The sequence below is a fragment of the Hakea prostrata genome, chromosome 1 (assembly GCF_041222555.1).
Source record: "Hakea prostrata isolate BN-2017 chromosome 1, UWA_Hpros_2, whole genome shotgun sequence".
Taxonomy (NCBI): domain Eukaryota; kingdom Viridiplantae; phylum Streptophyta; class Magnoliopsida; order Proteales; family Proteaceae; genus Hakea; species Hakea prostrata.
The window spans coordinates 71,816,727-71,877,674 of record NC_142600.1 but is presented as its reverse complement, the minus strand read 5'-3'; the positions used below and the strand labels follow the sequence as shown (position 1 = coordinate 71,877,674).

Below are 60,948 nucleotides of genomic sequence, written 5' to 3'. Positions count from 1 at the left end.
AGTCGACATGCCGGACCTTGGGTAAATGTCACTAACTTTTTATTTATTTATTATTTTTTTTATGAAAAGCTTAACTTGTTGGTAACAAATAATATCCGAAACAATTAGATTAATCGGATACGAATCGTGAGACAGTATGGATCACGATACGATATTTACCAGCGTCAAAACCGTTATTTTTCCATTTTCCATTTTCCATTTTCCCTATGAGAAGGCTGTCTTCCTCAAATTTCAGTGGGTAACCTTGAACTCTCTCTGCTATAAACTGTGAAAATGCCCGCCATTTCTGCATCTAGATTTATTGGTGAGTCTATAGCTTCACCAGTTTTTCACTTTTCAATTCCGGCTTGTGCCCTCCAATTTACATCTTCTTGCTCTTTTCGTTTCTCGAAGTCCACTACTTATCCTCAAACCCTAGCTCCTTCGAGAAGGAAACTTCTGGTTTTCTCAAAATCTTCTGAGACCGAGTTGTCAGCCGCAGAAGAAGAATGGCTTAAGAAGCTTCCTGAGAAGAAGAAACCCTTGTATTCTCACAGTCTTCCCTGTATAGAGGCTTGGCTGAAGAAACTAGGATTCCATCAGAGCAGCGAAGATCGAGCCGTCTGGTTTATCGAAAAATCCGATTGGCATGCTCAGTTAAATCTAGATGTCACCGATCTTTATATAAGGTTTGTTTAAATAACCTTTCTTCTGCTGTTTTGGAATAGTTGGAGTATCACGAATGATCAGATTATTGGGTTTTGAAGTTCTCTTATATTTTTCGTTATTCAGATTGCTCTGTTCTATGGCTGTGCTAGTGGGTACATGATGACCGACAGTTTTACTAACATTGCCATTAGCATGTCCAGCGATATGAATCTTATAAGCATGATGAGACGCCATGATAAGACTAGTAATCCAGTGATATGAATCTAACAATCATTGATAGTAGTCACATAGAGATGTCTGTGGTCTACTGCTCAATCATGCACTGGCATAGGTCAGGAATAGTATTTGATCTTGAGATTTCAAAATTAGAATCAGAATTTGGCTTCTGATATTGTATCAGTTTAATCCACATACACAAAACTACCGACCCTTGATGTTGGACTTGGAAGCAATGCGTTAGATGTTGCAATGCTAACGCATTGCTTCCATTGTTTGTTCGGAAGGGGAAAAAGTGTTTCACTTATTTGTTGTAAATTGTGTCTTATTTTTATCTAGATATCATAATGGAGGCATTGATTTGACTCAACTTTGAAAAATGCATTCACTTTAAATAGTGCATAAATATCAAGATTTTGTGAAAGATGACTTATTTATTAAATGAGAGTTCTTGACTCTTCTATTGTCATGAGATCATGAGAAATCTTGACTCTTATGAGAGATTAGGTAGGCCTCATAAACGACTTCCTCTTCTCCCTTGTTCCCCACCCACCCTAAACAAAAAATAGATTTTATTCTGGTAAGATTCACTTGTCGAGCTATTGACAGTTCATTTATGTGGAGCCACAAATTGGCAGCTATTGCTGATGAGTTAGCTGAGCAGGATATGTCTTGGTTATCTGATGTTTTCTTTCAAAACATTCCTTTTAGTTTTCCATGTTGGAGTTTTTGCATCGCAGCTTTGTGTTTTTAAGCTCTTGCATAAGTGTTAAGACAGCAAGTTTTGTATCTATGCTATTTTATTTTTGTTAAAATCTTTTCTTTTCTTCCCCTTTTTTTTTTTTGGGGGGGGGGGGATTGAGGGATTTGGAAAATTCAGGGCAGAAATATGTAGTTCTTTGGATTTTGTACTTGCAGAGCTCCTTATGAATGCCTATAATTGTGGATTGGCAATGTTTGAATTGAGATGCAGGTACCTGAAGAGTGGACCTGGAAATCTAGAGAAGGATGTGGAGAGGAGATTCAGTTATGCTCTGAGTAGAGAAGATATCGAGAATGCTATACTCGGAGGACCATAAAAACTTCTGCATAACCACTTGCTCTAGAAACTGTGATGGTTGGTCTAACCCAATGCTGTATAGTGTTCACAGTTCCTTACAGAGATGTTCTTAGTTGTTCAATGTCTATTTATCAGGCATGATGAGATCCTCTCGGTTGTTCATTGGCTATATATCAGGCATGTGACTTTATTTGTCTCACCGATTCATGTTTATCTTATCCACTTTATGTTTGTCTTCTTTGGCTATGTAGCTTTTAAGGTTATGGAACATGATATTTGTAACACATTAGGTACCTGCATTGGGATGAAGATGGCATAATTTTTTCAATTATATGCACATCTAGAAACAAGGTCATACCTAGTGCACAAGGCTCTTGTGTTTAGCAGTTCTTAGAATGATAAAATGTGACCAGCTTATTTGTTTACCGGACTTGAACTCATGACCAAACGTTCAGCAAACTACAAAATCTCAGGAACATTGTATCTAGTGACTTATATCTGCCACCCCCTATAATTAGAGATTGCTCATGTCTAATTTAAATTTAATCATGAAAACATTATATTATCCAGGCATACCTACAGCTGAAAACATCAAAACAGAAGAACCCATAGTAGTAGAAGGAAGGAAACTATGAACATAGCCTTGGGAGTCGGAATCAACAAGTGGAAGGCCAAGAGGTGGTTTGATAATGGTAAATTCAGAAGAACTGGATTAGCCCATCAGAAAATAGGGAAAACCCTGTTTTATGGTTATTGAGAAAATTTTGTGACCTCATTGGCTATTTGCGGCCTGCACCTCCCCGTTCCTTCATTTTTCAAGGACCCCCATGGGAATATCAAAGGTCGGATCTTCACTAAAGAAATATTAGAGATTACACATGCTTGATATTAACTTTCTGAAATCAATAAGCGAATCTCTACAGCATGATACATTACATAGGCAAGAGAAAGATGTAAAGGTCAAGGATCCCCTACTTAAACTACCACTAGAACTGCTTTCAGTAGCTAATGCTGACTAGCTGAGTGGAAATGGGACCAGTATTCCCTCACAAGCTGACCAAACAATGATCCTTCTGTATTCATCAATGTTGTTGGTTCATCATACTCCATTACTTTTCCTGAAAAGGAAAAAAAAAAAAAAAAAACAGAAGGTTTAAGATACTGAAAACAGTCAATCAAACACTTGACAGCTATCCAATTTTGTTGGAGAAATTAGGTAAACTAAGTTGGCATTGGTTACATGATTTCATCTATAATTTTGTTTTCATGAAACAAGACAAAATGTAAGTTCTTCTTGACATCCTGTACCCTTTCAATGCACAAGCAGTGAACTGGGTGTTTAGCTTTAGCACTTCCCCACTCCTTTTCTTACTTTGGGGGTGAGGGGATCAGCATTATCTTAGAGGACCTAATTATACAAGTAGGAAAATGAAACTAGAAAGCAGACCAAGTGACACTGGTTCATTCATACATAATCCTTGCACCTCTAGTCCACCTGCTCTAGTCTGGACATCCAGAACAATTGGTAAACACCTCTAGCATGGACGACAAAGCAGAAACTAGATGATGAACCACAGTTTCCCTCCCCTAGTGAGATGACTAGTGGGACCGTGCTTTGCAATGAAATGGTCGTGTGTTCAAGTCTCTGGGATCCTACGAATCAAGGAAGCATCCCTCTCTCTATCCCTTCACCCCAAAAAAGAAAGGGAGATTCTTTTCCTTCTCTCATATTAATAAAAACATTTTAACAGCATTCCTTCTATTGCTATATCAAAGGGACTCTGGTTTGTGAACTACTATGAAGGCTGAAGGTGAGATTTACCATCACTCATGGCGAGAACCTTTGTGCAGTCCATTACTGTTGGTATTCTGTGGGCCACCGTAATAACAGTGCAATCTGCAAATTCAGTCCTTATGGTTTTCTGCAGTATTGCATCTGTTGCATTATCTATTGATGCAGTAGCTTCGTCAAGCACCAATATTCGACTTCTTCTCAAAAGAGCACGGCCCAAACAGAATAACTGCCTCTGTCCCATGCTCCAATTTGATCCATCTTCAATTACTGTAATTCTAGATTGTTAAATGAAACATAAATGACAAAAAGAAAGAAAGAAAGAAAGAAAAGGCAGCCCCTGTAACTTACCTGCAGCATCCAGACCCTTTTCTTTCTCTGTTACAGCCTCTTGAAGCTGGCATTTCCTAAGAACCTTTAAAAAAGCATAACACAATGGTAGTAAGAAATAGCAAGACAAACAGATGACATCAAATCAGTTTTTCAAATATTTACCAGATCTGCCTTGCATGGGACAAGTTTCCAAAGAAATTGTAAATGGGAGACCAAAGTAATCTCCCAACTGACAGATATATTAATAGTTATCCAGGAAAAAGCAGGAGTGAATCAATTTGAGATTACTACCAGAAAAACAAGCAATCAATTTGAGAACATTCTAAGTGGTTTTACACATTTTAGCACTCCCTACCAGAAATTAGAGTTGGGGAATACTTTCAGTCTAGTGTGTGAGAAGAGGAATGATGTAAACAATTTTATGTTAAAACCTATAGTAATGGAATTCCAGGAGCAAGGTGGTTGAACAAGCTTACATGAAATCTAAAGCATCCATACACTAATTTAGCATACCTCCCATATATCCATGTCAGTGTGTTGTGACAAGGGATCCAAATTGTCTCTTATAGTCCCATTAAAAAGCGTAGGATCTTGAGGTATGATCCCGATACGCGACCTCAGATCATGAAGCCCTATCATGGAGATATCTAGGTCATCTATAATGATCTTTCCACCTGCTGGCTCCACAAGACGAAACAGAGCACTGATCAAAGTCGTTTTCCCACTGCCAGTGCGACCAACAATACCAATCTTATGTCCTCCTTCAAATGTACAACTGATCCCAGCAAGAACTAGTGGCGTATCGGTCCTGTATCTAATCTGCATGACAAAGATTTCTTTGCTGTATTATTTTCTGGATTTACTATGTTAAGATCAAACTCATGCATAGATGCAACTATTATAAACTTTAGTTACCTTCAGATCACAGATTTCTACTTTACCCACAGCAGGCCAACTTGGTTGGGGGCGGTTTTCTTCAATGACTTCAGGGGCTTCACTGGGTATGTGCATGTATTGGTTTAACCTTTCAACAGAAATGATGTAATTTGCTAGCGTACACTGGTTTTGAATAGAGAAAATGAGGGACATGTTCAGTGAAAGACCATAAGATAGCGCCATTCCAACAAATCCTGCCATCAGTATATTAAAAAGTCATATAGTGTTTTCAAAAGGTAAGATTTAAACTAGGAGTTGGATGGCAACCACAGCATTAATCAGAATTTAGAACAATATTTTGTTTCAAATTATGGTGGTTAAGTTGGTGATTTCATAAAGAAGGGATGTGTTGTTTTTTTCAATATGTAAAATTTGATTAATGAATTTACAAAGATCTATATTTTATGCCACCACGTGAGGATTACATTTGAAATTCAGGAATCTAGTAGGAATATTAAAGTTAACGAGGAAAAGAAAACAACCAAAAATGAAAAATTATGACAACAGTGGGAACTCACCTGAGCCAAAAGTTCCTGGGGGAAGCAAAACCATAGCAAGAGCAGAGGAAGAAAGAACAGCAGCAGACAACAGTTCTAAACGTTGGATCAGCCATTCATTTGCTGCAGAATTGTGGAAAAAAGGGCTGGCATTTCTATCAACAACATTGAAATTTGTAGCGAAAAATCGTGCTTCGTCCTCAAAAGCTCTGATTGTCATGGCTCCAGCAATTGATTCTGCCAAATGGTTTGCTACGAAAGACTTAGTTGTGCCATTCATCCGCATTAGCTCCTTTGCAGAAGCAAAGTAGTATTTCTGTTTGGGTAAAACCAAAATTTGAGTAATGCCATCAGGTTAATAAAAAATATGAAAAGGAGAGCAGGAAGACGAATCCTTATAATTAATATTCTTTTCTTGATTCATTATTTATTCATCCATCTGAAATGAAACAGTACATTTACCTGGCACTGTTTGCAATTTCAAGGGGAAAGAACCATTAGGCAGGTCCCATAAAGGAAACCTAATAGGGTTTAAAAGTGATCAAATCACAAGAACAGTATGATTGCCTATATGCATATCTTTAGAATATCATCCAAGAAAATAGTGTATCAGGGGGAATACAGTAAATCAGGTATCTCTGAATTATTACCATTTGAATGAGGTTGGGTTTGAATCAACAATGGCATGGTCATTGCTATGTTAGCAAGATGTGGGATTAGCAGATTATGCAAATGGAAGACATACCTATAATCTATTGCAAAGTCAAGATAAATGTAATTACATATGAGACCTGAAATTTGTGTTATTACCTGCAAGCGTAGTGTCAAGTAAATCACTGGTATGGAGACAAATAGAACTTGGGGAGTAACAAAAGCCAATACTCCTAAACTCGCACAAGCATTTGCAGTAGATCCAAAAGTAAAGATTAAACTGAATGGGACATCAAGGTCTACAATACTCAAATCAGCAGAAACCTGTACAAGCATGGAAGATAAGTCTCACAAAAAGATGAATAAATAAATAAGGTGCACTTCAAGGTGAAGTTCTATGATAGAGATGCTCACTCGACTCAATATCCGCCCCAATGGTGTTGAGTCATAAAAAGACATCGGTGCACGAAAAAGAGAGTTCAATAGCTGGGAAAATATGGACCTTGAAGACTTGATACACAAAACAACTGCAGCAAGCGATCTAAAGAGCAAAATGAATGATGAGGTACATCCAATCACCAGGTAGACTGTGATCAGTAACAATTCGCTAACATGAGGATTTTCAACATTAGCAGCCATCCAAGTGTTCTGAGATATTTGGCCACCCACAAATATGGTGTGACAAAGACATGCAATTGTGAAATACAAGAAGCCTTTATTCTGACTTAGATACTGTATATAAGGCTTAACGCCGGTATCTCCAATTTCTTTTTCCTCCTTTTTAATCAACTGCTCTTTTGTTGTTTCTTTGAACTGTTTTTCAGTGTATGTCTTCCTAATCTCCGAGGAAGCAATTTCAACCCTCTGGGAAGAAGTAACCTCAGCTAGCCTTTCAGAACCTGCAGTGTCTTTGTGTGCATTGACAAGCTCTTGAAATTCTGGAGTAGAGGCTAATAATTGATAATAAGGTGCAGCATGTAGGATTTCTCCATTGGACATTAACTACCAAAAAAAGAAAAGAAAAATCACAATGAATTGCAAAGAATTATAGATAATGCTACAAATAGATTCAGGGAGGATTTAAAACAACTACTGCATAATCTCATACAAAAGAAATGATCTACAAATTGGGAAGCGCCCAAAGGGCAAGAGTTAAGAGTACTAACTAACCAGAACAGAATCAAAAGCAGGAAGGAAATCAACTTGGTGAGTCACAAGTATGACTGCCTTTCTTGATAGAGCTCCCATCACATATTCCTACCACATACAACTTGACATTCAATAAGAGATGATAACCAAATTGCATAAATTGCATGCAGTTAAGAGTTGTCCTTACATTAAATAGGCTTGTGGCAGTGTGAGCATCAACAGCGCTAAAGGGATCATCCAATAGATAAATATCGGCATCCTGATACAGTGCACGAGCAAGTTGAATGCGCTGCTTCTGACCACCACTTAAATTAACTCCTCTTTCTCCTATTTCTGTTAGGTCCCCAAAGGGTAGCATCTCAAGGTCCTTTGCCAATGAACATTTCTCAAGTACTTCTTGATATCTTTGCTTATCCATGGACGAACCAAACAGAATATTTCCTTGTATTGTTCCTGTTTGAATCCAGGCCACCTGAGAAACATAGGCAGTCTTTCCAAAAACTTGAATCTGTACAAGAGCAGGAAGAAAATTTATAGTGCAACCATCTTTGTTATTTATATTCAATTTAGAATGTAATCAGAAATTCAGACTAATTTAAATTGATATTTCAGGACTCAGCAGAAACCTACTCTAACATAAGGAATTAAATGGGACCTGAAAATATGGCTAATTTCATTGTAGATTTCATCAAAACTTATACAGCTACTCATACTGAAAATATCTTTGAATACACAAACGTTTATGGTATTTATCTTTGATAAGTCCCAAGTAATTGATAAAGCTTATGCACATATGATATTACAAAAAAGGTCAAGAAGCTGTTGAGTTTTTTTTTATATGTTCTGATGTGAGAAAACACTTATCAACATAAAACTTCTATTTTGCCAACTCTAAATAGTTTACAAAGAATATGACGGGTTTGATTTCACCTATGAAATCAGTCTGATAACTAACAAAGCATCACGCATTGATATGCTCTCTAATGTTAAATAAGAAAGTTTGTAGAGAGTCTTAGCAAGAAATACTGAGCTCCCAACTGATGCTGAGAATATGACAAAAGATTTTGGCTTTATGTATCAGAAATCACACCAAGAAGTAAAAAGGAACAATAAACAGTCCGCACAAAACTGAAAGCTTTACTTCTCAACCCTTAATAAAAGGCTAATGATGGTGAAAGAGAACTTACAGTGCCCCCCATAAGAGGAACTTCTCCGAGAATCGCTGCAAGAAGGGTTGATTTTCCTGAACCAACCTCTCCGCAGACAGCCACTTTTTCTCCAGGTTTAACCACTAGGTTTATGTTCCTTAATGTTAGTTTAGATGGATTCTCTTCCCAGGAAAGATTTGCTGAATTGATAGAAATAGACGTGCTGAACTCCTCAACTTCGCACTTTGGCCTAATATTTTCATTTTGTAACTCAGGGGCCTCAAGAAAGTCAACAATTCGTTCAAGTGAAACCTTTGCTTGAATGACCACTCCAATTACATCAGGGATCAATCTAATGGGATCCTGGACAAGTCGTAAAGTTGCCACAAAAGTGAAAACGTTACTAGCATTGAGAGGAACTCCAAGGAGGTAACACGCTCCAAAAGTAGCTGCTGAGACTAAGACAGGGGATGTCCAAAACAGAAGTATGTTATATGCTTTTCTCATTTGCACTGCTGACAACCAAGTATATTCCTCCTCCCTACATCTTTCAATGACATCCTTGAAATGGGTTTCCCATGCATAGAGCTTCAAAACTTTCATGTTCACAAGAGCTTCGGAACAAGCCTTCAGCCTTTTGTCTTGCGTCCCCATGAGCATAGTCTGAAATTTGTTCTGTAATTTGGCAAGGGGAGTATTGCATAGCACAGTAAGTATAATTACAACTAGGGCCGCGAAGGTTGCCAGTCCAACAGCACGGAATAGAATCACCAATGCAATGCAAAGCTGAAAGCTTGTTGTCCATGTTTGATGAAACCAGAATGGAAATTCACCAACTCTATAAGCATCTACAGTTACATAGTTCATTATGTTACCAGCCGAATGCTTCATCTTGGCAGCATTTGAGAGCCTGAGTTGTTTCTTATAAATGGCTGAAGAGAGCAAAGACCTGACTTGGAGACCGATTATTCTACACCTGAAGTACCACTGCCTTTGTGATAAGGATTCTAAGCATTTCGCAATGAACAAAGACATGGCTAATACATAACCTTCATATTCGAATGCTTGTTTTCCTTCAGCTACCCGAATGAAGGCATTAAGAAGCAGAGGACCAGCAGACAATGTGATTATCTTAAGCATAGCAAAGAACCCAGAAATTAATATCGCTTTCCTCTGGCAAGAGACTATTGTCCACAAAATTGATGGCGGGGTAGACAAATTCGAATTTTTCTGTTTGTTCAACTGTTCCACAAAGAGGGTGTAACAGGTTTCTGCTCTGTCTGCTTCACGTAAGTGAGGTATATCTTCTTCCTCAAGGGTTTTCTCCCTACCTTTCTTCACCAAGGGACTTAACCACCAAAAAAGCATTTGACTGATTAATCCAGCATTGGCAAAAGGAGTAACATTTTCATCAAGCTCAGTTTTGTCACTGCCATTGGCCTGACCATTCAGAGGTGTATAGAGTGAAGGACTGTTGATGGTATCAGAAATTTCCTTATATTTGTTTACCTTGTAAGTGCATAACAACAACAGAATTGCTCCTGGAAAAGACAAAACATCCAAAACAATCCTAAACGATGCCTCTCTGCCTACAATGGCAGCCAAGAGAGAAAAGACACAGAGAACTCCGGCGAACAAGCAGGCAAGTATGGACCATAGCCTCAAAAAGGCTTTTGGAAGTTGTTTTCCCCGAAGGCTAATGGTTAAAGCAAGTAAGAGCCAGGTAAAACCTTGAAATAATGGCACTAGCCACTGATGCAGTGGTAGAACAGTCTGGACATTTTTCAAGCATTGTTGCAGCATCCAGATACCATAACCGAAGTAAACCATTCCCAGACCACCATTAAAAATTGCAGACAATATCTGAGAAGGCAAATGGCCTCTGGAAGGATTCTGAAGCATTGGTGGTGATGGTTTGCTGAAGAAGTTGAATACCAACATGAGCAAAAGCAGGACATCGAAGGCAATGACCAAGATATTGTTGATACATGAAGAAGGAAATGTCAAGAGTGTAAAAACAGAAGAGCACTGGTTTCCACCCCCATAAGAACAATCAGAATCGCCACAAAAGATATTCCAGAGATCCTCCATCATGCTGTATGTCTTTGCTATTCAAAGTCTGCATTGAGATAGAAAAACAGATTAGCAGTCAAGAATAGTAGCACCTTTCTTTTCTGTTTCCAGTAAGTAAAATTTGTTATTTATTAAAACAAAAAGAAAAAGAAGGCCATGAATCTGATAGCTTCTAAGGTTATGGAGCAGGAGCTTTGGAACCCATTACGTTACCTTTACTGCCTTACTGGGCTGATGATGGCATCCTTTTCTTTCTGTTACTTGAGATGATGAGATAGTATTTTGTCAAAGAGTTCCTCGGCCAATGTTCCTGTGAATGAACCCAACAAGAATCAGTTCAAATGGAAAATCTCTTCAACCAGAGCAAAGAAGTTCAAGATTATATAAATCAAGAACTGGGTCATTTCAATTCACCGTCTCCAGAAGTTCAAAGCAGAACAAGAAGAAATGTCCAATGGGTATTGGGTAGCTAACTCACATATAGTGAATCAATCAATCTCAGCTCTCAGGGCTGCACTTGTAGAGACCATTCGACATATCTCTTCCCACAAAAACCGAAACGTCGCAAATGGGCGGAGCTTCAGTCTTTGGGATGATTTATACACTTATGCCGCCACCGGTAGCATCAAATGGAGAAGCCAAAACAGTTTTTAGTGATTGAATTTGAATTTCGTCATTGCCCACGTAACCCACTACTCAAAAGCTCGATTGAAACGAGGGATTTGAAACAACACACTCTTGCGCTGACTCTGCAGATATCAAACAAAAATGGTGAGCAAAGAGGGACCCAGAAGAAGAACAGGAAAGGGAAAGCCCAAGACAGAGCAAGAAGAAGAAGGAAGGTCGAAGACGCATTCGACTTCTGGGAAAACCGAAATTACCCAAATGGGTGTTTTGCAATGTGATAATTTCAACAACGAAGCAGCAGCAGCAGCCAGCAGGAGCCGCCGCATATGCATGATTGCCTAATGACTGTAAAAACAAAAATGGTTGGACTGATCGAATACCGTCATTTTGATTTTCTCATTGTCAAATTTAGTGATTCTTTCATTGTCTCCTCTTGTTGTTTTACGAACTCGATCATTATCACTGGTTTTCTGTTCACCGTAGGAAATCAAGAATGAAATTTATTTATTTACAATCTGTTTGTGGCTGTCTTTTCATTTCATGGTTGAAACTTGAAAGACAAAAATAATCACGGTACGTCAGAATCCAGATGGAGACCATCAATTGAATATACATATAGAATCCAATCTAAAGTCGAGTTTTTTTCTTTCAATTAAATGCGTTTATATCTAAATGAGGTGCCACTATCCTTCACGTAACTTTTCTTTTTTCAGGTCCTTTACAAGTTACAATCCAAAATAAATGTGAAGAGGTCATGTGGCAAAAAAATTGTGAATCGCTCTAGAATTGAAGTTCATTCGAGGCACAAGTCTTTGATTCTTCTTCTCATTCACTTACACTATATTTGAAGAATGAAATTCACCACCTTTGAATGATGATAAAATGAATTATAATATTTTTATTTTTAATTAAAATAAAATGTTAGACCCTCTCAAAAGACTTTACATGGGTGGGGGGGTCTCTTGATAATATATAGCTGAGAGGTGTGAAGGGAGCATAAATCAGGATTATGACTTTAAATTATGCATATCTTTGACTATATCTTCAAGGGTAATTTTATTGGAATGCTTGTTTTGCTATTCGAATGAAGGCATTAAGAAGTAGAGGTCCGGCGAACAATGTGATTTTCCCTTATCCCTTTCCATGGCAAGAGACTGTCCACAAAATTGATGATTGATCGGCTTCCTTTTCGATTTTTAATACGAATGAATGAGGTGCTCGATTAAATGCAAGTTCATTCTACAAAATTGATCGTGTTTCCTTTGTGTTTTTTTTTTTTTTTTTGTTTCTTTCAATTAAATGTGTCATATCTAAATGGGGTGCGTTGCCACTATCCTTCATGTGAAGAGTTCATGGAATCCCCCCCCCCCCCCCGGGGGCCCCCCGCCCCTCCCGGGGGCGTTTACCACCACAAAAACATGTGGGCCCACAGGAATTGGTGATGTTTTTATTTTTTATTTTTATATGTTATTATTTTTACTAGACTTCAACGATCCTTTTCAATTTTCTCCCTCTCGTACGCGTGTCAAGACTAACTTTGCTTCAGTCCTGGGCTTTAATTGCATAGACGATCATGCTTTTCATATCAACAGTCGGATTGAGATTTTGATCAAAATATTGATCTCATTGTTGAAAATCAATGATCGAGCAAAATTGATCGGTGGGGTAAATGGACCGGATTCGGATTGGATAGTGATATATCCATATCCGCATCCTATTATATTCGAACGGATTCGGATAATATCCTATCGGTTTTTAGACGGATTCTCTCAGATTCGGATAATAATCGGATAGTTATTTTCTTAAGTAGATTCTTCTAAACGAACATGAATATAGATTGAATACAAGTTTTTGACTACCTGTTTTCATCTTTACCATTTTATTTGTGAGGGCTAGGTTTGAAATTTAACAAAATAACAACTTTTGTAGATATGTTATCTAAGGGTAGCACACCCATGTAGAAGAGTTATGTACAGGTTACATCGATCGAGTCAGGTGACACTTATAAATTTAAATGAAGAGGAAATCTAAATAAGTAACTTAATCGGATAATTTTATCGAACGGATAATTTTTTCGAGCGCGGAAAAAAAGCGAAAAAAAAGGGTAACCCATACCCGTATCCTATTGAGATTCGGATCTGATCGTACCACTAAACCGATGCGGATGCGAATTTGGAAGCTAATTTCAGTTATCCCTTTACACCCCTTATTCCTGCGTCATTATAGTGCTGGTCTATTTTTGCAAGACTTGAGTTTTCTTTTGCTCAGAATTCTTCTTTTTCTTTTCTATAAATCTTTATCCGTTCTTCACTCATCACCTAACAATCATGGAGTTTGAAAAATACACTTGTGTTGCAGATAAGGTAAATGGGTATTTCTTCATTTTTTATTTCTTCATTGAAGGTTCTGTAGTGGGTTTAGTGCAACCATCACACATGAATTCAGCTTATAGTGTTTTTTTTTTCCTTCCTTCAATTAAATGCATCATATCTAAATGGGGTGCATTGCCACTATCCTTCGTGTGAAGAGTTCATGGAGTCGGATCTGCAACTCGTCAGGGGAGCACTCTGTGGGGGCCGGCTTCTCGAGGGCTTTACCACCACAAAAACATGTGGGGCCCACAGGAATTGGTGATGTTTTTATTTTTTATTTTTATATATTATTTTTATCTGTGGGCCCTACATGTTTTTTGGTGATGAAACCCTCGAGTAGCACAGAGTGCTCCCCTAACAGGTTGCAGGATCCAAACTCGAGTTCATGTGCCACTTACTTCTTAAATGAAAAAAAAATTTGTGTTTTTTTTTTTTTTAGTTGAGATTCATCTGACTCACAGAGTTTGGATCCTCTAGTTGTTACGATACAGGCATATGTTCTTTCATTCTTTTGCACTATATATGAAGGGTGGAATCCAACTCTAAATGCTGATAAAATGACTTTGTGAACACCCCCACGTGTTTGTCTCGGTTCCTTGAATGAAAGAGTTTCATACCAAATATATATATATATATGAGAAGTGTGAAATGAGCATAAATTTTTACTTCAATGGGTAGAAGACTCTGACACTAAATTATGCATATTTAAGATTACATCTTTAAGGGGTAACTTTATTTCGCTCGGTGGCCCCAAAAAAATTGAACTCTTCCGTCTTCACTTCATACCATCAAGAATTAGTCTTTACTAATTACCTCAATCCCTTGAGATTTAAATAATTTTTATTATTTTTTTTTAATAAAAAATTTTAAACGGACGAGCTGGAGTGACTTAAAAACATAAAGAAGATTATATCAATTTTTAAGTATAGATGATCAGTTTTGTCTCCTTCTATGTCAAGAGAAATCCTGATTTTGTGGTAAAATTCTCAGAGACAAAAGAGAAAAGTATTCTTATGTGTATTAGGTGTCTTTTACGTGTGATGAGGCGTCGCCTATGTCTATTATTTTATGATCCCAAAAGTTAATTAATCTTTTGGAATTGATGTGATTACAATTTAGTCTTTTGGAATTGATGTGATTATAATTTTATATATATACTTTATAAGAATCTAAAGATATCCGATAAAAAAATAGTTTTTTTAGAACTAAAGTTTGTTCAAGTCAATTTGTACATACCTCGACTACATCGTCAAGAAAGACACACCTTAGAAACGTGGGTTTTAACGTAAGAGCAATTCTACGTGGATAATAAAAATATAAATTAATTAATATATAAAAGTAGATGAAATTTTTTTTTCTTCTTTTTTGAGTAATTCACAACAATCAAAATGTTGTCCATGCCTTTAATAGGCTAAATCATGGTGAGTTGAATGCCAAAAGGATCTCCGAATCTTCTCTTTCAATTTTGTAAGTTAATGCTTTCAATTCCGCCAGCAGACTTTGAAAGTATTCATTAAAAAAATTAAATTTTTAGTTAAATCTTTCTCATGCTGAAATGCTGTGGGTTGAAGCTCCAATGCAAATTATGAAAAGAAAATATAAACAACTGAAAGTTTATATTTTCTAATTGAAAATTGTTAGTGAAGATCCATACACTAGGGGAGTTTGTCTCTTGGCCCCATCAAAGATCGACAAATATGGCATCTGTGTCGCACTCTATGGCTCTTCTCTCTCTCTTTCTCTAACAATTAAGAAATAAATAGTCATTGTGGGATAAACTAATGAACAAGACAAGCAAGACAAAGGATACCAATTTGTAAGGTTTGGAAGTAGTGATGTTTTCAAGAAATAAATCATTTTTGTGAAATAACCTAATGTACAAGACAAGCAAAGTAAAAGATGGTAGTTTATAAGGGTTTGAGAGTGGTGAAATTTTCACTTTTCAGAAAATAAATAGTCTTTGTCTTAATGAATAAGACAAGTAAAGCAAAACATAACAAATATTCGTGAGATTTGACAGTGGTGAGATTTTCAAGAAATAGTTGAATTTTTTTCTCTTTGGTTAATCTAGACAATTTCTCTCTAGTGAAATTCCATGCTGTTGGGAATGTGTTTTTGTTTGTATTCTTCGTAGTTGTGCATTCCATCCCCAGCACCATTGTATTATTTTAAAGGTGAGGGAATATGTTGTAGTTTAGTGGAGTTGATTACTTGGAAAACTTGACTTAATCATTTAGGAGGTGTCTTCCTGCTTCAAAGCGGCCCACTCTCACATTTGTTTTGGTCTCGGGTTAATCAAAGTTCCACCTATCGAACTCAACCATAAAAGGAGCCACGCCAAGTACATTTTCACCACAACAAAGAGTAATGAAGTTTTTGAACTCTCCATTTTGTTTAGAGTCTTATTAGCTCTCTTTGTTTTTTTTTTTTTCTCAATCTTGTGATACAGCATTCCCTTGCGTCCCTTGCCTCTATGGTGCTGCTGGGTTGGTCCTTGTGCTTTGTTACTAGGAAGGCTTCCCAAAGTTTCGATAGATAGGGAGACTGCATTGGTTCAACTGGGCCCTTTGATCCACTTCCATGGTTGCTTCTAGTCTGGCTATGAACCACTTGTGCTGTGTAACAAGTTTGCTATTATCGTTGCCCTTAAATTGTTGCTTGGCTCATTGTCTCTTAGTTTGCTTCTTTGTTCGACCTTGGGCCTCTTATGTTTGTGTATCAAGTTTGCTTTAATTGTTGCTCTTAGGTAGTTGCTAGGCTCAATGCCTCTTAGATTACTTGTTAGTTCAGGCCTTTTTCTCGCTTTGTCCGGGCTTGTCACTTGTGCTATTGTATTTTCTTCTCTTTGGTAATGAATTATTTAATCATCCAAAAAAAAAAAAGAATAATGAATAGTAAATCGTAAAGTTTGAGAGTGGGTAGATTTTTTAGGAAATAAATAGTCACTATGGAATAAACTAACGAACAAGACAAACAAAACAAAGGATATCAATTTGTAAGGTTTGAAAATAGTGAGGCTTTCAAGAAATAAACAATTTTTATTAGATAACTAATGTACAAGACAAGCAAAGCAAAAGATAGCAGTTTATAAGGTTTGAGAGTGGTGAGGTTTTCACTTTTCAGGAAATAAAATAGTCTCTGCGGGGTACTCTTAATGAATAAAACAAGTAAAACAAAAGGCAACAACTTGTGAGATTTGATAATGGTGAGATTTTCAGGAAATAGTAGAACTTTTTCTCTTTTGTTGAAGTAGACAATCTCCCTAGTGAAATTCCTTGCTGTTGTGAATGTATTTTTTGTCTGTGTTCTTCGTAGTTGTGCATTCTATCCCAACACCTTGTCGTGTTGCAGAGATGAGAGTTGGTGAGGCTGATTTCCTTGTGTGCTATTGAGTGGAAAATGAACCCACCATGTCACTAGTTACAGGCTTACAGCACTTGCTACCTGGCATGTCATTAGCATATCTTTGCTATCCTCCCATGCCTTCCAAGTGCTTGAGTTTATGCTTCAGTGGTCCTTAATACTTCCTACAAGTATGATAGTATCTCTCTCTCTCCTGTTTACCTCATTTACCTACAAACCAAAAGAGAGAGAAAAAACAAAAGTTCCCATGCTCATCAATCTTTTCCTCCCATGCCCATCAATCTTTTTATCAACAGAATTGCAGTGGCACTCTTTGTGTTTGCTTTTCAAGAATGGAAATCCAACTCCCAAGGGTTGAAAGTTGATTCTTGGGTTCGTTTTCGATCTCCCCACCATGTTTGGAGTTTGTATTATTTAAAGTAAGCCTTTAAGAAAAGGAGAAAAAGAGATGTGACTGATGAATAGAAACATTGAAAGAAAAGCCCATAGAATGATTTTTTGGTGGAAAAAAAAAAGCACTCTTTCTTTCTATATTGTCTTCTTACTTTTGAAAAGAAAACTTCACTTATATGCATGATACTCGTGAGTCATTATTAAAGCTGTAAAAAGTTTGGCCATCATGTGTGAATAATGCATTGAAGCTGAAATTGGTCCAAAAAACTACAAAAATTATTGAGTTCAAGCAGCAATTGGAGCCCATTGATGATACTTTGTAGTGTATTTTTTTAAACAAAAAGAGAGAAAAAAATTTTTGAGTGATCTCCCTACTCAACAGCCACTACAAACTATGGGACTTGTGTTTAGAACTAATTGAATAATCTAAGCAACAATTTCATAACTCATTTAAACTCGTAATTTATGATAGTGCTTCTGAGTTTTCTCTTATTGGTTCTAATCTATCCTGGTTTGTCAACTCTTAGGGTCGAGCGTTTCATCTAACTTGGCCTTGATCCTATCATTTTATAAAAAATATAAATAAAAAGTCAACTTTTAGGGTTGAGTGTTTCATCAGACTTGGCCTTTGATCCTACCATTTTATAGAAAAAAAAAAAAATTCTTACTATTAATGTAGCACAACATTAATAGAATTTAAGATTATTTTCTCATTTTGTGATTCAGGTTAAGACAGCATCAAGGTTGAGTGTTTAATTTGACTTGATCAAACTCAATCTCACTTGCAAAATTAAAATCTGGGTCAAGGTCAGCAATCAGAATAAGATATTTAAAATTCTTATTAAATTTTCTGAAGAAACTGAGATCAACCATAACCCCCTGCAACCTTAATTATGGTGTCCAGTTGTAACTGGATTAGTTTGATTTCCTTCATTATTTAGTTATTCCAATCAAAAAAGAGTTCATGTCCTGGCCTAGCAGGTCAGATTACATAGCCATTGAAAGATAAAATTTGATGTACAAGAGGAAACGTTTATCCTTTTCCCCTCTCAATTCTATTTTCATGGTGTTCTATTAGTTCTCAACCAATTCCAAGCCTATTCAAATGGAAACCCATGAGCAGATAGAATCATTTGAGTCATGGTAACACCCAGGAAAAGCTGAAAGCATCAAGCAATCAAACTACAGCACAGATCAGTGAATGATGAAGTAAAGACTGGTCGTGAAAGTCATGTGATGCTCAGATTCTCTTCTTTGTTTTTAAAAGAAAATCATGTGATGCTCAAACCCAGATTCAGAATTCAAATCTCATTATGTTGATGTTCAGAAACTCCAACTAAAAAGAAATGCTCAGAGACAGATTGGATTTTCAATGCCCTTTACATCATTTTCTCAATCCACTCTTCCTGTGCTTTTTGCAACCAAGACTCACTAGTCAAACTCATTAGGTCCCCCCATCACACATAATGATTCTTTCTTCTATCAAATAAATCATTGCATTACGAGGACATCAGATGAACTCAATCACCTAAAGATTCTTGTTAATGATGTCCACCACATCGCTGCATCGTTTGAAATGATTCATGGTGTGAGTGCAGGCATTTAAATTCACTTTTCCAGAAGTCAGGTATTAATCTTTCTGTTCTTCCCGAATGAGAAGTTCTATACATGCATAATATTTGAATTAAAGCTCCAGTAATTCAAGAGTCATTTTAAGTGTGAAGGTTTGAAATATTATGTATCAGTTAAAAAAAACCACTCTGAAGAACAAAACACAAAAAAAAATCCACAGCTTTAAGAAAATTCAATGGTTAATTTGTCAAACACCACTGTCACATTGTCCAATTTAATCCACAGTCAATTAATATAATTCTAAGTTTGTGTGCAAATTATGTAATTTTTCAACAATCACATTCGACATCTACATCAATAACAACTCAGCCTTATTCCACTTAAATGGAGTTACCAAAACAAATTCTTGCATTCCAATCAACTTTATTTGAGACCATATTAGATACAAAACCTAAACTACGCGTATTCTCTATCAGCATTTCTCCTGAAGTTATTTTAAGTCCACCAATAATTCTTTTAATTCTTTCAATCTGAATTAACTATCTTCACCATATAGGGGCATTTAAAGACCTACGGTGATGAATATAACCATGCCATGGCAACCTCAAACGATTTTCTTATATCTTATCATTTATCAGAACTAATGCTATACTAGCTATAATATAATCATTCGTTACTTTCTTCCTAGTTTTTCTACTCATTCATCTTAGCATCTTCATTTTTGTTACATTGAATTTATCCACATATGATTATTCTGAATACTTGAACACTCTTCATCATACATCATCATTAGTCGTAAAATCCTGTAGAATTTTCCTTTCAAATTTTCAAGGAATACACCGATCATACAAAACCCTAAACGCACATTTCTTCTTCATCAACCCTATTTTAATTCTTTGGGAATCATTCTCCTATATATCACCATCTTTAACTTGTGATTAAATCAAACTACCTAAAATAATCGTTCGGCACAACCAATACCAAAAAATTAGTTTCAAACACTTTATTTTTTGGGGGAAACCAAATTGAGACCAGTATCATGACTGAGGGCCCATAGGTCCATTTGGGATGGGATGGAGGGAAGGGGGCGAAGGTGTGGCGGGCTGCCTCCCAATGCACTAGAAGCGCACCCAAATATTAGTCTCAAACACTTCACTGTTGTAAAACAGTTACAGAAGAACAGAAATATTGTTCAATTTCACCAAAATAAGGATTGAAACACAGGTCGTGTGTAACCAACGATGTGATACAACATACTAGATTTCTTGTATCCATTCCATTCCAGATGAATTCGAAGATACAAATCCAGAGTCATTATTTGAACCCTAGTTATCTGTAATTTTAGTTCAAGACTATAAAAACTGAGGGTCCGGAATGAAGCCAAAAACAAACTGGACAAAAGAACATATAATCAATCACCACCCCAAATACTGATAATTGAAAACGCATCTAACAAAATGCGAAACAACGCTTTGATCATTCATGGATAAATTCTTAAAATCTTATACACACCATGATGACACAAGATGTTCAACCAATCACGCTGCAACCTGTCCACAGAGCGACTTACGGATCTGCATTAACACAAGATGAATACGCTTGAGTTACTGATTACAATTGAATAACTAATTATGAAAATATTGACATCCATATGCTGATATGCACCAACTACATCAAAGAAATGGAAACAAATAATGCACACTGTAAGCAAAAAATATGTGCATTGACTTGCATTCTACTAGTCTCAACTGTGTTACGTGATAGCCCATAAGTATCAACACCAACACAGACAGACTTCTTTCTTGACCTATCATTATTATAGTTCTTCTTTCTTTTCTTTTTCTTTTTTCTTTCTTTTTTTTCTTCCTTTGGGTTGGGGGGGTGGTTTAGGGGAAGTTTCTGACCAGAGGGGCTACCCATAATTTGAGCAGACATTTATTTTGCACTGATGAGAGTAAAGATTTCCCATGAGCAACTGTTTACCATACCTCCATGCCGTAGGTACACTTCTGTAGCTTTTGGACCAGATGTAGAAACCATGGGATAAAACTTGTCAATGAAACTCAACATGAACTTCTAATCGAATCAATGACCAACAGAATTAAAATGTTCTCTACAAATGTAAAAGATATGAGTTATCAACTACATTTTGCACTCATCAACAAATAGAATAGTATGTGCTAGTGACTTAAAAGGCTTCTGGACCCATACTTGTGGTTTGACATCTAGTGAACGATACAAGATTCCAAATGTTCATACCAATCCCTGACCTGATATAGTGGGAAGACATTTTTTTGAGATGAGTAAATAATATAGGGGGGAAAAAATTTGGGGTGGGGCAATGGTGGCTAGTCTGGCAGGCCAGGATTGGGGGAACAACCACCGGAAGAAGAGATTCATTAGAGGAGGGGTTAGAGGGCCAAGATAAAGTTTCGATTGTAGGAGATGACATGGAGAACCAAGACAGAGAGACAACACCTTTTCCGTTTGCCCACCAAGCTTGCCAAATAGAACCCAGTTACCCCTTTGCTGTCTGACAGAAGAGACATCGAGGAGGGGTTCCCAAGCAGGTGCCAAGGACGCCCCCCAAGGTTTCCTAGATCTAAAACATTGATAAGCTCACATCTTTCAACAATGTAAGTGCAGACCCCATTACCCAGGTACCATAAATCTTCAATATGCAGATAAGTCACCATTATCTATGCTCACCTTCGAATGTTGTCATAGATGTATCCTGCGCAACTTGGGACCAAATTATTATTTTCCTCTTTCCAAAAAGTAGAAAATATGGAACTGGTGGAAACACAAAAGATGATTTTGGTTTTAAACAGAATGGTTGCATTACAAACCGTCATGCTTTTCTTTCCACTCAATTTCATTTTTAAAATTTTTTTTATCACAATAGCACAAAAATGAATTTAGTTCTGAGTCTTCTGACAGCCAAGGGACAAAAGCATTCCAAATTGAGCAATGCAAGCAACCATCACACATAAATAATCTAGTGACAACACAAAAGTAACATAAAAGTTTAACATGCTTGTGGGATGATACCTCCGGCAGTTTCTTTCGAAATGCCACATCCAACCTAGCATCAAGGGTATTCTCGCAAACAATCTTGCCATCTACAGAAGCCAACACAACTCCTCCAGAGCTGAATAATAATGGTTATCATCAGCCAAATTATATTGATTTAAAAAACATACAAGCTACAGATGATTCATGAATCTCAGATTGTCAAACCTAAGAAGAAAAAAAATTAATGATAAAGATTAGTGCTGTAACAGTAACTTTCAGACCAGGGTGTGAGACAATGACTAGTTGAGTACTATCATGATTAAGTAGTATAGCAATTGCTACAGTGTCATCATTGAAGATGAGTTTGAAGATGGAGCCTCATATGCATCTCTATAAGGTTGTATGGTGAAAAACACCCATCTCTAGATTAATGAAAGGTGTTAGCTCACATACTCCCCCTGAAAACTCTGCCACATCTCTTCTAGAACACTTAGGGATGGATGATAAGAGGCCAACGACTGGTTATGAGATTGCACATTCCTTTAAGCATCATGGGCTTGAGAAAGTTTCTTCCGGTATCAGACACAAGCAAATAACTGGCACATTTCCCCTCAGCAAGGTGACTCAGATGGCATTCTTAAATCTTTTCAAAGGAGATCAGTTGATGTATTGCCTTGGGTTTGGCTGGAGCAATAACATTCTCTGAAGACCTTAGCCTAAAAGAACCCAGTACAATCCAGTTGTCTGGTCTAAGGTGGTTGGCATTAAATCTATACTTTCATTAATTTCATTATATTTAGGTGTGCCATAGGCCATAAATGATCCAAACTAGGATTGCACCACAAAGAAGTTCACATATGGTGAATTAGCATTCAGAAGTATCTATTGCAACCTGATTAAATATGACAAATCCAACCGGTGGAAGACCAATTTAAAGATGACTTCAAATTCATAATGGAAAGGTTTCATCTAAAATGGCATGCCAAGAATCCAAGACCTTTCTCGTCCCCCTCCCCCCTTTTTCTTCATTTTCTAAAGGTTAAGAATGATCCACCTAGTAGTATTTGAAGACACAGGATTGACACAAAATTGAGAAGGTTAGTAAAAAAGTCTATGACCCACACAACAAAGAGGGCAGACAAATGGTTTAATCACAAGGGAAAAGGACATGCTTAAATGAAGGAAGAGGCACGACTTGATCCCTGGTTTTCAAGACAACATGCCAGGTTTTACCAGCTGAGCAAGCTAGGACCTTTATAAACATTAGACTAGTTTAAAAGGTAAGCTCTAACAACACTATAATTATGTATAGAATTATAGAAAAGCAAGATGTATCTTTTGCCTCCACTTATTCTGGAGTCCCAAGTAATTGGATCAAAAAGGCTCGGCTGACTCAAGTTCAATATTATTTTCAGGTTGACATATCTTTTGTGGAACCCAGAAATCTGGAATCAACTATCTAAACTTTTCTGGTCGACTTTCTTGGTTTCCTAAACTTGAAATCAATATAATTCCATGCATTAAATCAGAGCTGCACCATCTCCACTCCCAGTCTACGGTTTAGTATGGCACTTTAGGGTTTAGGTTTGGATTTGGTAACCAATCACAATTACCCACCCCAAACCTCCCCCGCCCCCCTCCCCCAACCCAAACGAAACAAAAGGAAGAAGGTTACATCGCAATTACTCACATACATGCCTCATGGGATAAGACAGGTTTGGGTTTGATGATATTTAATAGGCTCAGAATAGTATTGACAAAACCAGCCTGGACATGATGAAGAAAGGTAGTGTACAGAAAATCAAGCATCCTGGCTGAGCAGAAATTCAGAGACAACAGCCCAAGCAGGGATTCATTTTTTCTTTTATTTATTTTCAAATGAAGGGAAAAAGGTAATAGGATTCATACTCATGTATACCAACAAGAATCCAAGTGATAACAGCCTATGCAAGGATCTTTCTTTCTTTTCCTTTTTTTAAAGGAAAGCTGAAGTGGTAATAGGATTTATACTCAAATATGTTCATCAATATGATATTTGTGATATTGGAACCATAGCCAGAAGAAAACTGCAGCAAGTCAAGATGACAATAGATACTAATCGCTGATTTAGAGAGATAACAGAAATGTAAATAGAAGTCTCCAAAGGATCTTGTCACAGCTTCAGTTAAATGGGAACTTTACCAGAAAGGTCCATGGGCATGATGATGGGATGGAGCAGGAGGCAAATGGATGTGCTCATCAACGAAAATTTCAGGTTCATGAACGTTTGCTTTCTTTGCATACTCCAGCTTCACTAATTCTATTACAGATTGAATCAAATGTAAATCATCTTTCCGACAACGCAATCGGACAGCAGGCTCTTTCAGACGGATCAAACTCTGGAAGACAAGCAAATCATATTTCACAAGGCCATAGAGAAAACTCAATAAAGAATCAGTACAAGTGCAATTTTTACATGTTTCAAAAGCATGTTATTCAATTTGCATGGATATTTTACCATTAGATTATAGAGTTTTTTGCTGGACGCCCACGTAAGAGGGCCTATAATTCAAATTGCACGGCGCCCGGTTTCACCTTTTTGCATAATTCCAAGTTACCCACCCTTAACGTCAAGGCTTTGACTGTTACATTTGTTGTTCAAGTTACTAATATACACTTCCATTTGTAAAAAGACTAAAATACCCACTGTTAGTTTTGAAACCAACGCTAGGTCACCCATCTTCTTCCTATGCCTCGCTGGAATCCCCACCACCCCTCCCTTGCCAGCATTAAAGTCTTAAACCCTAGCAAGTTCTCATCTCTGATCACCCTATAGGAAACCTGCTTTGATTCCTCATCTACTTTGGACATCTTCCTCCCATTGAAATCTTTTCACAGAGAACAAAGTATTGCAGTGAAAAAGAAGTCCGGAAAAAGTTAAAGTGAGATTACAGAAGAGACTGGACTAACCAATGTGTATGTGGGTCAATTGTTGAGGAGGCAAGCCCAGCTTAAGCCCTCCACCGTCCCTAAACTTAGGGCTTCACTGCCAGAACTCACCAATGACCTCCTTGAGGAGATGACAAATCATCCTATGAGGCCTTACGATCCTGAAATCATCAGAGAACCTGCTATTTACAAGTGGGTTTTTCTTTGTCAAACTTTGAATCTCTGTCGTGAAGTGGGTTTTGATGTTTGTACTTGTTCTCCTGTTATTTAGAGGTGGGTTTTTCTTTATTAAACTTTGAATCTCTTCATGGTTTTGATGAAGTGGGTTTCGGGTATGATTAATTTATGCTTTCTGAGCATTGTTCTCCTGCAAAATCCTGTTGGGAAATTTCATTAGACCATAGTGGGAAGAAAACCGATCAGAATGCAAGAGAGACCCACCCCATTTTTACTCCACAATTTCTTCGCAGAAGGGAAAGAAGTATAGCCAAGGATATGAATCTTAGCCGCAAACGCCATTAACAATACGAATTCCTCTACAAAAATTGCAAATCAGAAGAAACCCTAAGAAGGAGTTTCTCTTGCTCCTCTGTTCTAACTTTATCAACCCAAGAAACGTAAGCTTGACTTTGATACTCTTCCAGCCCTTCTCCAGACGTATTTTGAACAATATAGTGACCTTATTGCTTCAGCCCACCTTCTTGATCTTACCCAAGATCAGCTTTTTGAAGTCATCCAAAACTAGAACTCATCTTAGGGGAGAGATGCAGGCAGATCCACTGACTCTTCAGACAATGCTACTGCAGTCGCCGGTGATCATGCAACATGCCCGAAACCAAAATCGCCACACTTTACAGCCCAAGTATCCACTCCTATTTGCATTTGTGGCACTGCTATTTTCATTGATCTCATCCTCCGTTCCCCAATTTTCAAGTTTCTGCAACTCTCCCCAATCGAAGTCACAGAGTCAAGGGAGAGGTGATGGGGGTGTTTATTAGGTTTAGGATGAGAGGGGACAATGGTGGGTGATTCCGGCAAGGGCAGTGGTTGTCAGCAAGGGGAGGGGCAGTGGGGTTTCCGGCAAAGACATGGGTGACAGCAAAATGGGAAGGAAACTTATTTGAGGGCATTTTAGTCTTTTTACACATACAGGGGTATATTAATAACTTGAACAACAAATGTAACAGTTAAAGCTTTGACCGTTAAGGATGGGTAACTTGGAATTGTGCAAAAAGGTGAAAGTAGGCGTCATGCAATTTAGCCCACTTAAGTGGGCAGTCGGGAATTATAGGCCTACTTAAGTGGGAGCCCAACAAAAAACTCTAGATTATATGAATAGCGTATCAAAAAAGAACATAAATAGTTATCTAAAAAAGGTTTCAAAATGTAGTGAGTTTTACAACTCGAAACTGAAAATATGTTAACTCAAGTTCAATCCAAACATTTTCTTATCATGATTGATGTAGTTCAATAGAACAAGAAGGGCTGACTCGGCAATCAAATTGAACCAAGAATGGTCTAATGTGTAATTTTGACTGTTCAATGAAAATTTATTTGCCGTGGGCTTTATATTTTTGAGTAATGGACCAATTCTATAAGCCCAAATATTAGGGGATTCAGATCCTATATAGGATAAAGTAGTTAATTTCTAATTTCTGTTACCAAGTCATTATCAGGATTCTCTATTTTAAGTCTCTATTTTCTGGATTAGAAAGTAAGTTTTCCACTTTAAGTAATAGCAATATTGGAGTCTTAGGTTGTTCTGGTTTTCTTTTGCACAACCCAGTTTCAGCTATTGAAAGGAAATCATCAAATTACAAGTTATGACAAACTTAAAGAGCTTGAGGAATTAATTGATCAAAACACTTAAGACAGCTAACAGATTTGAGCTCCAAATTCAACTAAAGACTCACAAGATGCAAGTAAGCATACAGCCAATTGGTGTAAATGTCATAAAACAAAACCCTTGAATCCAGTTTTTTAGGAAGAAATATAAATGAAATGACAATATGAAACAAAGACCATAGAGAGCCCACAACCACAAAATGTTCTTTTCTTAATCAACTGAAAACCAACCCATGTTGTCATTTGCAGTTGAAAACTGATAAGGAACATTTAAACAAACAAAATCATAAATAAACACAAGGGAAATATAACAAAATAAAAAATTCGCCACATTCAATGCTGATACAAGTAAGAAGGTTGCCCTCTAAGAAAGCCGCTACCCATAAAATCAAAGCCCTACAAATTGATCAAGCTAGGTAGAAAGAAATAATCATGATAGAAAGAAGGGAAAACAAATCGTTTACAGATTGCTAGCTACATCTCATTACAGCAAGAAGAAGATGATCACTATTTGAAGGACTTTTAAAGAAAAACCTTAGACATACCGTTGATGAAGATGCGAAGCTAGAGAAGCCATTACGTCAATTTTGTCTCACTGTCAGGGGGAGAGGAAGGGAGGGAAAGGAAGGTATGGTAGAAGGATTTCTACAAGTTCTTGAATGACACTTAAAAGTCTGCCAGAAGCCCGGTTTGCTTATGAAAAAAAAAAATTTTAAAAGGAGAAACCAGATGTACCATACATAATTTAACATGTTTCTGTCCCAAAATATAGGAAAATAATAATAATAATAGTAAATAATAGATGACACCCCAGAACCACTTCTAACTTGGAAATGATCTAGAAAGAGAGCTTAGAATAGGAGTATTTTCTATTTTCGAAACTTCCAATGTGTAATGCTTACTTCGCTATTTTTTTTTTTTTTTAAATGAGCAAATTGCACCGGCACCGGAGGCCTTAAAACACTAACACCCCATTTTATATTTGAAAAACACACAAGTCCTATTCTATTAGAATGGTTAGTGGTACAATTATAAAGACCACTATACCCTTGTAGATAATTGGATGAAAAGACTTCATTTACCCTTCTCCAATAACTCTTCACCAGTTCCCCTCACCACAAACCTTTCTATATCGTCTTCTTCTGCAAATTCCAGCCACCAGTTTCCTTCCTCCTCATGTTGGATCTTATTGACAACGCCCAAAAGAAAACATCCCTATCCCATGCAGAAAGTTAACCCGTATTCTCAGCTTACAATGAAGAAACGCAGAACTGTCCCTGCCAATGCTTGTTGATTTTGATTCCTGGACAAGTAGGAGCATTCAATCTCATAAGAACTCTCAATGCTACTGATCTGCTGAAGTCACCTAGCTTTGATGGAATTTTTGCTCCCCTTGAGTAATCTGATTTTGTTTGCAAATTGCTTAGCCATCTCAGTAGAATATAAACTTGGTCGTAAATTAGAAAAATCTGCCCAAATCTTGAAAGAATTATACTGCAGTTCATGAGGCATAGTGTTTCGGATTCCATCTCTGAAGGGCCAATAAATGGTTCTTTAATAACCGGGGACCTTGTTGCAGGGAAGCAGGTCCAAATCAGAAATCATTTTTTTCCAATCTGCTGCACTTCAGGTTCCTCTTTCAAATTTCAAGCAGCTTTTGAGGGATCTAGCCTTTGTGATTGAGGTTATAGATTTATTCGTCACCATCTTCCCTACTAGGACTCTGCTTCAATCAAGTTCACCTTCTTCACAAGATGGAAACGGGAAAGAGGCTAAGTCCAGTTCAGGGAGCTCAATAACAAGTAGAGGTTTCTGAATCGGATGCTAGATGCTGAAATTCCATTGTAACCTGAAAACGGGAGATCACACACACGCAGATAATAGTAGAATATTCACCATTGTTGCCAAGAAGACACCAAGTGGATAGGTACTTAAAATAAAGAAATGAGTTGATTAGTAGGAAAGCACTAACAGAGAAGAATGTTGGGGAGGAAGATGAAATTTCCAAGTACCCACCTGGGCAATGAAGCCTCAAACAACGCTATGGCATTGCCAAGATTGTGGTGAACACAACATTGTGCTAGATTTGATCACTCATGGCGGCAAGAGAATGGCCTTGATTTCAAGGAGAAAACGTTAAACCCTAGTCATAGAGGGAGTAAAAAGCATGACCTGGTGAGGGTGCGGAGGAGATGTGTGAGATGTGAATAGGGTTTCTGTCCCGCTGGTGAAGGGTATTTGCTGATGAAGACGATTGTGTTGTTGGTTTTTCTTTTTTTTTCTTTTTTTCTCCCTTTTCTCTCTCTCGCAGATTTTGATAGGGTTTTTCAAACATCAAATGGGGACTTAGTGTTTTAGGACCTTCATTTTGGGTGCCAATGCAATTTGCTCAGAAAAAAAATAGAAAATGGCTGGCCAAAGGCAACAATCAGAGAAAACAAAAAGGAGTTGTTCTACAACCATGTTCCTATGAGATAGTGCGGTAAGCGACCAAAATAGGATACGAGGTGTCATAGAGATAGATGTGATGCCTTCTCTAAGGTAAGCGACCAAACTAGGATACGAGGTGTCATAGAGATAGATGCGATGCCTTCTCTACAGTGAGACACCTACATATCCTATATCCCTTCTTTACCATTTTCTTGGCCATTTCAATTGTGTTTTCCTGTTACTGAGTTCCATTGGAGAGAGTATTGAGACCATCTAAGGAGGTTCAAGCAGTGCAGCTATAACCTTTTATTGGTGCCATCATTCCCATTCATCATTCTGAATGTTAGAAGAAGGACCAAACCTGCCGCTCCTATTGTCTGTTTCAAGATAATACTAAAATACTATTCAGTGGTGAATCCTCCGTCATCCAACCACTACTTTTACGCCTGATTCAGAAACTCAGATATAGACAATATCAAGGGCAGGTAATATGGACTTGAAGCAGCCTTCCAAATCACAGCAAAAGTGGCTAGGTGCTGATATGTGAAAATATCTCAGAAATAGAAAGTAAAGTCCCAAATGAATAACCTCACGATCATGGCAGTACTAGACCATTGGATGAACATGAAATAACCATCATAAGAAGGCTATATGGAGTGCATCACACTGTCAAATTCTGGGCTCAGGTTGGGGATAAATCTGGAGTCGAGAGAGTGGAAGATGGCTGCAGCAAAACTCAGATCTGGAGAACCAGGTGATATGAAACTTTCTCTTATCAACAATAATGGAAGCAGCGAATGGTTAATCTTCTGTTGACCGATGGGGAATGGTTGATCTCAATTATGCAAACTTTAGAAAAGTAAAACACAAAAAAAGGAGTTGATCAGTAAGAAGAGAGGAATGGATAGATAGGGGATAGGCTATCTCAGCAGCTCAGCTTGGGTCTCGCACCCACAGCTATCTCAGATGTTAACCACATGTTTTTCTGAGACCAAACACTTGCAATGCAACCAAGCAGTAAAAATTCCATTAATCAAGTCCAAATTCTAGTACAACTGATGGGGCCTACTTTAGCTTGGCCTAAGCTTCACAAAATAGAAAGTAAGATTAAGCAACAAATTGAAATATGAAACTACAAAAGCTTTGTAGAATTTGGCCTTGAATGCAAGGAAATAAAAAGTAGACAAATAAAACTAACTTCAATAACATAGCTGCTGTACATCAAATCGGAAACTCCTAAGAACAAAAGTAATAACAAAGTTATAAGAAGCCTACCTAAATGATAGAAAATAAACTTTATTTTTTGGATGAATAAAAACTTCACTAAAACGAAAGAAGAAAAAATGTACAAAGGGCACGAAGTGGGAGGGAAGGCAAACCGGCCTTCGAGAGACACCAGAAAGAAGAGCTAGACCCCAAGAGACGTCAATAAGCCTATTCCTTGGGGTGTCATCAACAGGGGGTGGGAAATAGACTAAAGTCTAGAAGAGACATCAAAGCAGATGGCTTTCAAAATCGTGTCCAAGGAACGGTATTTGGAAATCCATCTTCTAAGGTCCTGCCACAAGTGGTGTATAGTAGCACTGAATCCCAGCTTACCAACTCGGTCACAGATAGAAGAGCCAAAGAAGGTTCTCAAAGTCCAAGACCAATGCCAAGCAAAACCAAAGGAACATCCCGAACAAGGACATATAGAGCAAGGGATTTCTCCCAATGGGGGAGGGCAAAAGGGCAAGTGAAGAAAAGGTGTTCAAGGTCTACAAAATCTTTCTAAAATAAATTTTCTAAAACTGAAAGTAGAAACTAAAGTTGGCAGCATCAGGATAGATGCTTTCACCACTTTATGGGCCCACAAAATCTTCTAAATAGCATCCCCCACAAGGCAAATATGGTTGCAACATTTTCACAGGAACATTGTTTAATCCATTTTTCTGCCACACAATTTGTGGTATCTTTCTCCAGAACCCTGGTTTCCTTTGATTGAAATCTTTTGAACATCCAGTGGTTAGATTCTTCCCAAGTACTGAGTTTCTAATTGTGATGCTTCACCTTCTAATTCTAAATCTCTAACTTATCTTCTGACTTGGGCATTAACTTGGGCTGTGACTTTGAAGTGTTAACCTTCCTCTAGTACAGGATGGATAAACACATTCTTCCAAACTGAAAGTTCCTATCTCTAAGGTTTTTTATTGGGAAGATTTTCTTTTCTTTTCTTTTCTTTTCTTTTTTTTTTTTTTTTTTTTTTTTTTGGGGGGGGGGGGGGGGGAGATAATTGGCTTCCTGTTCTGCCAATTGAATATGTGGAACTTCAGTTACCTATCCCTAGATTAATGACATTGCAATTATTTTAAGGATATGTGATATGATGTTTGTAGGCTAAGACAAGGCACGTAGCTTCTCTAATTCTTTTTATATCTTTTCCTTTCTCATCTTTCATCAAAGAAGAAAATTTTATTATAATATTAAAAGGTAACGGAATTTCAACCTATATTCAGAATGAATAATCAGGTTGACATCCGGTTGAAAAATCAGAGGATAAAATTCTAATACTATGTGTTTAGTTTTAATTATAATTTACTATATTGAACAGATCTAGGGTTTATATAAAGATCAGGATATTTTTGCTTTTTACCCTTTTTCCTAACTTAAAGGTCAAGATCAGAAAAGAGAAGTTCTAAAATCCTTAGAAATGTTCCCTTGGAAACAAGTGAGGTTTCTGCACACGTTAGATTCTTCAAATAACCTCATCACAAATTCTAATTCCCATTCTTCAATATCTTCACAACTCTTCTGCTCCAGCTCCCCCTCCCCACAATAGTACTGTCTCTGCATGCGCTTGTGATAGGTAGGGCCAAGAAGATGGACGAATGAAGCAAACAACCTCATCACAAATTTTAATTCCCATTTTACTACTTCTACACATCTTTGGCTGCTTCACTGTTCCCTTTCACCCAGTAGTTTTATGTCTATGCAGGTTTGCTATTGATTGTTCGGGGCAATGAAACAATTTCGTTATGATCTTTTGAAAACTTTGATTGCTATAATTTCCTGACAAAATAATCTTCTCATAAATAGAACATCGAATCTCCAAGGCACTTACCTGAACAATAAGGTCTTTCAAAAGATTTTTGTACACATGGTGGTTATGAAAGCTAAGGTGGTGGTGGTGGCTAACGTGCAAGAGTTCCTTCGATGCTGCCTCCTTCATGGAATTAACCACATCATCTTGTGCTTGAAGAACTTTGATACGAGAAGCATTGAGCTGCATAGAATATTCTCTGCGTGAAACCAATTTGAAGAGTTTAAATTTGTATGAAAAAGAAATGCATTACAATATAACAGTGAAAAAGATGGCCATAACTTTTCCCATTTAATGCAGTCTCTACTATATACTTGTTAGCAAATAAGAACACCATATTATTTTTTTGGTTACCCTGCACAGAATGTGATCCATCTAATATAATTTTTACTCCTTTCAACTCCCCCCCCCCCTCAAAAAAAAAAAAGAAAGAAGAAGAAGAGTCAGATTGCTCTTGGATTGAAACAGATCAAGTACATTACATGCACAAAGAATGTCAGCAAGCAAAGTGACACTCAGATACGAATTAAGACTGAAACAGAGAAAGAAAGCAAACTTTTTCCATAATATAAGCTGTTTCAGAAAGTAGCAGGCATGAAAGAAAAACCAAAACTGAGCTTAGGTCCTCTCAAGTTCTAAACCACCCCATACAAGGTATGACTACTTAGATTAAAATGGATAGATTGAATAATATATAGTGAAATAACAAAAATGAGAGATAAAAGAGCCATGTCTGCAAATTACACATTTGCAGATGTTAAGTTGCTGATACAATCTCGTATCTGAAGCGTAGAGAAGAAGAAGAATTACAGAGGACTGATGATAGAATTTAGAAGATTGAGGGTTGGGAAGAAGAAGAAACGCAGAAGACAGAGCGAGAGAGTTAAGAAATTGGAAAAGACTCATGTATATTTCATATGGGTTCTCATTTGATTTTCCTTGGATAACGAAAGAGAGGATTATGCACCTTCAGTCTTGCTTACACTTCAATTGGATTGGCCAAGAGATCAAGTCCCAATTCAGGTCCTAGATGACTTTCATGAATACCATACAACACTTCTAACGGGAGCTGACGTCTCTACAGGAAGGCAAAGGGGGCTTGGCCATAATCTACGGGCACCAACTCCTAAGAAAGGGACACAAAGCTGATGACCTAAATTCAGCCTCGTGTTTTGATTACAGCAAAAAGTATGCAGCTATTATCTGTGATGGTGCATTCCAACCCAGTCCAGATTTCTTTAAGTTTTCAATCCCACAATTCAAGGTAAATTCTGAGCATGGTCTTGTTGAAACATGGTGGTTTTTCGCCAATGAGGATGAGATCTTGCAAACTAGACTCCGACACAAACTTCTTGGTTCCACCTTGGGGTAGAGCAGCAGGTAAATGGCATTCCCTCATACTTCTAGGTGTTCAGTGGACCCACAGCTGCATGGTTGAACCAATCACTCTTGACAACATAGGCATCACAATTGGGTCTCGCTTAATTGGATGGAAGCTCATCTTTCTCAATAAGCCGACCCTACAAGACACAACAACATCATGGCACTGGCAGAACTCTCCTCTTGAAGAAGCAACTTGGGTGAATTTTGATCAGGTAATTTCCACTCTTATGCATTTGCAGAATCGAATTTGAGGAATTTCCAGTTTGGCGGTGTGGTCTGCCTGGTATAGAGTTCCGAACCAACAATGTGATGTTCAAAGAAGAGATGCAGAGGTTGGTTCAAAAGACTTTAGAACTCTTGAAGCAAGGCCTGTTGCTGTCCTGGCAAGGTGGCTCCATCATAATTATGCAGATCGAAAATGAATACGGAAATATTGAAAGGCCAGATGGTGAGGAAGGAAAGAAGCATGTTAAATGATCTGGAAGTGATGGTTTGCAAGGAAAAGCTGGTGATGGAGCCATGGCATGTGAAACGTTGCATCTGAACCTTGAGGACAGGGTTCTCATAAGGGGTGGGCATTGTTATGATCATAGTTGAATGCAGGGTCTATATGAGATTAAATGGTAAGGGGTAGGATGGACATAAGCATAGAGGGGTAATATTAGCTTATAAATGTAGTGTGGTAAGGCATATGGAGGCAATGAAAAAAGTTAATTCCCAAATCCTTATTTCTCTCTCTGAGCTTCGTCTTCTTCCCCAATCCCCAGTCTTCTAAATTGATGTTCTTCCCTTCTGAATTCCTTTTTTCTAAGAAACAAAATCCAGGGTCGCTGCCTATGCTGCAGTCTAGCATCTACTAAAAACTATTATCATATAGTCTAGAAGTAGAAACAGCAAACTCATTTAATAAACGACTCAAGAGGTTCACATTTCCAGTTGAGTTAATTGTTTGAATCAAGGTCTGAATAACTACTAAGTTCCAGTAAAGACAACGAAAAATCGGGAGACACAGATACTGGAAGGGACAGAGTGAGCTTGAGACTTACATTTTCTTACGAACTTCTACTTGCTTCTGTTTGCGCTCATATTCCTGTCTGATCTTCCTTTTTTCAGCTTCAACCAATTGCAATTTCTCGATGTTGAATTCCTGCAATGCAGAACAATCGTCAACACTGATATTCATATTGACCGCATTCGCAGAAGCAGTACCAAGTAATTGACCGGGGAACAGTTTACTAAACTTCCAAAACTAACACTGGAGCAGCAACCGTGGATCTTCAGAAACGTAAAGAACAGGACAAGTATACGAAATGCACAGGAATCAGTTCATAGAAATCAAACCGAGAGTGATCTTCTCTAGAACGGAAATTGACATACTTCTTCAGCGGAGACGGTGATCTCGTTGGCCTTCTCTTCCGCTTCTTGGTGGATGAACCTTACCATCTGCTGGATCTGCTTGGAAACGTCTGCATCATTCATCTTCGGATCAGAACGAACAGACAAGGACAGAGGCTTAGTTTCTTCTCCGGTGAAAAGTATTCACTCAAAAGTCGGAGAAGACCAAGCGAAAGCCGAGGTGGAAGGTGAAGAAGGAAGATGAACAAAGAGAACTCCATTAATGGAATAATGGAGTGCACGTTCCTCGTATCTGACACGGTATAGCTATCTATACACCTCCGAATCTTTTCGTATCAGTTGCCAGTTGGCACTGGAATTGGAAACACCGTTTACGTTGTCACCGGTACGTATCCACCAGATTTTGGGATTTGTGGCGGCCCAACTCAAATAATAGTCATAATATATCTAGCATATATTTTACATTTGACTCTCCACGTGGTCTAAAGCATGGTAGGAACTAGGAAGTTTCTGCAAAACATATCAGGGAGTTTCGGTGATATTTTTTTTTTTTTTTTTTTTTTTGAACTGAGGTTCATCCGAGCCAGCTAACGCACGCGCACCACCATTTACTTCCTCAAGGGGTGAGCTTTTTATATTAATGCCGCCGAGTGGGTGCGAACCCAAGACCTCCCCTAGGGAAGTTGGGTTTTTAACCGCTTTAACATACCACCTTTGACTTTAACCGCCGAGTTTCGGTGATATTTCGTCGGTTCGGAAAAGAGAGAAACTATTTTCGCAATAAATCGACGATATATCATATATCAGCAAAAACCTCAAAATATCAAGGAATTGTAGATTATATAACTGAAACATCGGACCTTGGTCTTGAGGTGGATTCTGATTTTTTTTTTTTTTTTTTTTTTTAACTTGTTGCTGCTTTTATAAGTTTCTACTATTTTTGTGAAATTGCTTCAGTTCAATCTACTATAAGAAATTGACCGTTGGATAGAGATCTCAGTCGAATTTCGATCTCGACCAAAATCTTCAATCCAATGGTTGTGAATCTTGTTGAACTAAAGCAAGGTCCTTTGGGAGGCAATAATCTTTGAACCCCCGAACACTCCCTTGGGAGGCGAAGTTCTTAATCATTCCGCTAACCCTCCATTGGCAAAGTTCTAATTTTTATTCATGGATCAATTCCTGATTCAAGAGATTTAAAGATATCGATGCATATGAGCAATCAAGTAGTGAGATCTCCTTGTTTTGATCAATTCATCTTGTCTAAGGGCCTGTTTAATTACATGAGTCTAAAGATTTCAAATATCTAGATATTCAAGTCTATGGAGCCATAATTTATAAAATTAACTATTTGGTTAATCAAATATGTAAAGTGAAAACTGTGGATTAATCTGTGATTTTTGTGAATGCACAAATGTTTAGCGTTTTTATAGTATGAATGAAATCTCTAGATTTCACCCCATACCCAAATCTCTGATTTACATTTTTAGGGCCTGTTTGGTTACGTGAGTCTGGATATTTCAAATATTTAGATCTTTCAAATTTATAGTTTTCAAATCTATGGAGTCAAAATTCATAAAATTAACTGTTTGGTTGTGGAATAAAGATCTATGGATTCATCCTAAAAAATTTTTTAGTTGACGTGATTTTTGTTAATATGCAAATATTTAGCTTTTTTTTATAGCAGCAATGAAATCTCTAGATTTCATCAATCTAGAGATTTTCACAACCAAATGGATATAAATCTTAGATTCATGTAACCAAACAGGCCATTAGTGTAAAAAGATGAATCTCTAGATTTCATGAATCCATAGATTTTCACAACCAAATGGGTATAAATCTTAGATTCATGTAACCAAACAGGCCATTAGTGTAAAAAGATGAATCTCTAGATTTCATGAATCTAGAGATTTTCACAACCAAATTTGGGTCATTAAATTAATCAGTTTGGTTAGTTTGAATTTTTGAATCAAATTTCTAGATTTATCCTAAAAAAAATTTATTGAATTATGGTTCAAATCTTTAACGCTTCGATAGTATGGGTGAAATCTCTAGACTTCACCTCATACCCATAAATCTACAGATTCACGTTTTTAGTGTGAAAATGTGAATCTCTAGATTCATGAAATCTAGAGATTCACACAACCAAACAGGTAAAAATCTCCCATTTGTGAATCCAGAAATTTCAAATCTCTGGATTCGTGTAACCAAACAGGCCCTTAACAAAACAGGCCCTAAATCAATTTGGGCAGCTAGTTGGAATTGTTAAGGTTTGGGCTTTTCTTCATAGCAATCCTATCATTTTGGGCTAATCAGTGGCCCATCGATTTAACACAAGCGTCACTTTAAACCAGAAAGGCAAGCCCAACTCTGGGTCCAACCCGCGATTACATATGTTATTTGCACACCAACATTCGATATTTTTAAATTCATCTATTCATATGTAGTATTCAGTAATTCTTATGATTTATATGTGTAATTATTTTGTCCATTAGATTGCTTTGGCTGTTTTTTATAGATGATCATCTGTTTTAAACCACTATATAGTCCTCAACTCAATTGGCTTCAGCCATAAAATCCTAGAGAGAAAGAAAGAGTTTCTTTCTGTGAGAGAGAGAGAGATATGGGCTTGAGCTCCTGGATTATTAGCATTTGATGGATTTCTAACTGGCTATAATGCAAGCCCGGTTTTATTTCAGTATCCATGAGATGTGGGCTTTACTTGGCTGGGTTTTATTTCTCAGGTGAGAAGTTCTCGGAAGAAATTAATCCCTTCGAATATAAGTAGCAGGTTTCAAAGAAACCTAGGCGTGATGCCACTAGAAATATTACGTGCATGGTTGTGACGGCGACAAAGGTAATGCGAGGAGATTTAAGCCAGCTGAGGCAGCGAGGAGCCCGCCGAGGCATTTCCTAAGAGGTGATAGCATTTGAAATGACATTTTCGGTGTACATTCGAACACTCAAGTTCATCATAAACATATCGTTTTTCATATAATAAATAAATAAATAATCGTAACATTAGGCTATCTAAAGTCATCAGGGCATAAAAAAAAAACCACATATAATAATTAATAGGGATGTCAATTTACAACTCAAATCGTTAAAACTAAACTGAACTGGCATGTTATAGTTTGAATTGGCCCAAATCAAATCTTAATGGGCTGTGTTTGGGCTGAAGGGGCAAAGACTGAATGACTTGGACTAATTCAGGCCAGCCCGTTAGTTCGGTTGAAATATAGTTTTAGAGAGGTTTTAATGGACCAATTCTACTAAGTTGTTTTGTTCCTCTTTTTTTTTTTTTTTTTTTTTTTTTTGAGAAATCCTATTTTTCTACTAATTGGAGATACAGTTTTCTACTTAGAGCATTCACATTTATGAAAGTGTCCATAACTTCAATTTTGAGCTTCAATTGTCTTGTGTTTGTAGATTTCAAAAATCTAGAGATTTCAAATCTATAGACTTCAAATCTCTGGAGTCATGGTTCATAAAATTAACTGTTTGGTTAGTCTAAATCTTTGGAATGAAATTTGTAGATTTATCCTGAAAAAACTATTTATTGAGTTATGGTTCAAATGTTTAACGCTTTTATAGTATGTGTGAAATCTCTAGATTTCACCTCATACCCATAAATCTACAAATTCACGTTTTTAGTGTAAAAATGTGAATCTCTAGATTTCATGAATCCAGGGACTCACAGTCTCACACAACCAAACAGGTATAAATCTCCCATTTGTGAATCAACCAAACAGAGATTTGAAATCTCACCCAGTGCCATATCCAAAAATATCTTTTGATTCAAATGCTCTGTATATTTTACTCAAAATCTATTGTTAAGAGTTAATAATAATATTTTGCAAATGGGAGATAACGGGTTGGTAATGGTCTAAACACAGCCCCAACCTAAATCTAAATAGTTAACACAAACCGTTAACGAACCCAAACCCAAACAACATCAAACTATAACCGAAAAGAAACCGTTATTTTGCAACTATGGTTGTGTTTGAGCTTGGTGTTTCTCAGCCCAAAATCGTTAAACTTAAATTGAAATCGCCCCCAACCACACTATTAACACCCTTATTATTAACTAGGTCCTAAATAAATTATAAGTATTTAAGCACTACGTATTTAAAAAAAAAATCAGTAAGTCATAATTTACTATAAAATACTATGTTGTCATCAACTATTCAATTCATAATAATAATAAAAAAAAAACCAGCTGGATTAGGTCTTCACAAGTAACAAGAGGGTCCCCGGAGTTATAATTTATGTTGAAGAAGAGACAGGGGAGTCAGGCCATGGGAAGAAGGTAGTGTTTAAAAGGGCTTTTAGGTTAGGGGTTTTGAGAATTTTCTATACGGGCATGCGAAGTGGGGAAGAAGATAAAGTGGTTGTATTATTATTATTATTTGGTTTATTTGTAAGTAATTCCATGTATCTACCATAGGGCACGGTCGGGGCGGCGGTTTGATGAACCCACCCCGCGCCTTTTACCCGCGGCGGGCGCGTTTGGGGCTTTTGCGTCCACCTGTTTGCACCCCCCCCCGGCGAACCTCTCCTTCCCCCTCCCTCCCCTGGTGTCGGCTCCGTCCCCCTGCTTTCCTTCTCCTGCCTGTGCCCCGTTTGCTGGGTGGTGCCCCCGTTTCCTTGTTCGCTCCGCCCTTCTTGTTGTCCTTGTTGGGTTTTTCTTGCTTTTTGTCGGTGTGGTGGCCCTTGCGTTCTGCGCTCGTGCTTGCTCCTTCCGTCTCCCCCGCCTCTTCTTTTCCTGTGTCCCGGGGTTCTCCTCTTCCTTCTTCCGCCCCGCCCTCTCTACCAGTCTATTTAGTTTTTGACTACAGCCATTCCACTTCAACCAATTAAGAGGGTAGTTAATATTTTACATCTATAACATTTGATTAGTTACTTGCCTCAAGCATTTTTTCCTGCTCCCCCGTCCTTCTGGCTCTTGTCCTTTGTTCTTAAGGTGACTTAGGGTAAATTTAAAAGGGTTAATATCTTCGATATGTTTGGTATGGTACGCCTTGAAACGGTTCACGTGTCCAAGTCCCGCGTCTAAACGGCGTAACGCATAAACGGATAAAATTTGAAATGGGAAGTTTTTTAACCAAACTGACACTTAATCCCATTCAATTAGTTTTGGTCATCAATCACCCAAGTAGTTAGATATGCATCTAAATTAATAGCTCTGGGTCTAGCATCTTTGTTTTGAAAACTTTATTGATTTTTATAAAACTATTCTTATACCAATATAAAACATTTTTTTTTACTTTTCCAAAATGTAAAACATTTGAACCATAATATAATGAAAACTAAACTCATGCATACAATAAGAAATGTACAAAATAAAAGATAATCCTAAAACTAATGTTTCTTACACTTGTGATGTTTATTTTAAAATGCCAATCATGTGAGGTCTTTTAAAAGTAGCATTTTCTTCATTTTCTTTCTTTTCGTGAATTATAACTGTTCTGTGGGTTCTATTTTGTCTATTCGCACATTATCATGATTGACCATGATAAATAACCATACAAAATATGTATGATAACCTATATTGCATTTGGCTATTTTCATTTTATGTGGTTATTCTATGTATTTGTTTATAGGGGTACAAGTTAAAATTGCTCAGACTATGATCTCTCTACTAGCTCGTACACTTTGAATTTGTGGAGTCCATCGATGAAAATATTTGATATACAATGAGTTTTAATCTTAGTGACCAATATTGCATTGTTAATGATTTGAAAATTACGATAATGTATGCTGCGAATGATGATATACCTGTCCAATTGAAGTAAACACATTGATTACTTGTGATATCCTTGATAACTTCGTCAATAGTATAATTCTTATGGTGATCTCTATAACATTTGTGTTTCATGTTATGTTGCTTTATTATGCAAGATGATCAATTTTCTTCTATATCTATATTACAAGTTTTAAATTATTTATTCAAAGAAATACTTCAATTTAATAGTGATTTTATCGGAAAATTCATGTTGGACGAGAGAGGAAGAAACGAGTAATTTATAATTTAAATATAAAGCGGAGTTTCACCCTTGTTATCAGGGATTGAATCCCTTGAACTCATATAGTTACGAGACATTGGTCTTACCGATGAACCCTCTAGATTCATCAAAATCTATTTCTTCAATCACACTATAATCTAACTCTAGTACTTACCTTCAACGGGTGAAACTGTTTCTACCAATGGGGCATTCAAGGGCTGGGCTGGGCTGGGCTGGGCTGGGCTGGAAGCCCAAAAATCGACTTCTAACTTAAGAAGCAACGATTAAGATCGATGTGAACACGTCGACCGATTCCAATCAGCGGGTCGGGTTCAGTAGAACCGGTTCCTCTTACGCTGGATCCGTCTGTGGTATAGAGTGTGGTGTCCTGTCCAGACTCGTGAACTTTTTTTTTTTTTTTTTTTTTTTTGGGTAAGCAGACTCGTGAACTTTTTTTTTTAGTCCTCCACAATTGAGTGCAACGTGTAAGTTTTTCAATTCAGATATTTGCCAAAAGAAGATTTAGGTGTCTCCAGAACCTTTAACAGCTCACTAATTTCACGGCGAAAATAGGGTTCTCCCCAAAATCTGACAAATCAAAAAATATTAATAAATCTCGGGAATACGATCACAACTCACAAGTCCTTTGCTTCTGGTCCACGTCTGGTGGACCCCACACATCTATTAACCACGTCATCTTGTCGAACACCAGCCAAGTCTGATAACACGTCAGACCACATGACCCTTTCCGCCTTCCCTCCGAATCCGACGGTCCAGATTCTTTCCACGACATGCGACTCTGTCGCTTACGTCACTTTCCACTTACCCATCCATCGCAGGTATCACATGGCCCTGGACTTTGAAGTGTTATTAATGAACCAAATCTTTTTAAAATACAAATTATATTTATTTGTTTTTGGTAAATAGGTTCTATTTATTAACAGCATTGTTCTTGGTGTGGTTCCAAAGGGAGATCGACACGTCTGTCCACCCCACGTGGACCTTCATTGTAGACACGACGATGCCCATCTAAGTAAAAAGTCAAGTCTGACGGAAGGAATCGTGGAATTCGCGACGCCGTGAGCTGGCCGTGAAACCCATTGGGCCCCACCCATTTTTCAGGGTCATGTGGCATGAGAAAATTTCGATGCCGAGTCAGGTAAGGGACCACCCACCGACAGCCGTGCCAAAAGGGTAATTGATGAGTTGATGGGGGGCCCACGGGGGTTGTGGAGGAGTAATGCTTACGTGTGTTTTCAGTCTTCGCACTTTATCTAAGATAAGGTGTAGACTGTAGTGTGTTTTACACTTAACCCATATATGGAGACCCACATTTCCAATCATGTTTCATAACCCTGGGCCCACCTGTATTACCTGAACCCCAATACTGATGTGTAGTGGTCCTAATGGATGCTGGTCCATGGAATCACATTCCCATACCGCGAGAACCGCGCCTCGTTGGCAGAAGGTCAGCGTTCAGTGTTCACATAAAAGCGAAGTCAGCCTTACACGCGTGGCGAGCGGGAGGAATAGCGCTTTCGACGAAATGGGGGTGTGGGCCCCGGTGTGAGCAGTGCTGGTGCTGGTGCTGGTGCGGCCTTTTGTTATTGAGAGGGGCAGACGAGAGGTTTATGTGTTACCGTCAGTTCCGTGGGGTCCACAATAAAAGGGTTACTTTACTTTTCAAAATATAGAAACCAGCTGGTGATGGTTGTTTCTTACACGTGTTATCCCGAACCTGAAGTAAGATTCAGCACCTTTTTTGAACGAACATTATCGAAAAGAATGGGCTTGGGCCTGACCTGCCTTCTTCAAATAATTAATCAATTCCAAATCTCTCCCATTAAATAACGGGGTGCGCCGTGCGCACACCCCTTCATTGTGGTCTCCACGGTTTTATCGTGCACCGGAGAGGCGTGGCGTGGACGGCGACCAGGCCTCTATTTACGGAATTACCCTCATTCTTGTATACCTGGTCTACCCAACTTTTTCCTACTATTTCCATATGTTTGGGTGTTCTACACCACAAAAAAAAAAAAAAAAGTTTAATAATAATAATAATAATAATAATAATAACATAGTAGGTTGTCAAATTTATTTATTATTTTTTGGGGGGTTAAGGTATATTTTGGCAAGATTTCAGAGTTTTAAATTTTGGACATTATATAGAAGGATCGTTTTTAAGATTTTTTTCAAATTGGATAATCAATTTTCTTAGGACAATTGTGTTCAAAATGAACTGAATGAGGATATGAATTTGCCTAGAACCTACTCATAGAGAAAACAGTGAGAGTGGACAGACCTAATTGGTCAAGAAACCAGTTCCGACAATCAAGTCAATAAGAGAAACAAACATGATGAAATGTATAAATGTGGATTATTTTTTATTATTATTTTTATTATTATTTTTTTTAGGGTTTAGGGTTTAGGGGGGTGAATAAGTTGTAATTAGTGGATTTGTCTAATGTTTTGTTTTAAATGCAAATACAAGATAAATTATAAATTTAAATGAGATAATATAATGTAATTAACCACAAAACATGGATTTTATAGTAGTTCGACTTTATAAGTTTATGTCCACTCATTTCTTGGCTTCAAAAGAGTATTACATTAGTGATTTTCTTTCAATACGGTGAGTATAAATCAAACCCTTATAATCTATGTTCAATAGGACAAGAACACCCTTTACAATATTTGTTCTAAATGGGGCAAGAGCACCTTCAATCAATTCTAATTAACCTAGACTATAATTAAGTAATAACACAATACAAAAGATGAAGGATTTTACCTAACAATGGATATGACACTTTATCCATTGTGTGAGTGTGTTGCAATGAGGATGGATGTTTGAATGAAGATGAATGCACCACTACTTAAACACCAATAGCTTTCAATCACTTCAAGTTTGACTTCAATGAGTTTGCTTAAACACCTTGGTATGTTATTTAAAGTTGAATAATGTTGGAAGGCAAATAATAAATGTCTATTCACAAATTTGGGATCTTGAGAGTTGTAGAGTAGTAATGACTCAATAAGTAAGGTAGAACCTCTCAAATGGGGTTGGTTAGGCTTATAAATATAGCATTCAATTGTTTGGCCCAACCTCCCAACATATTGAAATTTCTGTGAAATTTCAGTCCAGATGAACGTCTGTCTGCTTCATACGAATATCGGTTTCAAAAGTAGCCGTTAAATATAGCCTTGTGGGCTTATGTTATACTAGACGGATGAGAGTCTGATGAGACGAAAAATTCGTTTGGGCTTCCATGACTAGACAGATGTTCGTTTGCTGCACAGAAACACAAAGTGGGAATTCAGGGACTTGAAGGTTTTTTTTTTTTTTTTTAACCAACCCTAAGCCCCATACACTTCTTTAACATATCATAGGTGAGTCTAATGACATGATATGTATATAATTAAGTGCAATTACATATAAATACATGTGGAGGTGTCCTAAGTCCTGAATTTTTATAAGTCTGTAAGTTGACTTGATTTTTGCATCTTCTTGTGCTTTGATCTTGATGCTCTTCTTTGACTTAGGTTTCTTCTCCATTTTAACTTGGCCTTAACTTGGGCTTAAGCATCCGGTGAGTTGGGTTCAATGAGTTGGATTCCACTTGCTTTTGTATTGAGCTAGACAATCATAACTTAATATAAACATTAGTAATTCGTGTTTATTATCATCAAAACTAATGAATGCTGATGTGGCAATGCTGACATGACATTTTCCAACATCTTTTAATTCCATGGCTTCATAGAAAACTCTAAGCTATAGAATACATGACCACAACAAAGCTTCCCTTGGAGCTCCAAATGATGCATCATTTTGCCCCTTTTGAAGTCCCTTTACCCCGATTTGCATTTGTGTGTGTATATATATATATATATATATTTGATTATTATCATTATTATATTTTGTCAAGATAATTTATTACTTAAGCACTAAATAGAAGACGAGGAAAAAAGCTCCCGCAACCATGGAGTGGAAGATGGCCAAATAGTCAAGCTCGAAAGTTTGTAGGTGCACCAACCATGATTAGGTTTTTCAGGCTAGGAGATCTACAATAACATTAATCTCTCTAGGGATACAAGTAAAATAGCATGATAAAAAATAGATTGTAAGTGCATTATGTCTATTACAATGGGGGGAAACATTTGACGGAAGGGGGGGTGTTGCCTTTTCCCATATATAAATATAGAAGGACATGCAAACATGCAATTAGATTCCACTTGTATATGTTCCCCACCCACTACACATTTTTTTTATAGTATATAACAATCCACTATGCACTGCTAACACCTCTCCCACCAAATGAGAAGACACCTTAGTTGGCTCTGAAATCACAACTAACACATCACCTTGGTAGTCTTGAATCACAAAGCTTAGGCCCACTCCAATTTGCTCACTCATAAAAGATGTGTCAGAGCTTAGAGGTGACCAACACTTGATGGCTTGGTGAGTTGTTGTGTGCCTTTCCTTGAGACGAGGCATTTCCACTATTCTTTGCATTCTATAATTCTTCAAACGCTTTCCAAGCTATTTCTGTTACTTGAATTGTGGGGCTGCATTTGAAGATAGCAGTATTTCTTGCCAATCAAATGTGCCAGTACAGAAAAAAGCATGCACTCTAGAATTTTCTTCTCTCCATCTTTGATTGATGTGGTATGGATTGCAAATACTTCAGCCATTTATGAAAAAGATGGTGAGGTAGATGGAGCAATATAATGGAGAGGGCTAGCAAATCAAACCGCCTTTGCAAAGGTATAATCGAGCAACACATGAGCAATATCTTCCCTTTCATTTGCACATCGATGGTAGCTTAGGTCTATTGGAACTCTTTATCCTAAAAAAAAAAATTGCTTGTAGGCAACGCCTTCAGCACAACGTTTCCAAACAAAATTTTGTATCTTAGATAAAGTCTGACATCTCCAAATGGATTTCCAAACCTCATTAGAAACTAATTTCCAAGTTGACCTTATGAGGAAGAACCTTGACATTATTGCCACATTTCATTTGTGTTAACTTGTGCATGATACGCCGACTTGAACTTGCCATCTCTAGCAACACCTCATTCTTGTGTCTTTATTTGGGAATAAGCTTAATTTGATATTTCTAATAGATGCAACATTAGATGGATGGAAAAAAGCTACAGGTAGCTCTTCCTTCAGGTTCTCTCAAAGGGATTGATAGTATTTGCAACTCACTCCAAATCACAATTGCTTGGCATTTGGTGTTGAATTTTGAACTCTGGTACGGTAGGAACCCATTTACATTCCCAAATATTGATTTTTGTACCATGATTGCATAATCAAGTTTTCTTTCAGGATGTTTTTACCTTCCATGATGCTATGCCACGCCCACAAAGATTGATGACCCGTATTTGCTTTAAGAAAAAGTTGAGGTTAGGAAGCAAATACTTTTCACGAAGTTGGCGTACGGCTCTCTCCACAACCTTTCATCTACCATTGTAAGTAAAGTATGGTTTTAGATTGCTGAATCCTTGAATCCTAGACCACCCATTTCCTTTGATGTACACAATCTTTCCCAATAAATTCAATGCATCTTGTGCTTATCACTTTTACCTAGAAGAAGTAGCTAAACCTGCATAGTTGACTTAATAATTTTGAAATAAGTACCCGTATATTGTGGTAATGCAAATGCATTTGATTTGAGCAATGTATCATTGCCTACTTGTGATAATAATTGCATCTTCCAACTTTATAATTCACAGCAACTCTATCTTTGACATATGAGAAACCCTTAACCTTTGAAATTCTAATTTTTGAGGATAAGTAAGTGGAAAATAGGGGGAGCCCGACTCCTTACTATAATACCCCTAATAGGACTAAGATTATGTGCCTTGATAATGATTGAGTTGAGTTCTTGTGCATAACAAATGAAGAGAACTGGAGAGAGGGATCTCCCTGCCGAGTCCCCCTTGTCAATTGGGATGTTATCATTCATCAAAAGCTTGTAAGAGGTGGAACTAACATAAATCATAATGAAATTCACCAAAATAATACAAAAACCAAGTTTTAATAATATTGCTTCAATTTATTTATATTATATCATATCATACACCTTTTTCACATCCAACTTTAAGCTTGAGAAAGTGTTTATTCTCTTTTCTTCTCTTTTTGATATAACGAAATATCTCATATGCCATGAAAATGTTAGCTGAAATCAATCGGGAGGGTATAAAGGCTAACTGTGTTAGAGCCACCATTTGATGAAGAATCGATTGGAACCGATTAGCAATTATTTTGGGAGTCGCTTTGCACACTACGTTGCCCTAAGGTCTAAATTGGTTGACAGATTCAATATTTGACATTTTAGGAATGCGACATGTATACGAGCAATTCATTTTTGCTTTCATATAACCTGGAGCAAAAACTCATTGACAAAAATAATTAGTTCACCACTCACACACTCCCAGAGATTTTGAAAAAAATAGCACGGCCGAATGGGTGGTGATGTTGGTGTAGTAGTGTGAAATAGAATGTGATATTAAGTTTGATGAACATACAAGAAGTGTACTTCAACCATATGGAATCTAATTGCAGCCGTGTTTAGTAAATAGATGCTTGGGTTCCATTGTAATAGAGCTCGCTCTTTTTGTGAGAATTGTAAGTTTTATATTAAGGAGCGGTGACTTTTACATATACCACATATAACGTTAAAATTACCAAAGCATGTCGTGGTAGGTGAAGTTGAGCATTTGTCTAGAAGTTGAATCTTTGAATTTAAAGTATATAAAATGTAACCATTGTTAGATGATGATACTCTAAAAATCATCACTATCAATTTTTAGAAGGAATAGTTTCCAACATATCAATTCACAGATATCAATTCACTAAGGGCCTGTTTGGTTATATGAATCTAGAGATTGGAAATCTTTGGATTTATGAATCTGAGAATTATACCCGCTTGGTTGTAAAAATCTATAGATTCATGAAATCTAGAGATTCACCTTTTTACACTAAAAACGTGAATCTGTAGATTTATGGGTAAGGGGTGAGATCCAGAGATTTCAAAAAAGCTATACATTTGTACATTCACAAAAATCACGTCGATCAAATAGATTTTTAGGATGAATCCACAGATTTCATTCCACGACCAAACATTTAATTTTATAAATTATGACTCCATAGATTTGAAATCTTCTAGATATTTGAAATCTCCAGACTCATATAACCAAACAGGCCCTAAGAGTACGTAATTAGATAAGTCTCATGCAAATTTTAAAATCTACTTCATTTGAACACTTCACTGTATTTATGAATGTTAATACACGTCCTTACATTTTACCATTAGCCCCTAAATTCAAAGTGGGGACAAATATCTTGGACTTATAAAAGGTTATAAAAATGAATAACTCAAATTTATATCTTAAAAGAAATTTTGAAACATCGCTTATATTATTCAATTGGACATTTTGTCTACCTTAAAATAAATCATTTTTTCGTAGTATAAATAAGTTAAATTATTGGGATAATTACTGTTGCCCCCTGTACTTTGATTTTATTACTAATAAAACCCTGTTCTTTACAAAATTACCTGTTGCCCCCTTCCTTATAACGGTGTTAAGTAGCCGTTAAGTTTGAATATGTAATGTCCACTTTGTCCTTCATTAAAATTAAGAAATCAAAAGACGATACTACCCCCATTTATAAAAACCAAATTAAATGTCAATTTTACCCTAACTTCATTTATTTTGAATTAAAAAAATATTGGTTTTCCACCTTCACTAAACTTATTTATTTTGAATTAAAGAAATTGACAAAATTCAAATTCGATTTGGTTTCCCACCTTCTCCTCTAGCATATGTAGGGAAGGAAACCACAAATTTTTTTTTTTTTTTTGGGGGGACTGGTGCTTTTTTAATATTGGAAACGAAACGTAACACCTCCCCATGGGAGTTTAGACTTTTAACCGCTTTACTAACCCACCATTGACGAAACCACAAAATCTTGCCAGAGAAAGAATTAACGAAGTAGGTGATATTCAGTTTCCAAATTTGAGTTGAATTATATCTTCCCTCCTCTTCGGTTTCTATTTTAATTTTATTCAATTATTATTTCTTTATTTTGGTGATTTTTTTTTAGAGTAAAACAGATTATGATTATTTTTTTCTCTACAATTAATTAAGGGTATTACTGTAACTTGACAAAAGGGTAAATAAGTAAAGAGATAAGTAAAAGGGTATTTTGAGATTTTTAAAAAATATGAAGATGCCACATTATCAGTAAACTAACGGAACTTAACAGTAGGGGGGCATTAGTAATTATAGACAAAGTTAAAGGTTGGATTAGTAATTTTGCAAAATATAGGGGATACATTAGTAATAAAATCAAAGTACAGGGGGGCAATAGTAATTATCCCTAAATTATTTTATTGATACGCAGACAACTCATTAGATATATCTAAAATGTCTAATAAATTTAATTCAAATAAAGTTGATGCAGACAAATAATGGAATGCAGCCGATCTGCATAAGAACATGTATTATTGTTTTAAAATAAATATTTTATTATTAATGACAAAACTCACCTTTGATGCCTATAAATTGATATTTGCCAACCTACCAATAAAATATAATTATAAAATAATTAATAGTGTCTTTTATTTGCACAAAAAAATAATAATAATGTATTTTATTCACAAAGTAATGATATTATTATAAAAAATTAGTTAAAGCATACGCCTTCATTTCAGATGAAGATAAAATACAAAAATAGACTTGTAGATATATTAAAGGGGACATATCAAGTATGTTGTATGTGGTATGAATATTTCACAATGACGCTTTTGAAATTTATTGTAAATGTTCAGAAAATACAAATTTTCACACTTCTTTGATACCATTGTTATTTCAATTCAAAAATTTCTATAAAGTATTTGAATTCAATGATGCTATACGTTGAAAAAATGAAAAAGAAAAGAATATAAGAAAGATGATGCAGTAAAATGATTAGATTAAATAGTTTATCAATTGGAAAAAAATTTCAAATATTCGTTCAAAATTGGACTGTGAAGAAAGAGTCTCGATCGTTTTGTGTTATTATCTAAATGTGTCATAATAATGTATATTTTTTAATATATATATGAAAGAATACTGTTTTTTATTTTTTTATTGAAAAAATTAATAATTATTTTTATACTATAATAAGATGACAAAAATATATGAATATGTAACATGTGACACATTAAGGTATCAAAATAGACAAATTTATAAAAAGCGAATCCGATGTCAAAGGCTTCGGGACAAACCATGTCCGAATAATATGTACACCATTGGTTTGGATGTCAAGTGTCAGACTTAAGATTAATGAAAGGCCTTACATCATGCCCTAGTTTTTTGACATATTAGATAATACTTGTCAAAATCCACTAAATCCATAATGTTTGTAGATGTTAAAATTAAAACATAAACATGACAAAATATAGAGTGTTTTTTTAACTCTCTCACAAGATTATTGATATACTAAAATTTTTTTCTTACTCTAACCTGAGTCATTCATTTATTTGGATGTTTTAGTCAACAGGGATGGGATCGTCTAGATGGGATCGTCTGTCTTTGTAGGCAGAAGACTCACTTGTGTTCTATCTTATCAGTCTTCATACGTAAACATACCTATCAAGTGTATGGTAGAGGAGTGTGAGTATATCACAATCCTCTACCCGAAAACTCCAATCAACTCAGTTTGGGGACATGATAGCCAAATTAATTAGATATCTTAATTCATGATTAGTTAGGTTAGAAATCATGAGAATTTAATGATCCCCCTCCGGGTGGAGTGGGTGACCGTTGAGCTAGGGTGGTCACGCCGTCACAGTGCTCACAAGGGCAGGTGAGTCTGACTCAAGGCTGGCGTGGCGTGTGGCGTCGCTTAAGCGGACGTGAAAGCTTCTATTCAATCTAGTTCATTTATTTTTCGACTCCATTTGAAAATGAAAATAAAAAATTAAAATTCAAAAAAGAAAAAGAAAAATAGAAACAACCACGTAAGCCACATGACGAAGGGATTAGCTGGCCCTCCTCGAAGCACACAACCCCACTACGCGTGAATCGATCAATTTGTGCACCACGTGTACGGTTGAGGTGACGTCGGAATAAATTAATGGCTTCCACGAATATCGACGGCCAACTCAACCACCACCATAGCTCCGTATATACATGTGTATACACCGTCGAATATACGAACACGTGTTTAATGACGTGGATGTTGGCTTGGCGTCCCCTCACCAGTCTCATCTTCCTCCCCTCCCCACCCCTGTCTCCTCCACGCTCAAAAGCGCTCGAAGAAAGGAAACTCAAAGATTTAGTAAGAGAATGCAGGAGAAGAGAGACTAGCTTGAGTTTTGCAGATTTTTTCTCTCTTCTATTTCTAATTCAAAAACATTGGAGAAGAAGAAGAAAGAATTCCTCAACATTGGAGAGGCTTTGGAATCATCTTCGCTGTGGTTTTTCTTCGAGATTACTGAGATGTTTCTGTGATTCCAGAGTTGCAGGTATGTTGAATTTTCCTTTCGAAGTTAAATTTCTGAAAAACTAGTTCAGATTCTTAGTTGATCTGGATCTTGAGTGTGAGTGATTCCTAAACTGGGAGATTAAATTACCTAAGAATATTTTTATTTAGTTTCTAGAAAGAGTTTGGTTTGTTTTCACAATTTTTCTTCCAACAATACAACATTACTCGGTTTTTGCGCTCTCAGAAGCAATTATGAAAGGTTTTGAGTAGTATAACAGCTACCGACGCTTTCAGAATCAGAGATTTTAGAAACACAAACGAAAAAAATTGAAAAACGACATAGGAGTTTAAGTGAAGGGATTCAGAAATCCATCACCAATAATCACAACTCGGTAACCTGTCCATTTTGCGATGGACTAGGAGTCTGCAACTGCAAGTACCATCGTTCTTCCCTTCCCTTGGAAAGGAACAGAATTTTCGGTGCTTATTCTAAAATGCATTAAAGGAATTTTCTTTTACTGTAAGGGTATTTCCGTCTTTCAAGGACACGTTGACGTTATTTGGTACTCCTCTGCGATTCGTGGCCGTGAATCTCTGACTGGGACTTTGAGTCGAGAAAATGTCATGAATGCCCCTCTGTTTGCCCTAATCTTCCCGATGAGCACGACAATAGCATAAACTTTTTGAGTTTCTTCCAATATCCACGGCTGTTACTAGTTTCTTTTTCTCACTATTTCATTGGACCCGTAACAATACCAAGGATGCGTTTCGCTTTCCTTCTAGTTTGAGTTGCAGCGAAAATCTGAGGATTGAAGTTATATTTTGCTATAATTTCTCTATTAATTTATTCTTTTCAATTTAGTTTGAGTATAATTTTAACAGATCGAATGGCAGGTCTTGCTGCAAGAATCGATTTTCCGATCTATTTCATCATGAAGATTATAAAATCCGGTGATCCGGTGATTCAATGAGAATTAATAATTTTAAATAGAATGGAAGTAGGAAAACAAATTATTCCTGAAAATAGCTATATTACCTCTCAGATTTCCCCCCACTTTCTACAGTTCCTCCTTACGATGACGAAAATCAGCTGCTTTTCTATCATTGTCATCTATCGGATGTTGAAATTTTTTTAGGGCGTGCTTCTGACTTTTGTGCTTTGTGTGTCTAGTTTGTTTTTTGCCCTATCTCAAGGCATAAAATTTAGAAATTAAAAGCTGAAAGGGATATATAAAACAAAAGGTATATATTCGCCTGCATTATCAATTCCGTTGACAATCGCATTTAATACCCCAAGCAGTCTATGCTATTTGCCAAGTTACATGCCAGGCAGAGGTCTTGTGAATCTCTTCTTTGGTTCCTATGGGTGGTTTGTTAAGTAGGCATACTAATTACGTTGGGGGGGGGGGGGGGGACAGAGCCCTTACAATATTTAAGCATGTATTTCCTGTTTCGGGTGGAGAATTGGGGGTGGGGAAGGAGATGGTTCTCTATAATTTCCAGTCCAGTTAGTTGGAGGTATGTAATTTAGTTTTTGAATTTAAAACTTGTCTCTTTACTTATTTTTTACTTTTTGTGGAGAAGGGTAGTTAGTTAGTTAATGGGAGACCATTTCTGTGTTATTGTTGATGCTTTATTCACATTTGATTTATGAATAGGAGACTTATATGCTTCTTTGCATGACTCTACATCTGCACCTTGCACAGCAAAACTATGAATAAATACTATACAATCGCATGCGTTTCAGGTATCTTAATGGGTGACACATATTTTAAGTAAAATCCTTCACATACAGGATTTGCAATGGTGTGATCACGATATGTGCAGCTGCCATCTGTCAAGTTGTTATTGTTACTAGAACTCTTGCATATTTTAAGCATGTCGGATGTTGGGTACTTATGTAAATCGTTGAAGCAATTGAAGTTTCAATAGCTGTTGTGTTTCTTGTGACCTTATGGTCTGCATGTGGGTGCATAAATCTTACATGTTAACTCACAGATCAGCAGACTGAATTGTCAATACCAGGGACAGAGTAACTTGCGAACATAACAGAAATTTTCACCACCAAGCAATTGAGAGTTTTCTTGGCCATAAAATTCAATCATGGGAAACAACAAAGCTGTAACACCTAAGTCTGAGAAACCGGCTTCACCTGTGCAGGTGTGTATAAAATCCCTTCCTTCTTGTTCTTATTTAATTACCATGCAGGAAACATTTTCTTGGCTGAACCTGAATGTTTTTGAGTATCCAACATACCTGAATGGCATTAATATGCTTATAGACTTAGACGGAGAGGGAAAAAAACTATTCTAGTTTATTACAATTTGACACTTTTAAAATGCGAATGTATGCATTTTTTGTTTGTTTTGGGTGCCGCTCTTTTTCTACAAGAAATGGACTTAACTTCCAATGTGAAGAATAACACTTAAATGACTGTAATCATGTACACCAAAAATTACCTTTTATAGTGCTGGAATTTTATATAGTTACAAACAGCTTGGGCAGAACACTTGATAGTGGTATCTAAATTTCAGTCTACCCCTTCCCATTGGCAGGAGCAGACTAATGTTCAGGCTTATACTGACTGGGCTAATTTCCAGGTTGGTTACCATTTACATGCTTCCTTTATCGTGAATTGCAATTGTTGTATCTTTTTATTTTAGTTAAATTGTTAGCCAATACAAAGTTAGTCAAATAAGAGGCATTTTTTTTCTCTTCAATTATAGTAAAAATAAAACTTTACGTACTAGATTATCATGAAGAATAAGTGTAAAGTTAACTTTGCAGGCATATTATGGGCCGGGAGTCATACCACCACCGTATTTTAACTCTGCAGTTGCATCTGGTCATGCGCCTCCCCCATATATGTGGGGTCATCCCCAGGTACTATCTGAGAGCTGTGGGGCACCTTGATTATCTGTCTCATCTATTTTTAACCTTTCATATATTGTATTTTGATATAAATTTTGTAGACCAACATGACAAATTTTTCTGCTGCTTTAGAGTTTCTCTAAACTAGATATTTTATTTTTCTCAGCCTCTAATGCCACCTTATGGGGGGCCTTATGCAATCTACTCACATGGTGGTGTCTATGCTCATCCTGCGGTTCCATATGTAAGTCCATAGTTTTTCCAAACTTTGACTAAAATTATTATATTTTTATTTTGCAATTTTGACCCAGAACACTTTCATAAAAGAAGGAGAACTGAGGTGGTTATTACTGCCTATAGTGCAAAAAAAAAGTGAACTGGGATTTGCTATTCCTTCCTATAAGCCACATACAATTGCCTGAGGGCACCTGTATCATAATGCCAGTGAATGGGTCTAAAAATTTATTATGTCATTAAAAATTCACACTTGTGAGTAGATGTAAAATTTCCGATATTAATGAACTCTTTGTGTGCCAGGGATCACATGGGCATGGGGTTCCACCATCACCTGTTGGAAGTGAAGTCATGGTACTGCATTTTATTTTATTTATTATTATTTTTTTTTGGGGGGGGGGGTGTACTACTACTTTTCTTAGTCTTGTTCTTTTTTCCTTTGGAAATCTCATAAGCTATTTCACTGTGATGCATTGTTTGCAAAGAGCAATTTTCTGAATGCTTGTATCATGGATCTAATTATCTTGATTGTGATTCAGGTTTGCTGAATATTTGCATCATAGATCTAAATATCTTGATTGTACTTCAGGTTGCAACTCCTTTAAGTGTAGAACCACCTTCTAAGTCTTCAACTAGTAAAGATCAAGGCTTAATGAAGAAATTGAAAGGATTTGATGGGCTGGCTGTCTCAGTTGGGAATGGCAAGGCTGAGAATGCTGTTAGAGGTTCAGCACATGGGATGTCACAGAGGTTTGTCATTCATTTGCTTGTTATTTATTGTTACCAGATTATTCTCGTCTCATGGGGAACATAATGACTTATGTACCCTCTGCGTTATGCTATGCAATTTGTGTATTTAGATAGTATAATGCCTATTTGTGGTTTGATCTCATAGATCTCCGAGGCCAAAATTCAACTAAATGCTTTCGGAATTCAGACATTCCTAGTCACTTGGGAATGCAGTAATTTATCCTTTTTATGCCATACAAGTATGAAGTAAGCTAGTGTACTGAGCCTTGATCCATCACCTATGGTGGGAGCGCAATCTTAGGAGATGGACTTCCAAATCTTGCTCTATTGATAGGATTTGGAATGCCTTCTATTTTGATGTTTCTTCTTGGCTATTAGTTACCCCCATCCCCCTGTTGATGATACCTCGAGGAACAGGCTTATTGTTGTCTCCTGGGGTCTTAATTCTCCCTTTCGGCTTTTTGCTTGAAGGCCTTGTTCTCTTGTTTCCTTTCGTTTAATATATTTTTTATTCATCCAAAAAAAAGTATGAAGTATCACAGATTTGCATTAATGCATTACTTAGTGTAAATTCTGTTCTCTCTACCTTCTCTCTCCCACAAGAAGTAAAAATAAAAAAGAAAAGTCCTGACTTGACTAAGTCTTTAGTTTGTGGCTGCACATACAGTGAGGAATGTGGCACAGAAGGCTCCAGTGAAGGAAGCGATGGGAATACCGGAGTATGGCTTCTTAGGCATCCATTAAATTCCTTTGAAACTTTAGTTAGTAGTTTTTTATGCTTGAATTTGGAGTGTTAACTTTGATCTTCATCTTCTGTTAGGGGGACAAATTGAATAGGAAAAGAAATTCAGGGGGCTCACCATCCACAGGTATGAAAGGGCTTCTTACTGAAGAGTAGTTTTGTTGCATCATTGTCAGTAATACCTAGGTACCACACCGTACACTAGGATAAAGCTACTGCATTTTCCTGGGAAAAAGTTGCCAAGGCTTTCTAGCTCTTTCTCCAATTTCTGCTAGTTGACTGATCATCTGTTTATTCTGATCACTGGGTGCAATCTACTAGATAGACCTCTATGTAGTTTTCTATCTCAAGCATATGGTCTACCATATGTGGCTCCTCCCTCTTCTTTGTTTTGACATTCGAGTTCTTCAAACTTTGTCTACTTTTGGTTGGGGAAAAGTTCTGAAGTCATCATTCTGACGCATCGCATGGATGAATTGGTCTGAAAGTCGAGTCATAACTAGATTGAGGATCAGAGACCCTGCTTCATATCAGATAGGGTGGGCAAGAGGACACTGATCTGAAGCATAACCAGATCCTAGCTTTGCTCTGTTCTTCTTCTTGTCTTGGGGCAGGCATCCAATCCCACCCTAAAATATTTGTACGGTTATGGAATGTTGCGCAAATGTATGTTAGAAACACAATTCTTATGGTTTTGTCTTTGGACATCCACTATGCACTTTGTACTGGTCAGCCTGTCAAGAACACATAAAATGCTTGTTAATGGAAACATAATTCTTGTCGTTTTAGATTCACATATACATCCCATCTCTTCTCTGTCTACTGGTCAGGTTGTCAAGATCAGTAAACTGTGGCTTATCCCTGTCATACTGTCAGTACTACTTTTTTACCATGCTTGTGGTACCAATAATATCTGAGTGTACTTTTTTGTTGCTGTTTGTTTTAACTTAAATGAGCCTTGTGTCATGTACACGTGATTGGCTAAATGAATCATGTGCTGTCATCCTGTTCTGTCAATAGTCACTAAGGCGGGAAGTCAACCAAAGTGTTGGAGATGGTCTAAAAACCAAGGTGGCAAGTTGCCTATCTAGATGCCCAAGGCATCAAAGGAGCCTGGATGTGTTAATAAGTATGGTTCTGTCTAGATATCATTAAAACTCTAATGTTTTCTCACTAGTGGACACATTATTTCTGACATTCCCCTTGTCTTTGTTGAGCCTTCCTGTTATTCCTTGACTCTTTTTTGTTTGTTTGTTTTTTGTTTGTGTGTGTTGATCTGGTGTATACTTGTAGATTTTGAATCTTTTAGGATTCATCATAATGTTAGCTTCGTATTGAACCCTTCTGAAGTACATAGTCAGCCAATTATATGGGACCTTTTATACTTCGCAAAAGTGACCATTGAGTTGAAACCTCGGTTTTAAATTCTAACCCAAAAAATGGCTAAAATTTCAAGCTACTGCACTCTCTAACAGTTTAAAAAAGGGGTTGTCTTGTTAGTGGTCATCTGTTTGAAATCATGGTAGACTACCTTCCTCTTGTTTTGGGTGTGTTGTCTTTCAAGTTATAATTGTCTGCATCTGTCTCTGACTCTGATAGTTTTTTTTTCCTATCTTTATACAGGAGGCAGGGATGCGAAACTTGATCCTGCATCAATTGGGGAGGCAAATGTTACTACTGGTAGTGCTATGGTGGCTACTGTAGGAAAACCTATTGGTATTGCTCCTTCAGCTGGCATGATTCCAGGTTTGGAGCTTATGAACTCTTCTAATGGGAATGTGAAAACCACCTCTGGTGCAGTTCCTCCTGCATCAGGCATGGTGGTGGCTGCTTCTGATGGTTTACATTCAGAGCTGTGGACTCAGGTATAATTTATTGTTTTGTTTTTTTAATAAATCAATCATTCTTTAGCAACTTTGCACTGGTTAAGAACCTGGTTGAATCAGGATGGGTTTCCATTCTGGTCCCACAAGCTTGTCACAAGAGCACTTTATGGAACATAAACAATTGGAAAAGCAACAGTCTGGGAGGTTGCCTATGGCAGCAAGCCCATGAATCTCTCTGTCTCCCCCTCCGATATGAAAAGATATCTCTGCCCCTTGTTTTGAGTAGGAGAGAGAGACATCGCATTGCTAGTGTAGGATGCACTCCCCAGACTGAAAACTGCTTCCTATTTATAATACAGAGATCTTGGTCCTTGTACTGCAGTAATCAAAATTGTAATGAAATATTTTGGTTTCAAAACTTGCTGGAACAAAATATCGTGAGAAATGAGGGGTCCTCAATGTTTCTGTTTGTAACTGAAAGTTTGAAAGTGACCATATTCGGGTTCGCTTTTGGTTATTTCATTAACATATTTTAACCATTTCAGTGTATATTTTGGTTTGGACTAGGAAGCTTTAACCATATTTCCACTGTGGAGTGGCTGCTAGTTAAATAAGTTATTCTGATTGAATGTGTTTTGGTTGGGAAAACCTCTGCTTATGGGCCTTTCTTGTAGGTCTGGCAGTTATGCAATTTGATAATGAGTGGGGATTGCTGATTAACAGTAATGGACCTGCTTTATATCTTTAACCATGTTTCCACTGTCTGGAGTTGTTGTGATTTAAGTTATTCTAGCTGATTATATTTGGGTTGGGAATTTGGGATATATCTGCTTGGGGGTCTTTCTTGTGGGTCACCAGTTATGCAATTTGACAGTGACTGGAGAGTGCTAATAACAATAATGGACATGTATCATTGATCCAGTGACATAATTTCAGTTCGTAATTGGTGTTGATGCTTTGTTTGAAATTGAACGATCTGCTTAATTTCCATTGTCAATTGAGTGGATGCTGAACTGTTATATCTGTAACATATATAACAGTTTTCCTCGATGTGCTGGAGTTTTAATTCTGGCTTTTGGGTAATTTATTTCCCAGGATGAACGGGAGCTGAAACGGGAAAGGAGGAAGCAGTCAAATAGAGAATCTGCCAGAAGGTCAAGGCTGAGAAAGCAGGTGCCAGAATATGTCCCTTTTTCTGATTTTGTATTTGTTTGCATCTTTGTGAACTGCTGAACTTTCTATGGTGTCCGTATGGTTTGGTAAGGATCTATGTTGACATATTCCTTTTGTTCTAGGCTGAGACTGAAGAACTAGCATTGAAAGTTGAAACCTTGAGTGCAGAGAATGTTGCCCTTAGGTCAGAAGTAAACCGACTACTGGAGAACTCAGAGAAACTGAGGCTTGAGAATGCTGTGTTACTGGTACCTTCATCCTCCCAATTTTCCCCCCATTTGATACTAATCTTTGTTGCAAATTGCAAGCATGGATTCTTTCCTTGAAATGAACCTTCATTGATCTAATGGACAACTAACAGAAAATCAAACACCTGCCATTTGTTTTCTGTACTTGTTTCATGGCTATGCATACGTAAAGAACAGCACGAATTAGTAATAGGAGAATCATACCAATTCAGTGACCAAGGACCCTTTCAACAGACCTTCCTCTTGGCATTCTACCAAAATCAGGTTTTTACTTTTGTAGAATAGCTAAGACTTTGATGCAGTTGCAATGGACATTAATTCCATTTGGTGACTTATGCCCAAGCTTTGGAGACTGGAAGTTCATGTGGTGCATGGACTGTAATTTACCTTTGGGTGGTTATAATATAGGGTGGACCTTAATTATCTGAGTTTTCATTGTAATGAAACTTATAAGTCTATAAAGTGAGGGTAATGGCTAGGGTATGGGATTAGTAGTTAGATGCTTGAGTTGGATTGGAATACTTAATAGTTAGATAGGGTTCTGTTTTGGGCTTATTTACTTCTTGAGAGTGTGGAGTGTGGTTGGGAGTTCTTTTGCGAGTCAACCTAGGAAATTTGGAATGGCTTTATGTGTGCAATACACCTCCATCAATTAGAAATGATTTGAGTAAAGAATGAGGTTCTTTTCTGGTATTATTGAGCAGTACGTAGTACGTACAGGATTGGTATCCAAAATCTGATTTCTTCATCCTTTCGAGATCATTGATCTCATCTCTTTTCTCTCCTCTTTCGTAGTGTTTTATATCCTTATCAGCACAGTTGCTTCTTTATGCATAATCTGATCATGGATTTGATCATTCCTGCTTGCATATGTGATCTGTAATCTAGATTTTTGGATTGTATTATTTGGTAATAAAGCAAACATGGCCATAAATTCTGTGATCAGGACTAGAGTTCTGCTAGCTTAACTGAAAGCTTTCTATTTAATTTATTGATGGAAGTCCCAAATGACAGTTCATTTCATGTTTTCTGGTGAAGATGTTATCGAAAACCAACTAGAGTACTATGGTGTTTTCAATTCTTCAAAATCATCATTGATCAACATGGTTCTCTCGAATCTAAAGCAAACTTATGTGTGTTAAAACCCACTCATCTACAACAGAAAATTGTTTTGAAAAGGGTTGCAATGTGATTACTTCCTGAATCCTTTAAAAGTAGCTCAACAATGCAACCACAGGGAAATCTGAAAGGGAGCTGACAAGAAGAACGCTCTGATGTGGGACAAAAGTAACCGTCTAGGGAGATAGTATTGTAATTGTGGATGAAGCAACAAGTGTTCACTTTGAGTTTGTTATTTCCTACATATTCAAAACTTAGATGCAACATTGAAGCTTTTTATTTTTGGTTTTGTTCAAGTAACAGACAAGGGGCTACAAGTCCTTTGTTAGTGCTTTTATTTCTGCCTGTCTGCAAAACCTGAGGGCTAGTTTTCTCAAGTTTTTTTTTAAAAACTAGGGGATTTGATGCAATTAAAATAGACATTATTCCTGTTCAGTGGTCTATGCACGAGCTTGGGTGACTCAAACAGTGCAAATGGCAACCCAATGGGTGGAATTAACCTTTGGGTAGGTATAATAGGTTGGGTTTTTTTATTTTCTTGGGCTTAGTTTTACAGAGCTTAGTTTCTATGCCCATAATCTGGTTATTAACTTCACATATGGGATTGTTTTTTTTTGGGATGAATGAATAATTAAATTAAA

At 37.0% G+C, this 60,948-nt stretch overlaps 4 protein-coding genes across 12 annotated transcripts in view; 2 read left to right on the top strand and 2 right to left on the bottom strand.

Annotated features, from left to right (window-relative positions):
• The first annotated feature begins 204 nt into the window (after positions 1-204).
• Positions 205-2,702, top strand: LOC149029794 (tRNA dimethylallyltransferase). The gene is made up of 2 exons (XM_089142144.1): positions 205-668; positions 1,838-2,702. The coding sequence occupies exons 1-2, from the start codon at positions 274-276 to the stop codon at positions 1,941-1,943; spliced, it is 501 nt and encodes a 166-aa protein (XP_088998270.1). The 5' UTR covers positions 205-273; the 3' UTR covers positions 1,944-2,702.
• Positions 2,703-2,742: 40 nt separating this feature from the next.
• On the bottom strand, positions 2,743-11,886 carry LOC149029793 (ABC transporter C family member 10-like). Of its 2 annotated transcripts, none has more exons than XM_089142143.1 (14): positions 11,385-11,886; positions 10,982-11,252; positions 10,717-10,813; positions 8,470-10,549; positions 7,470-7,790; positions 7,304-7,390; positions 6,548-7,135; positions 6,293-6,457; positions 5,504-5,798; positions 4,965-5,179; positions 4,563-4,868; positions 4,068-4,131; positions 3,747-3,986; positions 2,743-3,042 (listed from the first exon to the last, which is right to left on the bottom strand). In XM_089142143.1, the coding sequence occupies exons 4-14, from the start codon at positions 10,522-10,524 to the stop codon at positions 2,930-2,932; spliced, it is 4,449 nt and encodes a 1,482-aa protein (XP_088998269.1). In that variant the 5' UTR covers positions 10,525-10,549; positions 10,717-10,813; positions 10,982-11,252; positions 11,385-11,886; the 3' UTR covers positions 2,743-2,929. The 2 variants fall into 2 exon arrangements, with proteins under 2 accessions (XP_088998269.1, XP_088998268.1); XM_089142142.1 differs by having other exon boundaries at positions 11,511-11,886.
• Positions 11,887-20,026: 8,140 nt separating this feature from the next.
• LOC149029792 (V-type proton ATPase subunit E-like) lies at positions 20,027-35,132 on the bottom strand. Of its 2 annotated transcripts, XM_089142141.1 has the most exons (7): positions 34,888-35,132; positions 34,557-34,657; positions 32,149-32,326; positions 24,027-24,223; positions 21,882-21,981; positions 20,334-20,404; positions 20,027-20,281 (listed from the first exon to the last, which is right to left on the bottom strand). In XM_089142141.1, the coding sequence occupies exons 1-6, from the start codon at positions 34,987-34,989 to the stop codon at positions 20,369-20,371; spliced, it is 714 nt and encodes a 237-aa protein (XP_088998267.1). In that variant the 5' UTR covers positions 34,990-35,132; the 3' UTR covers positions 20,027-20,281; positions 20,334-20,368. The 2 variants fall into 2 exon arrangements, with proteins under 2 accessions (XP_088998267.1, XP_088998266.1); XM_089142140.1 differs by having other exon boundaries at positions 20,027-20,404.
• Positions 35,133-51,130: 15,998 nt separating this feature from the next.
• Positions 51,131-60,948, top strand: part of LOC149029791 (G-box-binding factor 3-like) — a 13,645-nt gene continuing 3,827 nt past the window's right edge. The window contains exons 1-13 of one of the 7 annotated variants that reach the window (XM_089142138.1): positions 51,131-51,384; positions 53,351-53,504; positions 53,900-53,944; positions 54,132-54,227; positions 54,382-54,459; positions 54,753-54,803; positions 55,039-55,199; positions 55,867-55,918; positions 56,020-56,068; positions 57,565-57,657; positions 57,742-57,806; positions 58,863-58,940; positions 59,063-59,188. In XM_089142138.1, coding sequence (XP_088998264.1) covers positions 53,448-53,504; positions 53,900-53,944; positions 54,132-54,227; positions 54,382-54,459; positions 54,753-54,803; positions 55,039-55,199; positions 55,867-55,918; positions 56,020-56,068; positions 57,565-57,657; positions 57,742-57,806; positions 58,863-58,940; positions 59,063-59,188 — 951 coding nt within the window. In that variant the 5' untranslated portion in view covers positions 51,131-51,384; positions 53,351-53,447. Of the gene's footprint in view, positions 51,385-52,753; positions 53,505-53,899; positions 53,945-54,131; positions 54,228-54,381; positions 54,460-54,752; positions 54,804-55,038; positions 55,200-55,866; positions 55,919-56,019; positions 56,069-57,564; positions 57,807-58,862; positions 58,941-59,062; positions 59,189-60,948 lie in introns of those variants that run through there. The other 6 variants (XM_089142137.1, XM_089142136.1, XM_089142133.1 and 3 more) reach the window with 6 other exon arrangements.

Bases quoted from the DNA above. Each gene is read 5' to 3' on its own strand.
- LOC149029794 (XM_089142144.1), top strand. From the start codon at position 274: ATGCCCGCCATTTCTGCATCTAGATTTATTGGTGAGTCTATAGCTTCA. The intron at 669-1,837 runs GTTTGTTTAAAT...ATTGAGATGCAG, and splicing joins GTCACCGATCTTTATATAAG to GTACCTGAAGAGTGGACCTG.
- LOC149029793 (XM_089142143.1), bottom strand. From the start codon at position 10,524: ATGATGGAGGATCTCTGGAATATCTTTTGTGGCGATTCTGATTGTTCT. The intron at 4,132-4,562 runs GTATGCTAAATT...GCTTTTTTAAAG, and splicing joins CTGACATGGATATATGGGAG to GTTCTTAGGAAATGCCAGCT. The intron at 3,043-3,746 runs GTAAATCTCACC...TTTCCTTTTCAG, and splicing joins GGTTCTCGCCATGAGTGATG to GAAAAGTAATGGAGTATGAT.
- LOC149029792 (XM_089142140.1), bottom strand. From the start codon at position 34,989: ATGAATGATGCAGACGTTTCCAAGCAGATCCAGCAGATGGTAAGGTTC. The intron at 32,327-34,556 runs GTAAGTCTCAAG...GGTTTCACGCAG, and splicing joins GTAGAAGTTCGTAAGAAAAT to AGAATATTCTATGCAGCTCA. The intron at 24,224-32,148 runs GTAAGTGCCTTG...CTTGTCTTCCAG, and splicing joins TGAAAGACCTTATTGTTCAG to AGTTTGATCCGTCTGAAAGA.